We start from the raw sequence: 72,089 nt of genomic DNA, 5'->3' as shown, positions 1-72,089 counted from the left end.
GACAGTGGTAGGCACACGCGTCACTTTTATAATGTTTCCCGCTTTTACTGGGGATGAATTCATAACTGTGTGAACAGTGCTTGTGTGTAGTGGTGCGTACATGACCGTAGGCACGTGATCTACATTCATGGGGCGTGCAGCCTGAGCTGGGAATGAATATGGCATTGTTTTGACAGTATCTGGGAATGCACACTTTGTGGACATGTGAACCCTTAGTGACACAGGCAGAAAAAGACTCTTTTTGTGTTTTCTGTGTGTCGCCGTAAAAACGGCGTTTGTTTGCAGGTGAGCGAGCTCTGTGACTGGCCCATTGACTGCTGTATAGACATTTCCAGCCGCCTGTACGGGGACTGGGTAATGTTTGAGATTTTGCAGAGAGAGTGGTCCGGCTTTTGCGAGACACGCACTCTCTCTCCTCATTCCTGTGGCTAGGAAGGCTTTCCAGGCTCAGGGTTCAGCGCGATCTTGGGCCGAGGACCCCGTCGCTCAGGAGGCGGCTTGCGGTTGTGGGAGCGCGAGCGGCGTCGAGCGTCAGTCTGAGGCGCGGGCTGAGAGGCGGTGGGGGCTGCTCTAGCCCGCTGCGGCTGTGGCGGCCTCTGTCTGCTCTGCGATGAGCTGGAGCGTTTAGGCAGAAAATGGCGCATAGCTTGTGAAGCGTTCTGGGCCTCAGTGAAGCGTTCGGCGAAACCTTTAACTGCCGGTCCAAACAGCCCGCTGGTGGAGATAGGCGCGTCGAGAAACGGGGCTTTATCCGCGTCTTTCATCTCCGTCAAAGTCAGCCACAAATGGCGCTCGAGAACAGTCAAATTAGCCATTAGGCGGCCAATAGACTGGGCGGTGGCCTTCGTGGCTCGCAGGGCTATGTCAGTCGCGCTGCGTAGGTCCTTGAAGGCTTCGGGTTCGGGGCCAGACTCGTCCAGGGAGCGGAGAAGCTTGGCTTGGAACTCTTGAAGTACCGCCATTGAGTGAAGCGCTGACGCAGCTTGGCCTGCGGCGGCGTAGGCGCGACCAGCGAGAGCCGAAGTAGTGCGGCAGGGCTCCGAGGGGTGGGAAGCCTTGGCTTTCCATCCAGTGGTGGAGGGCGGGCAAAGATGATTGGTCACGGCCTCCTCGAGGGGCGGCGTTCCCTCGTAGCCTCTTTCCTTCGCGCCGTCCACAGAGGAGAGCGACGAAGAAAAAGAAGGCTTCAGACGCGCAGAGTGGGGGGCTTTCCATGACTTGGTGAGTTCGTCGTGAACTTCCGGGAAGAAAGGAGAAGGCCTTTGCCAAGGGGCCTGCTGGCGCCCCTGCAGAAACCACTCGTCCAGTCGGCTTCGGGTTGGTTCTTCGGGAGAAGACCAATCGAGCCCGAGGTCCTCCACGGCCTTAGAGAGGATGCGGACAATCTCCATATCCTTAGAGGATCCCCCACTCGTGTTAGTTAGCGTAGACGGGGCGGGGTCGAAAGTGGAGCCCGGCCAGTCGTCAGATGCAGCGTCGATGGACAAAGAGTCATCTACTCCCCCGTCGTCCTCGGGCGCGCCGAAAGTCACAAGGCCCACCAAGGCTAGAGGGGTGTGGGTCCGGCTGGGTGAACTGAACCGGCGGTGGGGAGGACACGAGCGGCGGTGAAGCACGCGGAGACTGGCTCGGCGTGACGTCACTGAGCTCAGGTTTAGGAAGCCTCTGTGAGCGGCGCTTTTTCTTAACACGCGGCTCAAACAGAGGGGTGTCGGCGATGGGCTCGCTCGCGGTGAAAACGGCGAAGCGAGCCCGCAGTGCGGAGAGACCCAGGTCGTCACATTCCGTGCATCCATCCTTGGTCAAAGCAGCTTCTGCGTGGTCCCGGCCCAGGCAGCGAGCGCAGATGATGTGACGATGCCCGTCCGGAAGAAGGTCTCTGCACGACCCGCAGGAAGGCATTTGGAACAACGCCTCAGAAAATTGGTCTTTTACAAATGTCGCGGGGCGAACAGATGTAAATACTTGCGTGTAGCGCGCCGAATGGCTCAGTAGGATGGCGTTCGAAGGCGGCTGAAGATGCCGACGTCCTCGTAGCAATCCCGCTGGCACGCTTTTCCACGGCGGCGAAGGCTTTCAATAATCCGGAGGATTCAGCGAAGAAGGTGTTCGGTGAAGGAGATTAAATCTAAAGAACTCTCATGTAGGGTATGGACCAATCAGACACATACTAACTATTCATTATATACCAAGGTTTATGAAACTCCTCACACAGCCCAAATGAACAAACACAAGGGCAGAAAAAGTGTCATGTTACAGGGCATGATAAGGAGATTTTACGACCTCAGAGGAATGTGGCCACATACTCAAAGAGAGAGACTATGAAACAGAAACCCTATTTAAAACAGACTTTGCTGCATTAATCATAGACTAACTGATCTATAAATGAACATGCATAAAACTGTGAAAGAAACAGTGTAAATGGTTTACTGTCTCGTGTACTATTAGGTATATATTATGGTATGTATCCTGGTATACAACCAATTAACGATCAATGTAACCTCACCCGTATCATGCCTCCTACCTAATTAATCCTCATCTAATGACTCACACTTTGATGTACATCACCTTCTTCTAGAATGCAATGTGGATGTGTTATAGCTATCTGAGCATTAATGAAGGTATATTCATGCTAGGTACAAAGATCCGTAAATCAACTAAGAGCCACTTTCCCTCTCAGAAATGTCACCTTTCTGATTGGTCGACTTCAACCCTTAGGGGAGGAACTTTTCCAGGCCTTATTAGAGACAGTCCACATGTGACCTCCCTCTCTTAGTTCTTTCATCCAGCCGCAACACTGTTCTGGTGATTCTGGGGAACCCCCTCCCCCTCCACGGGGGCCCCAGGGCCCAGCAGGCCTCGATTCCAACCAGATATGGGCTCAGGCAGGAGAGAGATGACTCTCTCACAAAGAACCAAGGACAATCTCAAGAGTTTTGGAACAAAGACTCCAACCAACAACGACTCCACTTCTCCTGGGTGCTCGGCGTGGCCTTAACAGAGTCCCAGGCCTTGACCAAACCAACCATCCGTTCCTGGAGAAAGAGAACGCTCAACCAACTTCCACTTGACACTGCCGGAACCATCAACAACTTCAATTTTCAACAACTTCAAGAATTGTTCCCATTACAAATGCAAGTATTCAATTCAATGAAATGTGAAAATGAAATTCTGATGGTTCTTCTCATAGACCCTCTTCCGGTTTCCAATTTCATCCTATCACTAACCTATTTATGTATTCATGTGTGTATGTTGTTTAGTTTATTTATATTCATATAAATATCTATATTTAGTTAATAAAACTTGTACATAATATGTATTTGGTTCTGTTTTGTTTGCAATACAAGTCACTTTACGATCACGGTTTTTGCTACTGGCTCAAAGTAAAGTACAGGCGAAGAAATAATTATTCTTCTGTGGCCATGGAAGATACCCTTTTCTTAGAATAAATTAATAATCAAAAGAGTTCGTTGGACGAACTGATTAATTGATTGTAATATTAATTCAGCCACATCAAGTTAATCCAATTAACTGACCCAAATATTTATAATTAATAATAACAAGATATTATTGATTATTAATATTTCCAAAAAGCTGAGTTCCTTACATATATGGTGGAGAATGCGGGCATCGTATTAAACATTGTATGCAAGCAGACAGTAATCAATCATATGTTGTCCCATAAGTTTATATTAACATCTCATACATGCACGTACAAGTTTCTGGGTAAATCAGCAAAACTATAGCTTGAATATGCCTTCCTACGAATGGCAGAAAGTTCACAAATGCTATAATGCATATTTAAATCGTACGATAAGAAACTCCTGATATTAGCGAAGAAAGCCTAATTTCAGATATAAATCGAGCATAAGCCTTCTCCGATGAAGAAATCTCAGATTAGCCGCGCGCATAAATGGTACCAGAACAAATTAACCTGATATGGATGAAGAAATCTCCATTTTCAGCATTTTTGAATGTGATCTGAGCGATGTTCCTCAATCACCGATTAAGGCCTTATTATGCGTTACGTCATTGTATTCATATTAAACCGCTGAAGCGCTCATATGAAACAATCGCGTCGAATTAGTGGTATAAATTCTAGCCCAGCTAAACTAGTAATTTGCCATTGTCTGTGAAAGAACGGTGCTGTTTTGATGTGTTAAAAAGAGTCACTCACACGCAACGTCGTGTCTAAGCGAGAGTCTCTGTGCAAACTGTCAGCACAGATCGGCCGGAGGTCGTCCGATGCTCCGGCCGATCTGTGTTGTTGGTTAGCATTGCGTCCGGAACGCGAGCAGGCGTTCCTATCTAGTTTTTCTGACAACAGCACCAATCTCACAGACCCTCGTGTAAACAAGCGACGGTTGTAGCCAATAGCTCCCTCAATCCTAACTTACAAGTAAAACCCTCTACCTCGAGTGATAGTTTTAGCACCGCCTAAAAACTTAGACACGTTAGAGCGTGAAGTGTAACCTTAAACCAAAGACTATAGATTTTGCGTGATTTGAACTGAGTGATTTGAACACGAGTAATGAGAGTCAAAGCTCTTCGAGGCTTTAAATCAAAGGAGTCAACTGCGTCACAAATGATTCTTTGTTTGAAGCGCCCTCGCTGGCGACCCCTGCTGGTCAAAACAGTGGAAGTGTAGCGGAAACTCAAATCAACGGATCACCTTTTACAAACCAATCGCAAAGGTTTTATCAAAAGGTGTAATCAGATAATGGCAATCCGCGAGCTACCTAATATCATTTAATATGAGGTGTCTTTCAAGGCACAATATCTTAGTAAATTGTAGGGCTCGTTTTATGAAAGCTTGACTTGAAAGTCAATCAGACCCTTTATCAAATGCGTCATTAAATGTGTACGAATCTATAAAGTGATACGAGATCACAGAGACCAGATACACACTGGTTCACGAACCGTTGAAATTTAAAACAATTTCGAAACAGCTATGACGCGTAACGAAGCCCAGTTTAATAAAATCACGTGACCTTAGCAGTGATACACATTACACACTCCGAATAATTTGAGACGAATGATTCACCCTGGTGTCAGAGCTTCACGAAGCACGTCTATTCAGTTAAGTATCGTCCTATTCAGTTAAGTTGAATTTAATTAAATTGGGAATTTAATTAAATCAATTTGCTTATTCAAGTTCCCTCCTAGTTACCAGAGCTATGAGAACACACAATGTTTACATAATTTTTTTTTAATCAATTTAGTTTTTTACTTTTGTCTCAGCCTGAATTCTTATATTCAGCTAAAGAAAAAAAAGGGCTTAACTAAATTTGAAATGTAATTAAATTACTTGATACGCTTCCCTTTCCTTTTAGTTTTCTTAGAGCTATAAGGATGTTCTAACTTTACCTTTACCTTATTTTAGATCACTAGTCACTATCCTCATCTTCTCTCTCTCTATAGGATTACAAAATCTAGCGACTGTTGTTTCCATAGCGAGTTACACAGGTCATTAATATCCTACTTCCTGTCTGTGTTTTACCCATCCTCACTCCTTAGCACCAAGCTAAATACATGAAGTACGGCTAAACACAAACGCACAGTAGGCCCCAGACAGAACTGAAAACACTTCCCATTGTTTCTTCTTCTTCTTTTGGACCTTGAGATGTCTGATGTGTCCCTGGTAGCTTAGTCTAACAGCAGCATAACCCATAAGTGACTCCTGTTTACCTATGTCTCCTAGCTAAACCTAAATAGGTAAAACACTCCTTTCTTCCTCTTCTTTTCTGGTTTCATCCTATTGTTTTATTTTGGTTTTGCTTTGGTTTTATCTGTTACTCTCGTAGCACAACATGTGAGAAGAACCATCAGCATTTTTGAGTAATAGGTTATGACATGTAAGAGCCCACTCATCAGTCGATGCTGCTTAAAGCACGTCAACTAAGATACTCAAAACTTTTTTTTATTGTTGTGTGTGCTCACCAACACTAAATTGTAGCTGCTCCACATAGCCATTCTCCCACACAGATAGCTCACCACCTCTGTAGAAACTTGCATTTCCCTTTGCCATTTCTCTCTCGCGTTCCCACAAGTGTGCCAGTAGGCCTCAGACACCCGGCCCTGCCACCAGGACCACCTAAAGACCCGGCAGAGCAGTGTCATGGACATCCTTCAGCCTGAAGCAGGCAACGACCTGCCACGGCAGAGGAAGGAACAGTTAGGCAACAACAAAAGCAGACGTCTGACACCCAGCCTGAGCCACCAAGAGCTGACCAGCATTATCTTCTCCTTGGCCATGCTCCCGCAGGCCTCAAACAGGAGGTAAATGAACTAACGCTGCCAGCCACAGGACTCCACAGAGAACGAACCCTGCTTAACAGGAGAAGGCACAGGACAGATGCAGAGACCCTGACAGCGTGGAGCAACTGAAAGAGATCACCAGTTTTCAAGCGGCTCTGACAGCTGCTGAGCACCTGCCAACAGACGAGAGAGGAACTGGTTGAACTCAAAGAGAGAGACGCTGAAGCCATCGGCTTGCAGCCAGAGCTGAAGTCCCAACACTGACTCAGCGATGCTGCAACATTATAGACCAGCTCGATGTGGTCCAAATAGAACTGAAACAGTCCAACCAACTGCAAATGGACCCCACGAGAAAGATATACCCTGCTGAACTTCGCATCAGCAGCGTAGGCTTCCCCAGCCCTGCACAAAAGGGGGGGGGGGGGAGAGACAAACCCCCTTGCTTAACATGTCATCAGACAATTTCCTTAAAGCTTCTGCAGCCGTGGAAGGAAAAGGATTGATTCAGAAGAATCTTGAAACGACGCGTGTAGTGACACTCAAAGACCTCAACCGAATGGCCAGACATATCCCTGCATTTACACCAGAGCTTGCTAGACTCTATCTGATCTGGATCACATCCAGCCCAGAGTTGCGACGCTTTCTGGCTCGGCAGCCAGAAAACATCCAGTCTTACTACCAGCAGCAGGAACAAGCCATCACAACAGGATTCTCAGACTTAAGAGTCTGAATGCAGACTGGGCGCGGTCCCAGACACCAACCAGGGTAACCCTGAAAGTCCCTGTGCTACTACCACACACATCAAGCGAGCTACCTCGGAGCGTGCAACGAACCTGTGATGGAGGAAGACACCAGCTTCAAGAACCTTTTGACTCTGAACTTCAAAACCCCGAAGACACACGGCATGACCACAATGCACGACTCTGCTACAAAGTTCCTAGTCAGCATAGGACATAAAACTTTTAAAGTAGATGAAAATGTGTGCTCAAAAGGAAGCAAGAGTTTGCATTAGTAAAATTTGAATTTGACTGATTTAAAGAAAATCTTGAATGCAGGTGTAAGCCTCACGTGCCAACAGACTATGCACTGCTTTTTGAAACATACAGACATTGTGCCACCCGCTGGTTGAAATATACACTGCTGCACATTAGTTTCCATGACAATGACTTGTTACAGGAAATACAAACTCCAAATAGGGCATTCGTCACCCTAATGCCAGATAGTAAGCAAACCACCTAAGCTGGGAAAACTAGCATGACCTAGAGCCCCTTCGTAACTACTGTTATCCTAAAAGTGCTTATTTGATCATTCCGATCCAAATGGGACATGATAAGCGATACACATTTGATCACTATCCAAGTTGATCCAAGATGGCGCCGCGGATGGCTGCCTCAGTGTGGAGCTCTCCAGCTATTGTGTTGTTTTTGTTCGTTTGTTCTGCGTTTAGTCATTCTTTTCCTATCAGTTTCACCAAAGACGAACTACTGGACATTAGGAAACACACACCAGAGACCTTTTCTACAGTTTTTGATTATTCGGACGTTTTGCTGGACATTCTCGTCGGAGGTGCAGCGTTGTTGTTCAAACGCGGGTTCAGACGCAAACGCGGGAAGCGAGCCGGCGCGCTGGTTAAACTCCGCGAGCGCGGCCTGCGCACTGCACTCCCCAGTATTCATCTCGCGAATCTCCGATCCCTTCCTAACAAAACGGATGAACTTCTTCTCCTCACCCACACTAACAAGGATTTTTTAAACTCTGCTGCTTTGTGCTTCACTGAAACCTGGCTGAGTGAAGACATACCGGACAACGCAATACATCTGCCGGGCTTCCAGCTGTTCCGAGCGGATCGCATCGCGGAGCTAACGGGGAAAACGAGAGGTGGTGGATTGTGTTTCTACATTAACGAAAGTTGGTGTTCAGATGTAACAACACTGAAGAAGATGTGCTCTCCTAATTTAGAGGCACATTTCATAAACTGTAAACCCTTCTACTCGCCTCGGGAATTTTCCTCTTTCATTCTCGTGAATGTTTACATCCCTCCAGACGCGTGCGTGAGCGCGGCGCTACAACAGCTGGCTGAACAAATATCTGAAACGGAACAAAGGTACCCAGACTCTCTTTTAATCATTCTTGGGGATTTTAACAAAGCAAATCTTTCCCGTGAACTACCAAAATACAGACAGCACGTTACATGTCCCACCAGAGACAGTAATATACTGGACCACTGTTACACCACAATAAGAAATGCGTATCACTCCGTCCCACGGGCAGCTTTGGGGCTCTCTGATCACTGTTTGGTTCATCTCATACCGACCTACAGGCAGAAACTGAAATCAGCTAAACCTGGAATACGGACTGTAAAAAGATGGACTAATGAAGCAGAGCAGAATCTACAGGCCTGCTTTGATTGCACTGATTGGACTGTTTTTGAAGCTGCTACCAATGATCTGGATGAGCTCACAGATACTGTAACATCATATATAAGTTTCTGTGAGGATACATGCATTCCTACCAGGACATTCTTATCATTCACTAATGATAAACCATGGTTTACTGGGAAACTCAAACACCTTCGTCATGCCAAAGAGGATGCTTACAGAAGTGGGGATAAAATCTTGTATAACCAGGCCAGAAACAGATTGACAAAGGAGATCAGAGTTGCTAAAAGGAACTACTCTGATAAACTGAAAAACCAGTTTTCATCCAACGACCCATCATCAGTCTGGAATGGCCTGAGGAACATCACCAACTACAAGTCACCATCCCCTCGATCTGTGGACAATCAACACCTGGCTGACGATTTAAATTCATTTTACTGCCGGTTTGAAAAGCCCTCATTAACACCACACACCCGGTCTGATCTGCACTTCACACTTTCAGCATCACCTCCTGCACTCCAATTATCACTCCCCCCTCCTGCCATCCAACCTGAGCTTAAGGTCTGTGTGGAGGACGTGAGCCGAGTCTTCAAAAAACAGAAGACTAGGAAAGCCTCAGGCCCAGACGGCATCTCATCTGCTTGTTTAAAAGCCTGCGCTGACCAACTGACCCCGGTCTTCACGCAGATCTTCAACAGATCATTGGAGCAGTGTGAAGTTCCCTGCTGCTTCAAACGCTCCACTATCATTCCTGTCCCCAAAAAACCCAAAATCACTGGACTTAATGACTACAGACCTGTCGCTCTCACGTCTGTGGTCATGAAGTCGTTTGAAAGACTGGTGCTGGCCCACCTGAAGGACCTCACTGGACCCTTGCTGGATCCCTTTCAGTTTGCTTACAGAGCAAATAGGTCTGTGGATGATGCAGTCAACATGGGACTGCATTATATCCTGCAACATCTCGACAGACCAGGGACTTATGCAAGGATCCTCTTTGTGGACTTCAGTTCGGCCTTCAATACCATCATGCCTGGTCTTCTCACAGCCAAACTGACCCAGCTCTCCATACCATCCTCGATCTGTCAGTGGATCACCAGCTTCCTGACGGACCGGCAGCAGCGAGTGAGACTGGGGAAACACACATCCAAGACACTCCCAATCAGCACCGGAGCCCCCCAAGGGTGCGTTCTCTCCCCACTGCTCTTCTCCCTGTACACTAATGACTGCACTTCTAAAGACCCCACTGTCAAGCTCCTGAAATTTGCAGACGACACCACTGTCATCGGTCTCATCCAAAACGGTGACGAGTCTGCTTACAGACTGGAGGTTGAACAGCTGGCTGCCTGGTGCAGTTATAACAACCTTGAGCTGAACACGCTCAAAACAGTGGAGATGATCGTGGACTTCAGGAGGAACAGCCCAGCACTCCCCCCACTCACCATCATGAACAGCACTGTGGAAGCAGTGGAGTCATTCAGGTTCCTGGGCACTATCATCTCTCAGGACCTGAAGTGGGACAATCACATTGACTCCACTGTGAAAAAGGCCCAGCAGAGACTGTACTTCCTTCGCCAGCTGAGGAAGTTCAACCTGCCACAGGATCTGCTGATTCAGTTCTACTCAGCCGTCATTGAGTCTGTCTTGTGCGCTTCCATCACTGTCTGGTTTGGTTCAGCTACCAAATCAGACATCAGGAGACTACAACGGACAGTCCGGACTGCGGAGAGGATCATTGGTGCCCCCCTGCCATCCCTCCAGGACCTGTACTCTTCCAGAGTGAGGAAGAGAGCAGGTAAAATCATCACAGACTCCACTCACCCTGGTCACCACCTGTTTGAACTGTTACCGTCAAGACGGAGACTCAGATCACTGGCCACAAGAACATCTCGGCACAGGAACAGTTTCTTCCCACAGGCCATTTCCCTCCTGAACAGTTAACACTCCTCCCAAGGCATATGCCTGTAAGTGCAATACTCCCACTGTTTAGTGCAATATCCTACAACTCAGGTGATACTTATATGTAGATTTATTTATTTATAATATTCAAAACACTGTAAATAGGTTCATAATCTGTAAATCTGAAAATGTCTATTCTGACTAAACCAAACTGTGATAGTTTTATTCTCATATATTTATATTTATATATATATATATATATATATTTTTTTTTTAATTCTTATAATTTGTAGTATTATGTTTCATGTTTCATGTTGTATTTGTATTTGTATAGTCCACTGGAAGCCTCAGTACCAAAACAAATTCCTTGTGTGTGCAAGCACACTTGGCAATAAAGCTCTTTCTGATTCTGATTCTGATTCTGACTAGCTGCTGGCTTGTCTAAATGCAGATAAAACGATAGCTGGAATAGACATCTCTACTTAAAATAATAATAATTTTTAAAAAAAGGGTCTTAACTGGTATCGGTAACTTCAACATTAAAGTGTAAGTCTGTTTCACAAAGGAATCTCATCTCAGCGGCATGCAAACTGTACCGGTATTTATTATTCTGCTTTGGTTGAAGGAATCCAAATTGCAGTATTGCTTAATCTGTTTCTGACGAAGGAATCTCAGTACAGTGTTATATACACGTAGACTTGGGTGATGCTCCCCTTTCTACAAAGTAAAGACCTTACAAATTATTGTTAGATTGATGTAATTCACCTAAATTTTGGCTGCATCTACAAGCAGAGAGCTACCTAGCGATCAAAACTGTTCACTCGCTGAAAAGTCAGTATTTATGCACGAGATGGACATAACTATATAGGCTTAGACAAGCTTTGACTTAAAGCAAATCTATTTTCTTACTCTGTAAACAAATAGAATAAGTTGCGTAAAGTAAAGAGAAGAGTTCCATGAGTAAAATTTGCAAATGCCAAACCACATTTGCATTTTACTGAATGTAACAACAAGTTCTTGAAAGACTTAAAGTATAGGCGCCCCCTTTTAACCCGTTTAAACATGCATAACTCATTTAAAATGTGCAGACATTCTTCATGGACTGTTGAATTGTTCTGACATGCACTGGTTCCCATGACAACGACTTGTCACAGGAAGTGCTAACTCGTGACGTCATTTTGTAAACAAACCATCCTAGGTGGCTAAGCTAACTTAACCTAGCGTCCATCCAGCTTAGGCTAAGCTAAGCTAACCTAGCATCCATCCAGCTTAGGCTAAGCTACAAAATAACTTCTACAGTTAACGGTTAGCATCATTTACTTGAAGCCTTAATTACAGCTTTTATGTATACAGCGCAAAGTATCCTAAAATACTTTCTTTAACCCCATTTAGGGTTTCTAATTTTTCTCTTTCCTTACTTTCAATTCTTCTCAGCTGAATTTCACCTTCACTAGTTTAGGCATAGTCCTTGCTGAGCGCTGTAGGCTAAATTTGCAGAAGTCCTGTCAATTAAACCCAAGTTTAATTACATGTAAGCTGTGTAGCTAGAGAAGAATTCTTATAGTTATGTGAATTTTCATCAGCATGTTGACTAAACCTTTGGAGTGACACACACGGTGTAGTCTTAAACACGCAACAGCTGTGACCCACTATGGAGTGTTGGTCCAGGCAAATCTAAAGGTTAGTCACTAGTGCTATTGATTATTCTCAATTTCAGATCATTCCCGCTGTTTTGATCACTTACTTAAGTCCTTTTTATTTTTATTTTACTTCAATAATAATAGCAGTCAGCTATTCACTTGTCTATTCTGTCATGTATATGATTTATTTCCATTTCCTCTCTTGTTCAAATGTGGTTCCATTTCCCATAGGGCCCAGAAAGGAACCAGAGACACCTTTATTTGTGATTTTGTTTATTTTCAACAAGTGCACAAATTTTTATGACCCTGCAACACTTGTAATTTCAACGATTACTAGGGCATAACTCTATTCCCGAGGATTGATAATAAGCATAATTTGAATACGAAAGCTGTCCTTTTTCCTCCTATTCTTCACCTCGTCAAGCCGTAGTGAACCACCAGTTAAGTCCAGAGAAATATTTTAGTCATAAGAACCATCTTAAGTCATTTATTTCATCTCGGCTATGCCCTTTCCAGGAAATACTCTCGGAACCACACAAGTCTTAGCCTCCTAACATCCCCAGCTAAGATGATAAGGATACAATACACACTTCACTAGCTAGCTACACATGAAATACCTAGCTCTATGCTACATATCTAGCGAACCCATTAAACCGTGGCTCTGAACTTTCTAGGGTCATGCATTAGTCTCTCACCACAAGTGTGCCAAAATGTTGCAGATCCTCTACTTAACCTGACCTTAACCGGACAGGAGACCGAAAAGACTGACAAGCCATCGCGAGGAACACTGTTCCACCCATGGCTGCTGACATCCGACGGCACCAGAGCCAACGGAACTGCACCATGAGAGAAGAGGACAAACGACCCATGACCCAAGCCAGAGTTACAGCCACACCGGGGTGATCAAGATTCTCATCTCCTTACCCCACCTTATGGGTATAAAACAGAAGGTAAACAACCTCACATAATAGATCACAGCGTCCCACAAGGAGCGGACCTGTGCCCAAAGCCTTACAGACCAGCTTGAGACTGAGGTTCGAACCAGATTCAATGCAGCTGGACTGAGCATGCCCAGGACCAGCACAGAACTGTCACCATGGCAACAACCCAGGTACCAGCCAAGCCCCTTGGAGAAGCCATGGAGGACAGCACCCTCAACCTGCAAACACCACAGGAGGACCAACGGCTGTCAACGACAGCATCCTCTTCCATACCCTTCACACAGGTGTCAATCTGAGGCTCCGCAAGGACAGGAACTGGAGCCGCTGACACACGCAAAATAGCTCCCTGCACAGGTCTCACCCGAGGAGTCCTGTAAGGTACAAGCTTCCGACTCCTTGCCCACCCCAGCTTAGGCAAGCTTGCGTCGGCACCACCATAAGGACAGAACAACACTTCAATCCTTCAGACCTCTCGTGACTGAGAGGCTAACAACCACCTTCTGACCTCCGGCCACCAGCACCAGGTCAGGTTGAAAACCTCTCTATGCTACATAGAGGCCTAACCACTTCCTGCAACCACAAGGAAACACCTGCCCCAAAACTAATGAACTTCAGAATGCCCCAACACCTGCTGCCTCTACACCTGCTGCAGAGACCTGGACTTGGCTACTGTCCACATCACCAGCCGTGGAACGACCACCGCTCCAGAAGACACGAGCAACCAGAGGCCACCATGGCCTTCCAGCCTTCTATGACAAGTGTGTGTCTGATCTCTCTGCACTTCCAACTTCGCTCGTGGTTGTCCTTGAGGGGGGACAACAACGATCGAAAGGGGGGATCTGTAGGGTATGGACCAATCAGACACATACTAATTTTTCATTATATACCAAGGTTTATGAAACTCCTCACACAGCCCAAATGAACAAACACAAGGGCAGAAACAGTGTCATGTTACAGGGCATGATAAGGAGATATTACGACCTCCGAGGAATGTGGCCACATACTCAAAGAGAGAGACTATGAAACAGAAACCCTCTTTAAAAGAGACTTTGCTGCATTAATCATAGACTAACTGATCTATAAATGAACATGCATAAAACTGTGAAAGAAACAGTGTAAATGGTTTACTGTCTCGTGTACTATTAGGTATATATTATGGTATGTATCCTGGTATACAACCAATTAACGATCAATGTAACCTCACCTGTATCATGCCTCCTACCTAATTAATCCTCATTTAATGACTCACACTTTGATGTACATCACCTTCTTCTAGAATGCAGTGTGGATGTGTTATAGCTATCTGAGCATTAATGAAGGTATAATCATGCTAGGGACAAAGATCCGTAAATCAACTAAGAGCCACTTTCCCTCTCAGACATGTCACCTTTCTGATTGGTCGAGTTCAACCCTTAGGGGAGGATCTTTTCCAGGCCTTATTAGAGACAGTCCACATGTGACCTCCCTCTCTTAGTTCTTTCATCCAGCCGCAACACTGTTCTGGTGATTCTGGGGAACCCCAGCAGGCCTCGATTCCAACCAGATATGGGCTCAGGCAGGAGAGAGATGACTCTCTCACAAAGAACCAAGGACAATCTCAAGAGTTTTGGAACAAAGACTCCAACCAACAACGACTCCAATCACCCATCCTTCCGACTTCCTCACTTCTCCTGGGTGCTCGGCGTGGCCTCAACAGAGTCCCAGGCCTTGACCAAACCAGCCATCCGTTCCTGGAGAAAGAGAACGCTCAACCAACTTCCACTTGACACTGCCGGAACCATCAACGACTTCAATTTTCAACAACTTCAAGAATTGTTCCCATTACAAATGCAAGTATTCAATTCAATGAAATGTGAAAATGAAATTCTGATGGTTCTTCTCATAGACCCTCTTCCGGTTTCCAATTTCATCCTATCACTAACCTATTTATGTATTCATGTGTGTATGTTGTTTAGTTTATTTATATTCATATAAATATCTATATTTAGTTAATAAAACTTGTACATAATATGTATTTGGTTCTGTTTTGTTTGCAATACAAGTCACTTTACGATCACGGTTTTTGCTACTGGCTCAAAGTACTGTACAGGCAAAGAAATAATTATTCTTCTGTGGCCATGGAAGATACCCTTTTCCTAGAATAAATTAATAATCAAAAGAGTTCGTTGGACGAACTGATTAATTGATTGTAATATTAATTCACGCCCATCTTGGCGGGCTCTGATGCGCGCGGGCGCGCTTATTGGTCGCGCATCCAGAGTCGCCCCGTCATTGGTTCGAGCAAGTTGCCGCAGCACAGCCAATGACCGAGCTCCTTCGCTCATTGCTGTCTGCTGTGCAGCTGCAATGCGTTTTACATAAAGACTTCAATATTCTCGAGAAAAGGAGTTTTCCCATAGCGTAAGCTACTTACGCAATAGGAGAGACCTCTCAAAAGGGAACAAATTTTGGAGACAAAGCAGGTTGTCGACACCGATGGTCAGCTGAGGGACTGATGGCAGATGAAGGAAAACCACCTTAAATCCTCATTATGAGTCCTAATCATAAATACAGTGCATGTTCAAAACAGTTTAAATAAATAAATAAAAGAATGATTTAAACTTTTAGCTAAAGACCAGTTCTTTATCAAGGCTGAAATTGAAAGAACCATGGAGGGGGCTCATTGCAGGCCCATGTAAGGCTTTTTCTCTATATTAAACCTGAGCTAAATCAGACTGAGCACCAAAGGCAAACCAGCTGCTCTATTATTTGTCAGTAAATTAAGTTTTCGTACTAAATATATTAATTTTATTTATCTTCAAACACTCACATTAGGCTACGTATACCTAAAATATTAAAATGTAAGTAGCAGCTGTCAGAGTGGGATAATGTAAAAATATGCTTGAAGGTAAAAGGTAGGTTTTCGGTTTATTCAACACCCACATCACCTGCCAATGTTGTTACACTTGCTGAGCATGATTTGCCAAACACCATATCGGACAGATTGCATCTCTCTGGTCTGAAAACTTTTGCCTTCAACTAAGACTGAACAGCCTCTTTACTGGCATGGAGAACTTTTGTTTTTCATAGTGTTAAACCTTGTTTCTAGTGTGAAGATGAAGCTTACTGGAAACTATAGATTTTAGGTCATTAAGTTGCTACATAAGGACAGATGTACTTTACTCGTAGGAAAAGGAACTGATCCACAGTGTATTTCAAAATGTGCTTATATTTATATATACACATACACACAGGGGTGATGCCAAAGAAACAAACCAAAACAACCACAAACTGTTGAAACAGATGGTGACAACCACCATAAAGCCTAGTGTTTTTCACAAAGATAAACTAGCCTACGTGATTAACAGAATTGGACCCTTACCAGCTCTTATATACAGAGAGATTTTCCTCTGATTTCTGACATAATAAAGATGATAAAGATGTTGATTATAATCATAGATAAGTAGTTGGTTTAAACTGACATAATCAATGTGCTTAGTCCTTCAGATGCATTCTATCTGACATTGACATAATTCTATACATCTTTCTGTCATCATCATGCCTCTATCTGCCGCCACACTTATCTCTTTACATAATTCCTCTGACACTAAGTGACAGGAAATTGGGTACTGCTGAAAGTATGATAGATCTGTCACTCACTGACCTTTTTGAATGTCTACACAGGAAAACCATTTGATGAGAAAGTAATGAGAAATGTTTGTTAAAAATATATTTCAAAATAAGGAACATTTTACAGAAATCATGTGGCTTTTCACACCATTTTTGTTCCTAAAGTAGATTGTCTCTTTCCCCAAATAAAGACTGACAAAACATTTCAAATTCACAGCACTGAAAAGTTAGATGTTAAAAAGATGACCGTATGACATTAGCACAAAGCTGAAAGGCGTATGTCTTTTAACTGCCTTCCCAGACATCCAACCAATCCATCCAGTATTTTTGGAATGACTTGAGTCTATCACAGGTCATCACCAGTATGACAGAGCTTTTAATGTTCTTCAGTAAGTGTAAAATTAGGTAAAAATATCTATAAAAATAGGTTTTCATTAAGTATTTACTTGTTTTTTTAACAGTTAAGATTTCTTTTTTGCGGTCTTTTTTTATTTAATTGTTGCAAGGTCTGCTTTCACACAAGGTGCTTACATCACACAAAGCAGACCTTGCAAGTGTATATATATACACACATACACGTATATATGGCATATATATAATCTTTTTATGTTCATGCAAATATTTACACGTTAAGAAATTTGCTGGAAAAAAAAGTTGAAAGTGAGAGGACTTTCTTTTTTTATGCTGAGTATATATTATATCGTCACTTGAGTTTTGCATAATCTAACGTGTTATGTTGCTTATATACAGAGATTATATCTTCCCCCTATCATTTTAGGTCAGCTCTCAGACTGCCACTGTCTGTAAAGTCAAGTTAAATTGTTACTATATCCTCCAACAGTTTGTATTGTAATAGAGTAAAACTAACATCTTGTGATCAATTTGATGTGTTACCCGTGTCATTTCTTTAGGTATCAGTACTTCACCTCTGAAGAGGGCTGCTGTGCTTTGGTCTGTCTTCTCTTAGACAGTGCTGTCTGTCTGGCTGTCAGTGCGCTGTGTTCCAGAGAATGATTGCACTTGGTTCTCAAACAGATATGCTGCAGCACTTCATCAGCTACACCATGTGACACATGAGCAGGTTTTCATCTGCTGGCTGTAAACTTTCTTTGAGGGATTTTTTAACCCCCTTTGCTGCTCAAACAGCATACTTTTCTTTTCTGCAAAAAGAAAAGTATGCTGTTTGAGCAGCAAAGGGGGTTAAAAATTGTGTCTATAGTCAGGGATAGTTCACCAATAATCCTTAAATTTTAGCCATGCATTACATTCTTCAGCATATATATATATATATATATATATATATATATATATATATATATACACACTCACCTAAAGGATTATTGGGAACACCATACTAATACTGTGTTTGACCCCATTTCGCCGTCAGAACTGCCTTAATTCTACGTGGCATTGATTCAACAAGGTGCTGAAAGCATTCTTTAGAAATGTTGGCACATATTGATAGGATAGCATCTTGCAGTTGATGGAGATTTGTGGGATGCACATCCAGGGCACGAAGCTCCCGTTCCACCACTTCCCAAAGATGCTCTATTGGGTTGAGATCTGGTGACTGTGGGGGCCATTTTAGTACAGTGAACTCATTGTCATATTCAAGAAACCAATTTGAAATGATTCGAGCTTTGTGTCATGGTGCATTATCCTGCTGGCAGTAGCCATCAGAGGATGGGTACATGGTGGCCATAAAGGGATGGACATGGTCAGAAACAATGCTCAGGTAGGCCATGGCATTTAAACAATGCCCAATTGGCACTAAGGGGCCTAAAGTGTGCCAAGAAAACATCCCCCACACCATTACCACCAGCCTGCACAGTGGTAACAAGGCATGATGGATCCATGTTCTCATTCTGTTTACGCCAAATTCTGACTCTAGCATCTGAATGTCTCAACAGAAATCGAGACTCATTAGACCAGGCAACATTTTTCCAGTCTTCAACTGTCCAATTTTGGTGAGCTCTTGCACATTGTAGCCTCTTTTTCCTATTTGTAGTGGAGATGAGTGGTACCCGGTGGGGTCTTCTGCTGTTGTAGCCCATCCGCCTCAAGGTTGTGCGTGTTGTGGCTTCACAAATGCTTTGCTGCATACCCCGGTTGTAACGAGTGGTTATTTCAGTCAAAGTTGCTCTTCTATCACCTTGAATCAGTCGGCCCATTCTCCTCTGACCTCTAGCATCAACAAGGCATTTTCGCCCACAGGACTGCCACATACTGGATATTTTTCCCTTTTTACACCATTCTTTGTAAACCCTAGAAATGGTTGTGCGTGAAAATCTCAGTAACTGAGGAGATTGTGAAATACTCAGACCGGCCCGTCTGCCACCAACAAGGTGTTCAGGAGATTGTCTTGACCAGGACCACACCCCTAAATGCATTGAAGCAACTGCCATGTGATTGGTTGATTAGACAATTGCATTAATGAGAAATTGAACAGGTGTCCCTAATAATCCTTTAGGTGAGTGTATATATACTGTAGTGGCCAAACGTGATTAATTGGATTTTTCGCACTCTATTCATACTTTAACTGAAATATTTATTAAATATACTGTATGCATGTTGTGAAGTTGTGTCTAAAGTGTAAAACTAATGTATGCATTCCATCTTTCAATAGTATCATTTGTCATGACGCAGTGAAACAGAACAAAGTTTGTCATGCTAAGCTTGCACTCATTATTCCCAGCCTATAATTCAATAAATCATGATGTGGCAGGTATTATCTATATTAATAAATGTTACTTACTATTTTTGTGAAAATGGCCAGATGGAAGGAGCTGTCCTATGCAACCAAGGAGGATATTAATAAAATGGCTTAATCTTGTCAGTAGTTTTCGGATATTGCTCATGTGCTGGATGTGAATGGTCACAATGTGCACAGAATTATTTCAACGCACATTGAGACCACTACTATGCTGAATGTAATAAGGAAGACTAGTGAGCATTTTGACAGGAGGATGAAAATCCCCTTAATGTGGGACCACCTCAAACGCTTCTAAAGGCCTGGATGAGACGTGCAATTGTGAGGGACATCCAAGTTCATTTTGAACTGTAACCAACAGCTAAAAGAGCCTGGATTGAGAGGTTGTGTACCAGTAAAGAAACCATTTATTAGTTTTTTTTTTATATAAACCTGAATGGTGATAAGTCATAGGTCTTCCAATGAAGCTTAACTTTGGGAAAAACTTAAGGAGGATCCGAAAGTTAAACATGACAAATGCATGAGTCAAGTGTTTAGTGAGTCAATGCAATGGCTGCTTTTAGGGAATGGCTGAAAAGATTAACTAAAACATATAAATACCTGAATACATTGTAGTCAATATTTGCTTTATTTTCAGGTAAGCTTTTTGCTTTTCTATGCATAATACTATAAAACCCACATTCCATGATATGCTGGAGATTGCCTTTCTTTTAATACCTTAATTAAGTTTAGTGTATTCTTCTTCCCAGTATATTATACTCATATTTTGCAAATATCCCCTATGGACATATCTCAAAATGTCCAAGCTGCTATTTTCGGGATAATGCCAGTAGACTAGGACCAGGGACATTTCCTTGTGGCTACAGATCCATTTTATTTTCCATTCATTTTCTTCAGGGTTCATTTTCTTTTAGAAAATACTTTCTTTCATGCAAGTGATTAGATATATTTTTATATATTTTTATGTCAAAAGACAAGAGTGCACTAAAAAAATATTAACAATAAGCACACAAGGAACATTACATCGTATTTCACTGAACACCTATTAATGAATGACCTCTGCAGATACTTTCTGGAAGCGGCATTGGTTCTTATTTTCATAAAACATGCGCAACCAGCATATGTAAGGACGCTTGAAACATGGACCACTTCAGCTGAAAGAAGCTGAAAGGCTGCTTTGATTTCTTTATGGTTATTAAAAAGCAAATTAGGATGTGGCTTTTTCTAATGATCTTCTCTAAAGATCTTCTAATGTTTGACATTAAAAATCATTTAAAGGTTCTAAAATCTCAACTGCATGTGAACAACTGGTGTATTTATTTATTTATTTTTGTTGGTCAAACCATTTACAGCTCTGCCTATGGTGCTGTTAAGTAACTAGATTGAATGACACTTTCAGTGATGTCTGCAGTGACATTTTACACTACCATAAGTGAACGTGTAATTTAATTACGTTTTTTTTTTTTTTTTTGCTAAAGCCTTATTAATCAAATTTTTTAAGGGAATAGTTCCCCCCAAAAATTCAGTCATTTTTTTGCTCACTCTCATCTTGCTCTAAAACTGAATGACTTTTCTTTCATGTGCCATAGAACAAAATGACTAAATGATGAAAGAACTTTATTTTCTGGTGAACTTGTATCACTACAACAGTAGAACCCAGAGTCCTGACCTGCACAGTGGGAACCCGACGGGTGAACCGCTAATATTTGATGTAACGGGAATATTTACGTAGTCATTTGCGGTGCGGGTCGGGAATCAATAGGCATGGGTGGACTGCGGGTCCCATAGTCAAGACTATCGACTCAATTCTGTACCAACTTATATGCAGCTGCTTTCAGACGGTCATGTGCTTATTTGTGTTCACCCTCTGTTGTCTAAAGAACGTAAAATGTTTCTATTTAACAACTATGTTGTTGAGCACAGCATTTGTGCGCAGCAACTGAATTGATTAACAGCTTCAGTCACTAACAGCACTCTTGCTCGGTCTCTGTATATAATTTGAATAAAAGTTTTATTTTTCATGCTGCTAAGTGGACCTACAGCCACATATGCATTGTAGAGTTTCACGAGAGACAACGGCATTTAAATGCAGTAAATCTGCTAAAATATCCCCTACATTATATCACAGGCTCATATTTGGCTATATGTTATGGATACCTCTAAGCGCCTATGGTCTGATTTGAACAAATCTGCATAATTAGGCATAAATCTGTTTAAAATGGCCTATATGGGCAAATTGTTCACAAGATGTAGGCAAAATATGTGTATTGTTTGCATGACAATTGCACGTTCTCATCTGTTTTTCTTTTAATTATTACCATTTTGGGTGGCATGTCTATCCATTTTTTTTAACTGCGTCAACTCAGAATGCATATTGTTGGTTTGATTGCTTGTTACATTTGAAAATTTCTGTCTACTAATTCAGGTGAGGCTCAGGTCACGGTCTTTATGTCAAACGGTCGGTTACGTAATTAAATGCTGCTGTTGGATAACAGGTCGGGTGTTCTGTTAAGTACTGCGGGTGCAGGGCGGGTTTACCAAGCAGGACCCGTGCAGGACTCTTGAGGGGAATCATTCACAATGGGCTGACAATGTGCACTTCCCTCAAAGTATATATGAAAGTGTGCTGGTCCTCCAGACCTCATTACGCTTCAAAAGCCTTAGGATCCTAGAATTCAAGAGCTTAGTATTAATTATCAACTTCTTAAATGTTATATAACTCAGAAGTGATAGACATAATTATATGACAAACCAAAACAATGAAAATTCCAATGCCATACAACCATTACATCAACTCACAAATGAAGATTTATGTGGTTAAAAGATCTCTGTATTATCAGATCCCAGGAGGAATAGTGATTAGTAGTGACTAAATGATGCTCAGAAAAAAATCCTATTATAATGTCTGTTGTGTGTGATGGGAAACCGTTCAGTGATGTATGCATGCCACAGAACTAAAAAATAGCAGCTGTGTGGGCAGATTTATTTTGTGTTGTGTAAAAAAAAAAAAAAAACATCAAAATTTCATAGGATGCCTATGAACCAGAAACAATGAGTAATTTTATTCAGTTTTTATTTTGAGAGCGTGATCCTGGTATAACGATACCGAATAACTGCAAATACATGGCTCTAAAATGCAAGTGTTTTTATTAAAACATGAAGTTGTGGGCTCTAACCTGCAAAGACACAACATCTACAAAACAATGCGGATTGCGGTTTGACAAAATATGAGGTTTATCTGCTGTAGTTCGTACAAAAGCTTATGAATATGAGCAAAACAGTCATCAGAGGTTTAATGAAGGAAAGGGTAATTTACAGTTTTTGGATGAGTGAAATGAACATCAAAATCTAATCAGCCTTGTCATACAGCATACAAAAAGATTAAAAGACAAAGGTAAATAATTTGATTTGGTTAATGTTGGCATCCAGTTTGATTTTAATTTCCTCATTGTCAACCCACTCATAGATACTGAAACTCTTAAAAGAAACAATTTAAAATAGGTACATCAGCCAAGGTCACTTACCGGCCACTATTTTATAAATTGATTAAAAAAAATATTTATGTTATGCATTAGAGTATATACATAAAAGAAACATTTCAAAACTTTAACTACTGTCAATTTCAGCAAGTTTCAAGATTTGAAGAAACAAAGATTTAAAACAAAATTGCACGACAGTGAACTACATCTATTTAGTAATAACTCTCAAACCCATAAAGACCTTCACCAGTACATAAACAAGGTAAACAATGTGTCTGTTTTATGAATACTTAGTGTCACGCTGACTATACACCCCCAAAACCACTGGAAGTGTTCAATCCGGGGTGGCTGATGGAATTAAAATCAATGACAATCTTTCCTTGCTTCGGCTTGAATTGCCTGTAGGACAGAAATAAGAACAGAACAATATATAAATAGATTACTGAAGCATGTCCAAATAAAACATAAGTAGTTTGTCACTCTTGTAAAATCAGAGACGTTTTAAAACACCTTTGTAAAATTGACAAAGAGAATTCACTTCTTGTCCTCATTGTCACACCTATAATTCACCTCAGCATGCTGGAGTTGAGGAAACCAATTACACACTAGTCCTCGTGAGAGAGAACCAGCAGCATCCCTTCCAAAAGGCAATCCCAACAGGGACCAAGCACCTCAACATCTCACAAGAAAATACCCTGCCAAGAAGAACCAAACCAGCAGGTGGTAAACTCCTTTCCCCCCACTTTTAGCCTTTTCTTCTATCTGAACCACAAACTTTGCTTTCCCGTTCCTTTTATTTTTCTCGTTCTAAAATTCACCTTCTACCCCACTCTTTTTACTCTTCATTCTTTTATTAACCCCTCCCTCTCAGTGTGAGATGAGCTGGATGTGGCAAAAATCTATTCCTCATCATTGAACCTCTATAACAACAGAAGCCAATACATACAAATAGAATTTCCACTGACAGAAAAATGATTAAAGACTTCGTCCACGAACATTCACAAAGCTTGGACTCGCTCTCCCATGTTCCTTAATGCAAAGCCGGCATCAGTTGATGCCTGAGCAAATCGATTCATCATCTTATTCAGAATTCAAAATGCTGAACTCTGCACAGCAATAGTGAGGTTTCAATCCTTCATTTTTCATCATCTGGCACTAAAAATAAATAAAAAGCTGAAAACATATGATATACTACTTTGTGTGTGTGTGTGTGTGTGTGTGTGTGTGTGTGTGTGTGTGTGTGTGTGCGTGCGTGCGTGCATATAAACTACAGTACTGTGCAAAAGTCTTAGGCACGTTAGTATTTTCAACCCCAAAAAATGGCTTTAAGCCAGTTATTTGTATATTTTGCTGTAGTTTGTCAGTACAGTAGGAAATATCAGTTTACATTTCCAAACATTCATTTTGATATCAATTGTAATAATCCATTGACATTTTTGTATGCACAAGTACTGTCAACACTACCGGTGCTCCACACTGAGATCTGATCTCACCATCATCGAGTCCATCTGGGATTACATGAAATAGAAATATCTGAGTCAGACTAAATCCAGAAGAAGTGTGGTGAAGTCTCCAAGACGCTTGAAGAAACCTGCACTGTTAAAATGCTGTAAAGTGAGGATGCTTTCAAAAATAATGTCATAAATATATTTTATTCATCAATTAACTTCTATTAACTACATCAAATCAATATTTGGTGTGACCACCCTTTGCGTTTTAGGTACACTTGCACATAGTTTTTCAGGTAGCTTTGCAGGTTCTTTTCTTCAAGCATCTTGGAGACGTGGCCTAAATTCTTCTGGATTTAACCTCTCTGTTTTTTCTGTTTCTTCATGTAATCCCAGATGGACTCAATGATGGTGAGATCAGATCTCCTTGTGGAGTACCGCTTTTGTCATACTCCTTGTGCATAGAAACATCTCACTCGATTATTACAATTAATGCCTAAATGAATGTTTGGAAATGTAAACTGATATTTCCTACTGTACATTCACACTATGTGGTTAAGACTTTTGCACGGTACTACCGGTACCGTATTTTCCGGACTATAATTCGCAGCAGTCAAAAAATGTGTCATGAAGGGGAAAAAAACATACAAGTCTCACTGGACTAGAAGTCTCATTTATTTAGAAATATAGTTCACAAAATCCAAGACCAAGAACAGACATTTAATCTGGAAAGGCAAGTTATTCAACTACACAATAGCACACAGAACAACAGGCTGAATAGGTGTCTGGTAAGTTAAAGTAACACAAAAGTGTGATTTATAGTCCGGAAAATACGGTGTATATATATATATATTATTTCAACAAACATTAAACACCACCCTCCTCTAATCCCTAGAAATATTTTATTTAAACATTCTACAAAACAATGATTTTATAATATGAAATCTAACTAACTTTTTTGTGAAATATTTTGCTTGAAAAGTCTTTTAGTTCTATATTTCCTTAAAATAAATACCACTTGGTTTGATATTTTGTTACATAAATGCTAAACCATGCCTACATTTATGAGAGGCTTAAATGTCCAAATACTTTTAGGGACACCGCATACATACATAAAATCAATATGGCACAGGTGAAAATGTAATCGTGTAGTAGGAATGTTTAAATGTCCAGATGGACACAGACTATCTGGACATTGGGTAAAAAAAAAATTAAATTGTGATAGGTGTGGAATAGATTTTAATATCTTTATTAAATAGCCTATGGCTCTGCAATCAAAGGGCTGAAGAAATGGAAATGCAGAGAGCCATAGTAATGCTGGAAGTATTGGAGAACAACCTTCAAAAAGCGGCAGCAGGGGAATTAACCTTGCTACCCTCAAAGACAGGCAAGAGGCATAAAAGTATCTTCAAGGATTTCCTGATTTTCATCTTCAGGCGAATCTACTCCTTTTGTCTCCTCAGGCTCATGTCCCCCCAGTCCTATTTGATCTGACTCTGATGAAAGGCTTCAGAGTTTATTTACCGTGCATCTATATATAGAGTGTACATACAACTGGGAAGATGAGATTTCCGTCCAGTCCGCTCTTACTGCGGTTCCTGCTGGCTCTCTTTAACATAAAGAGGACTTTGTTAAGACTGCAAACCCCACAAAGAGTTCAGTTAAGTTGTCGGTTAACCCTGCATCTCATTAAGAAATAAAAAAGTGAAGGGCTTCTTCGCTCACATTATGCGTTTAAACTAAAGGTTTTAAATGTTTGCATTTACATTTTGCTCTTTTAATCCCTGTATTCTTGAACTTTAAGCTGAAACCTTTCAGCATGGTACTCGTTCTTTTCGGACTGTCTGGTGGATCACACACACACAATCGGTAACCCTTAAATTTAAGGTGACGTTGTTGATGATCTTTGAACTGTCGACTCAAACTTTTTTGTCATGTTTGTCTGTTCAGTTTGACTGTATTTGTTTATGTTCTAAACTTTTCTTGTTTGTTAATATGTAATTAATGTTTTGTAAAACACATTAAAGGTGCATTGTGTAATATTTAGGAGGATCTGTTGACAGAAATACAATATCATATACATAACTATGTTTTTAGTGGTGTATAAAGACCTTACCTAATGAACCGTTATGTTTTTGTTACCTTAGAATGAGCCATTTCTATCCACATACACCGCGGGTCCCCTTACATTGAAACTCCGACATGCGCCGACATGTTTCTACAGTAGACCTAAATAGTTTTGTTACAATGTTGCTCTTCGTGCAAGGAAGCTAGCTAAAGTCAGCGAATAAAACACTGACAATGATGAATAAGTAACAATAATATTTGTAATAATTGTGCTGGGCGGTACACCGGTTCATACCGAAAACCGTTGTATACTTTTGTTATGATATTATTTTGAATATACCGACATACTGATGTATTTAATTACACAACGAACGAACGAACGTTACGCTGCGCCGCGCGACACTGTTTCAGACGGACCCTTTACAATGTTGCACTTCTAAGCAGCGACTGCGAGGCGAGGGTAAACCGCAGTTTTCTTTTACTGTCCATGGGTAAACAGCAGTGCTCTGGTGTTACGTTACAGGGAAGATGGATGCTGCAGAACTATGGCGTTATTTTCTTGTCAAATGTCGAGAGCGCATTATTGTAGCGCAAAAGTACATTAATATAATGCACGAGCGCGAATCTCTCTGCTAGCGCGCTGAATATAATGTGCCGTGCTCTCAGATATAACGTTACGCTGCTCACGTTGGTCTATTTTCTCTGGGCTCGCTCAGAGAATCCTGCACTTAAAACGTGTTCAGTGCAATCGCAAATCTCTCCTCTTCCCCAGCTAACAATTTTAGGTTATAAGAACGTTTTCATAACGTTCCCATTAAGTTATAAAAACGTTATTTCTGAATGTTCTAGGAACATTCAAAACGTCCAGTTTTTAGACGTTGTATTAACGTTATTTCTTGGTTATAAGAACTTTATTCAAAACGTTATAAGAACGTTCAATTCTCCCGTTATATAAACGTTTTATTAACGTTCTTGCTTGGTTATAAGAACATCATTCAAACAAACGTCATTAGAACGTTAAATTCTCCCTTTACATAAACGTATTAACGCTATTTCCTGGTTATAAGAACGTTATTAGAACGTTAAGAAATAACAATTTTAGGTTATACTGGGCGCTATTCTATTCTACAATATTCACTAATGACAGTAAAATAGAACATCCTAAGTCAATTTACTGCAGTAATTCCTCTCTTAACCAGTAGAAAATGCTTTGAACACCTGATTATGCATGAAAAAAAAACCCCGTCATAAACCTGAACACCGGCATAATTTTGAGAAAAAAAAACGTTATATAAATTTTTGGTCAAACCGCCCAGCACTACGTAATGACATATCGTTTTACTGAATAATAAAGTAAACCTAATTTCTTATTTTATCTTTGTAAAGAAACCTCAGTACTGAACTGGCTACTCTCTGCTGTCTCAGACGTTGACATTTTCCTGTAGGCCACCGTAACTTTTGTTGGTTGCAATTTGCAACCTCACCACTAGATGCCGCTTAAAATTACACATTGCACCTTTAAGTACTGATTAAAAGTGTCACACAAAAGTATTTAAGTTTTTATTATTATTATCATTATTATTATTATTAGTAGTAACTCAGTTGCTGTCATTGATGCCAGCATGCATGAGGGGAAACTGGCTCAGCTCCATCTTGAATAAACAGCTTTTCTAGGCCACTAATATTACTGCACTCTCCATCTCATGTAGATATATATCATTGTACATCATATTTTTTAATAATACTACTCATTTCTTTGTTTGCCTGGTATGAAAAATACAACATTACAATACAATACAGGATTTTCCTTTAATCATCCACCAGGCTAGTCTCTTAAAGTAACAGTACACAGTACTCAAAGCAAGCCACAATATTTGAGGTATCATTCATGTCCACTGCACAAATAAATGTTTGTGTAGAGGTGTGTGTATAAAACAACAGTAAAATATACAAATATAGTATTAGTAATATATAAAACGTCATTAATATGACTTGTAAATTGTCATTTTAAGAAAACCTTTGAGGTTGTTATGAAGGTGATCCGATTAGGCTTCCTATGGAGTAGGAGACAAATCCAGACTTGTGCACAGTGCTTACTCATTTTTCCCCAAGCGTGTCTTTTTTCGAAGGCTCACAGAAGCTTTTTGATGCTTCAGGTCACACATACACCCACACATCTGAGGGTCAGGCTCCGTTACAGCCTTGATTGTACAATCGTTCGTGCCAGTCATATCCGACAGGAATGCAAATGAACCCTATTTAATTTCCAAGCCACACACCAACCCCTTACTAAGGTCAGACTCAAGAGACTTACTTGTATGTGATGCCCGTCAAGTTAAGCATACGTCTGGAGGCAGTCATTTCTGGAGTGTCATGGTATTTGTCTGACAAATAGATCACATCCTTTATACCTGTAAGGCAGAGACAGCAGTGTGGGTCAGACAAATGCACACACACACGCAAACAGGAGAAATTCAAACAAACAGGCCCAAAGAGAACAGGTACCCAAAATAGCCTGTTAGGAAAGAACAAGAGCTTGTTCTAGGGGAGGTGAGTCGATAACTTGTCGCTGCAGGCTCAAGCCAATATCAACCAATCCCAATTGAAATGAAATCTGCCCTGCTGGCGTCTAAAAAACGTGGGGCATTTGGCAGCACCCCCACGCATCCTGCTGACTACTCACAAGCGGCCCACATGAGGAGAGTCTATAAAAGGCCCTGTTAGCCAAGCTTTACAGAGAAACACAAGGAATCTGGTGAAACCACTTAGACTCCCTCTTGCCCTTAACGCTTTCAGAGGTGAAAAAGAGTATTCCAACATAGCCAATGGTTGTTGCAATCGCAGGTGAATATATATCGGAGAGAGACACACACACACACCGCCCCAAAATACACAGCATCTCCCATGTACTTTTATCTGCACAGGAGGAGAAAAATGCTCTGATTGAAGGGAAAATGACTTGCACAGAGTGAATTCCACCTTTCATTAAAGGCTGTTATGGAGCCTCTCCATTGAATTATTTGAACAATTTTTAAGAGGAAACAGATGAAATTACCATGCATGGTTGTGTCATCTTAAAACCATTTTGTTGGTGACATTTCATGGTGCAGCGGGGAGGAAAAAATGACTTTGTATATCCAAGTCTCATCTGGCTATTTAAAATACATAGCAAGCACTCGAAGTCCAAAAAAAGCCCTCAAACCATTTAAAGTGTTCCAACTAAAACCTGACGTGATACGTAAAGGAAAAGGCAGAAGAAATTGCATGAGTGCTTCTATGTAAACATGCCTTTTCATAAAAAGAACATGAGGATAAGTATCGAAGCTGCTCAAAACACTTCCAAGACGACAAGCTGTCCAACAGAAGGGAAGCTTCTGATGGAAGGTGGAGCAGAACTCTGGAGATACCGCATTTCCAGAATGCTCTCCGGAGATGAGGTGACAGGACAGTCCCTCAGTCCCTCCAAAAAACAGTCACAGAAAGTGACAAGATGGCAGCTGCTTGGGAGCTGAACACTTTAATTCCTCAGAGAGAGGAGAGGCTCTAAAGCTGCGCTTCAGAAACACTGTTGCTAGCACCGAGAAGCTAAAGTGCAGGGGGGACATCAACATGGGAGCCAGAGGAAGTAAAAAATGATTGGTGTCATTTCAAACAGTGAGATTGAGAGATGGTCACGTTTGAACTGCATTTGAAAAGAGCAGTAACACTTTCTCACTGGAGGAATAGCTACAGAATTAGATATAGAAGGGGGGAAAATGTAATATCTAGGGTCTTTAATTTCTCATTTTCCGTGAACAAAATTACAGATCAAGAAAAAAGGGGGAGAAAGTACAATGAAAGATCTAATTCTAGTACAAGAACAGTTGTCAATGAGTGCATTTGCATGGGCCCTCATGATGCGATTAAAATGGGATTTTGGCAATATTGCGATTAAACTTTACCTCATGTAAACTCAATACTTAAATCGAACTAATGCGATTAAGCTCATAGTAGTAACCATATTCACATTAAACTATGCAGCGTACACAGATTTTAAATCGCAATAAACAGGCATGTAAACACATTAATCGCATTATTCCCTCTCTGACCAAAGTGTGCATGTGCTCGGACGTACACTGATGCCGTGTTTTTTCACACAACGTTATGAATGAACTCTGTGGCATTATTCCAAAGTGTTCCTTCTACTCTGAATCACTAAACTCTGTCAACAGTCTCTGCTCCGTATCTTCATCTAGATGGCGTGAAGCACGCGATGGCAGCGTAGGTAAAGCCTGCATTGCGATGTTCATGTACATCCAATAATATCCAGTACATCTATAAAACTGTATTTAGAATTTGATATGAGTAGATTAAGACAATGGCCAGTAACATTTATACTGTATGCCTATCTGAGTGTGGAATAACCATACTTATTAGCAAATAATCAAAATAATGAAAATTGCATGTAAACTGGAGTGAAGAGATCTGCTCGTGTCATGTAAACATCTTACCGCGATTAAAACCTTACTCTGATTATTAGAAATAATCACATTATTGGTGCACATGTAAACAGCTATTTGACCAACAAGGCAAACTTTATGTGGGAAGTCAAACAAAAGCTTTGTCGTCGGGCACAAAAACGCGTACCCATGGCACCAACATATTGGAAAACATTCCTTTTAATAAATCCCTCTGGTTGCAATTGAATCATGTTAGTTTTCTGTTAGAGATGCACACACCAGCAATATCAAAAGGTTTACCATGCACATATAAACAAGATACAGCCCGGATGCCTTTATAAGAGAATCAGGGTGGATTCGCATTCCAAGTCTACTAATATACCCTTTATCCTCATGTTTTTTACATGCAGAGGCTTTTGTGTTTCCTCATATCGTGAGGCTTTACAACTTCTAGTAAACAAGCATGGCTATAACACCTTCAAAATTAACCAACAGCGACGACACCCTATCTCAATTCTTTTAAACTCAGCATTCAAACATTAAACATCCGCTTTGTTCAGCTCCATCTGATAGGCATCATCAGAGGGCGTTTTTAATGAGGTCGGACGATCATTTTTAGCTGCGTTTTGTTGCATCCTATAGAGCGCGAGGAGACGAAAGGGAGAGAAAGTGCTGTGTGTGTTCCTTAATGATGCCGGAGCATTGAGAGGAAGCTGACACCCCACTGAGAGATGGGCCGGGGTAAGGCCAAGCATCCTGAAGATCAGACGGCATCAGAGCGTGTGTCATGCTATCTTCAGTACACAGCTTCAGTAGGCTTTGCCACACGAGTACATGGAGGGGAATCAGGAAAGGCGAGAGAGAGAGAAGATCAGGACAAAAAGACTTGGAGGGGAGGAGAGAGAATGGGGAAGAGGGTGTTAAGAGTGTTCAACAGATAAGAGATTGAAAATAACAACAGAGCAGGGTTTGGAGATGGAAAAATAAGAGGAAGACAACCTGTCACTATGTAGGCTGTATCCAAGCAGCCAAGAAGGCTCACAATGAAGCTGGCTGCTCAAAGTGACGCCCACTGCAGGTTTCTCAGTATGGCAGGATGACCATAGAGAACCTCAGTTTCCATCTGTCTACGCTGTCATTTCATCTGCAGCCACATCAGCACTGACAAGGTTGCCACTTAAAAAAAAAAAAAAAAAAATAGCTCACGGTTTGCACAGCGGTTCATCTTGTGTCTACCTCAGAAAATATAAATATTAAATGTGTTTGAAGTGGAAAGTACATAAAGCATAATAAAGAGTTCTTTTCAAGCATAATTACAGTCATTCTTGTTGCTAAATTGTTGTACTTTTAGAATAAGGACAATGAAACTATACAGATGCAACAATGAACTAAAAACAAATTTATGAATATAAATAGGACTATACTTGAGGTATATGCACGGCAGGTGGCAATCAGACTGTGTTCACATTGATAGAAACAGTTTGAGGGCACATGCAAACTCTATCACACTTACAATCACACGTCATAGTGCGAGACAAAACTGTTTAAGAGCTCAGCAGAGATTGCATTAACTGAAATGTTTGAATAATAAAGTTATCAAACACTTTACAGTCTTACAGTAATTGCATAAATAAAATATAGATTAATCCTTATTAAAGCTAAAATGTTATGTTATCTTTGTTTAACTTTAATGATAGACATCACAGTAGCGGGTTTATTAGGCTGCTGTGACTTAAAGACCAGGGGCTTCATGTATAAAACTTTACGTTGATGTCATCTTAAAAGTGTGCGTACGCAAAAAAAAAAAGATAGATTTTGCATACGCACAAAACTTTTATATTTATAAAACCATGCGTACGCCAGTACCTGCGAAAATTTCCCTTTATAAAACCAAGTCCGCGGAAGATGTCCACCCCGTCTCCTCCCTGAATTAACCATAAATGGAGCTTACAATGCCTAGTTTTACTATGCATGACTTCATCTGCATATCATTTCCATGCATATTCCATCCACGTGATACCATATCAACGGTACAAGGCATTAAGAAAATATGAGATACGAACTATGTGCCGTCACATTACATTGCAAACAAATAATTCGGTATACTTGCTTTGTTTTAGAATAAATAAATAAAAATAACATTTCAGAGAAAGTTTTCAAAGATTTAGTCTCATTATTTTCCATTGGCCAAAAAGCATTTAATTAGTATTTAATTACTTTAAACAAATAAACTTTATGCAATTTTCCCATAAGGTAAACATATATTTTAGGATGTTTATATATTTTTAATGGAAACAAAGGCCTTATTTTTTTAAGTGTAAATAATTGTAAGACTCAGCGCTACTCTGACTCACAAAACATTTAAAAAAATAAAACATGCATATCTTACCGTTTCCTACTGTCTGTCTGTCTGTGCACGACACTACACCAACAGCACAGCTGTGTACAGCAGTTCTTGATTAGGTATCAAAATGAGTAGAATCATAAAATTTCACTGGTACTGACCATCATGATTCATGACAGCACTAATAAGGACGAATATTTTACACGCCAATGTTGCAGCAAAGAAACAGAACATTACCTTGATCAGATGTCGGTTAAGAAATGAATATGACAATTAGCTGTTTACCCGTCACCATAGGTTCAGTGTGCTACTATGATTTCAGATCAGTGGAAATAAAAATGTCGATTGAAAAAACTAGACATGCACAGTTAGAAACAAATGCTCAGATACACTCTCACCTGCTTGAATGATGAGTTTGGCGCACTCGTTGCAGGGGAAGAGCGCTACATACATAGTGCAACCCTTGACATCTGATGAGTTCTTATTCATGATGGCGTTCAGCTCTGCGTGACACACTGCAACAAGACATGAAGGACCTGTTAGAAATGTGCAGAGGTCACAAAAGCACATACATGCAAAACAGAATGATGCATCATAGCTATGATTAACAATTCTGCTTCACAACAAACATTGATTGAGCTTTCTTTGCGTGTCAACATTGTACCACTCCACCAGAAAAAGGCTCCAGTCACCAGTTCACTGTTATAAAGGAAAAAGATTTCAAAGCATGAGTCTGAACAGATGTCAGCTCTCCACAACATCACCCAGAAAAAGCCCCGTCTAATCACTCACTCTGCTCGCCTTAATTACGGAGAATGAATTGGCCCATCAGCGGTGGCACATTACCACTGCACCACGAAACACCGGCCTGACACACGTTTATTTTGGCAGAGCTTCAGCACAAGGCAGAGAGAGAGAGAGGGGGCATGTAGTTATGATGGAAGAGAGATGTCAGTAATTCACACAGATACGCACACACTCATTGTGTATTTTAACTGGAAGCAGGCACACACACAAAGCTAAGAGAGTGTGCATGATAAAGCTCATGATGGAGTACGATCAAATGAGTGAACATGGGAGGGACTGAGCTATTAAATCTATCAAAATAACATTTGATACACGTTTAGTATTAATCTGACTCGACTCATTTATTTAAAAGGTGGCATGGAAGATACTGTTATTAATGGACTGCAGCAAAATAATGCATAGCATCAACTAACATTTTTCTCTGTGGTTGCAGCTTATAAACACTGTCTCCTATTAGAGAACGAGGTGAAAGTGTCATTATGTTCTCAGGGCAAAAAAATAAAATTAAAATAAAATCACGTTAGGCCAATAAGTCTTATATTTGGTATTTCAGCATCCTCTAGTGGCACAATACTGTACAGACAGTTCATTTTTACTATTGCTCATCCTTAAGCTTAAGGGTTTGCTCAAATCAGCAAAAATGTCAATAACACTGTGAATAACAAATTGAGTAGGTCTCCTTAAACCCTCAACTTAAATGAAAATTTAGCAAAAATGTCAATTGTATTGTTTACACTGAAAATTACACAAATGGCTACAAGTTAAGTTATATATTGTACCGATTGATTTTGATTCAATTATGTCATTAACAATGTTTCACGCTTCAGTACAGTTTTGTACTATTCCCCACAGATTTGCATACATTTTTGCTCCAAATCAAATGTTGTAATGCTGTGACACTGTTGCACTCTATTTGGACATGGACTTGTTTTACTTAACCAATAGAACTATAATCAACATCCTAAACCAGAACTAAAAACCACTCTGAACATCTAGCCAACCACTACTACAGCAAAGCCTGAGGATTTTGTCTAAACATCACTTACATTTTTTTTCTTCAGAAAATCCTGCTCTAGCCTATTTTAAAAAACAAATACAATTATTCTACATTAACAACTTGTTCAAAATGTCCTCTAGCAGTGCTTTGAGTTGTTACCTGCCTCACTTGCTAATAATACAGTAATAAAGAAATGCCCGATATGTGGTATCCTTTAGCCCTAATATATCAGCAATCACTTCTACACCTGTAAACATTGTAATATAAAAATCAACTTAATATGATTGATTACACTAGAGACTCCAAACTATGATCCTTAAGACTAGAGCTGCCCCCAACTAAAAATTTTCCAAGTCGGCTGTTAGTCGTTGATTTAAACCATTAGTTGATTAGTTAGGGGAGAAATACTCAGCCATAATAATGAGCAATTAAAATATAATTAAGTGCACGCATAAAACCTCCTGCAGCAACACCAGCAAATATCATTAACTTTTCTCAGATTAGAACACAAACAAAATACATATCCTATAATACACGTATCAGCCTTATCCTAAAATAACAAAACTTAACTAAAATATTTTTAAAATGTAAAACATAAATATAAACAAGTAGCCTTAACGGTTGAAAACTAGGTTTTTTAGAGGTCAGAACACAAATATAATAAATATATTATATAAAAACAAATAAATGAATAGAAGAAAACTAAAACACAGAGGCTGTCTTTGCAATTCAGAGGCCAGTTTCAAAGAAATGTGATTGCAATTACTTTATCTGTCATACCAGGCTTCAGAAAAGTGATATCATGAATTAAACAACATTTATCACATGAAAACAAAAAAACAAAGCTTTCCCAACTCCATGATCTGTGGAACCAAACTAAATTTATTTGAAAAATTTCAATTTTAGGATCAATGTAATAAAATGAATACAGTCCCTAAGTTTTTATACTTGTTCCTTGTTCCTATTTACATTAAGAAATATTTTTTTTTCCCATTTAAACAAGATAATCTCCTCTTATATTTGGAACAAGAAACCCCCCAGAATACATCCGTGTCCGTGCAAAACCCTAAAGAACGGGGGGGGTGGCACTGCCAAATTTTCAATTGTATTATTGAGCTTGTAAGCTAAGAGCTCTGACTGGCAAGGTTCACATTACATGAACTACTCACCAGACTGGGTCCAGACAGAATCCACAGATTGCCTTCCTTTCTCACTCTCAGCCCTCCTATTCTCACCCTTACCACTGGGTCTAGACTCTCACCTGTTGGACCTTACGGTATGGAACTCAGTCCAGACATGGGCCCAAATTCGCAAATATTTCGGATGGCAGAGGGGTTCAATCCGTGCCCCAGTTGCTAGAAATCATAGGTTCACTCAGCCTCTAAATGACCAGGCATTTTTACTATGGCGAGAAAAAAAGTATCATAACATTTCAAGATCTTTTTGCTGATGGTTGCTTCTTGTCTTTTGCGCAATTAGAATCTCAATTTAAAATAACTAAAGCCCACTTTTTCAGATATCTACAGGTACATGATTACACACTTAAGAATTTTATTCATTTTCATTCCCTTCAAGATCGAAACCCTATTGATCAACTTTTTCCTGAAGACCCGGAGCAAAGAGGCAACATCTCTAGCTTATATAAAGCTTGCATCATTATTATCCACTTCTGTTAATGCACAAAGAGATTCCTGGCAATTGACCCTTAATATCTGCCTGACGGACGAGGAATGGGATGAGGCTAAATATAGGATCCATGGCTCTTCTATCTGTGCTAGACACAGCCTTATTCAATTCAAAGTTGTACATAGACTTCACCAATCTAAGGCCAAGCTGCCAAAGATGTATTCCTCTGTTGATCCCACCTGTACAAGGAGTAAGCAATGGATGCAGATTTTTGCATCTTATTCTAGAATATTTAGTAAAAATGTTCGTACAAATCATTTAACCGCCATTTTTGGCATTGTGTGTGGAAAAAAAACATTGTCAAAAAGTGAATTGGACGGTATAGCTTTTACTTTGTTGGCAAGGCGCTTAATTTTAATTAATTGGAAACAGTCCTTTTCCACTTTTAAACAGTGGGCCAGAGATTTTACAATTCCTAAGTTCGGAAAAAATAAGACTTAATTTAAGTAGCTCCAGGTTTAAGTTCAATGTCATGTGTCGTCCTTTCATAAATTATTTTCAAAACCAATTATAACTGTAAGTGGACGAACTGATGCTGGTGTCAGGGTTTGCTTATGATTTACTGATGTTATTCTTTCAATTTATTTTCCCTATACACACACACACACACACAATGTAAAAGCACAATGTCTGTATGTATGCTGTGTTGATGTGTGAATATGTTTGTTGTTCAAACAAAAAAATGTGGGCGAAATAAAACTTTCAATTTAACATTTTGGGTCACGTTGTGGAGTCCAACTTAATTGGCTTTGCTAAAACACACAAAAAAAATCATAATCCTGTCCACAGACCACATAAACCAGGGAGAAATACGAACAGTGCAGTGGATCAGTCGAGTGCCAGACTGAGAAATCCTCTCCCAAGTTTTCACACCTTCCCTTTGGCAGTACAACCCATTTAAAGTCTCAGGTTGGCATGTGCCGCCTTTAGAAACGCCAGCTCCAACTCATTTCCATTTCTCACACTAATAGCTGCCACAAAGTGACCTTGCACATTCGCTCACTCAGCAGCGCCACCTTTATCTCTCCCATCAGCCCCATGCAGGTGAAAAGTAATCCATGACTGCCATCATGTGCTCAAAAGAGCATATACATCACCACACGGTGTTAACAGACACCTTGTGCTGCATTAACAGAGCCTAAAACTAGTGGTAATGTGACTGTTGTGTGCTGACTTGTCGATATCAAACAGAGGCAAACAGACTGATAATTATGTGTAACTGATTATTGCAGTTTAACAGCCAAGACTCCAGAGGCCTGTTGCATGAAGCCAGTTGAACTCAGAGTAGGTTTAGAGTTGACAAGTACATATAAATCCAACCTGGTTTAGCTCAGGTTCAACAGGCTCACAACACTCTGTGTAAACGTTCGGTCAACTCAGGTTTAATCCAAAATTTACAATTAACTCTGAAGCGCATGCACCTGAAAGTGTGACGTGTGGCACAACAGCCAATCACACGAAGCATGGAAGGTGTCAGTTTGATTCACTTCTTTTGAGAGTCGGCACAATTTACTTCTCTGTTGTAAGATTAAGAGATTGTTATGCAAAATATAATGAATTTAAATGCATTTACAAGGTAGGAATAAACACCAATAATGCAGCGAAAGTTTGAGAAGGGAGCTGAAAGAAAAGATCTGAATCAAACAAACTTATAATTTATATAGTTTCACAAAAAGCTCAAAAGGTTGCAAACCTCTGCAACTGATCCAGAATGCTGCAGAATGGTCTTTAACGAGCCAAAGAGAGAACACGTCACTCCCTCTCCTCACAAAATTGCACTGGTTGCCAGTTGCCGCTCGCATCAAATTCAAGTCATTTGCCTACAGAACAACCACTGGCTCTGCTCCCCCCTACCTAAACTCATTACTTCAGACTTATGTGCCATCCAGAAACTTCTGAAAAAGTGAACGCCGTCTTGTGGTGCAATCTCAAAGAGGCACACAATCTCTTTCTCTGACTTTTTTCTGGTCTGTTCCCTGCTGGTGGAGTGATCTGCCTAACTTAACCAGAGCTGCTGAGTCCGTGGCCATTTTCAAGAAACGGCTGAAGACGCATCTTTTTCATCAACACTTGATCCATTAATAATAGCACTTTATCTTCTATATCTATTATCTTTTTTTATTATTATTAAAAAGTAAATGTACTGCATTAGATTAAACTGGGAAGGGTCGTAGCACTTGCATATTGTTGTCCATTAGTTTAACTGCTTCTATTGTTCTCGTTTGTAAGTCGCTTTGGATAAAAGTGTCTGCTAAATGAATAAATGTAAATGTAAATAAATTATACATAATTACAATTCATATAATAGAAATATAATAAATAGGTTAATTAGCAACAAAAGATGAGCAATTTTGTCTCAAATTCTTTCACTCTAAACTGCTTTCATTTGGAGCGAGAGATACAGGGAAAGTGGCTTCATTGCATCAGATACAGTCTCTTTACTCACAACAAATCGGTCCAGATTTGGTCTGCTCTAACCCTGAATAAAACCTGCTCCGGAGCAGACTAGCCATGTAGCATATGTTAGCATGGTGATGAAACCCGCTAAGAACCAATCCATCTTCTTAAGCCCGAAAAATAGAGTTTGCTCAAACAAATCTCAAACTTACCTGGGTAGCAACTGAAACCGGCTTCATGCAACAGGCCACAGGGATCAAATTCAGAACTCACCATAGGGGTATTTGGTGTCCAGCTTGTCATCAGCACTGCGAGACCAGGGCAGAAGGTCATCGTCACAACCGTTGGGCATACCATTGTAGCCAATACCCACTATCTTGTTCTCTTGATTCACGATACAGGCACCAACCTGAAATTAAATCAGTTAAGGAGTGGTGACTCTAAACTTTTCATTTCACTGACTTTCATTCATATGCATGTGAATAAGGGAGACAGGAAAAGCAAGTTTGTGCAAATTCAGCTTCGTTTACCTGCAAATTCCTATCACTTGAAGACATGTAACCAACAAAAGATCGACAAGTCACGTTATGAGCTGAATTAACAGAACGCAAAGACTGCACGATTGCAGCATTGCAGTAAAGTGGAGTAGATTGAATATTTTTACAATTTGGATGCATTGAATTTTGTTTTTTTAAAGACGCCACAGAGTGTGACATCCCATTACGATTGTTGCAGTATCAGTTAAGATTTTGCATGATCGTAAAAATAAAGCTATCTACAATAACGGTTTCTTAAGGGGCATCGTAAATGCAGTCGCTTTAGTCAACGAAAACAGTTGTGTATTCAGTATATTGGATCTGTGCATGAGATCTTAAACTTGTTTCACACTGGACATGTAACCAGCAAAGAAGCTGTTTGTATGCAGAGCAGAAGCAGCACGTGCCCATTGTGCAGCTTGTGTACTACAAATTCAGATAAGTATCGTCCATTGTGTCACCTTTTCCAGATGTTCTCCTCAGACCACTGCCTGCCACGCGCTTTGACTTATGATGGGCAGCATACTCTGCTGTGAAGCGACTGTTCTCCTCGTATATGTACTATATGTGCATATATAACATGAAAAAAGTAAACTTAAAGTTAAGCTATACCACTAAATCATTTAAAAAGATTTTTGAGGTTTGGGAGAGAAAAAAAAAAAAACTCCAGTCAATAATGTTTTCAGGTGTTATATTTTCTTTCTTATTTTCACAGTGCTGCAAATGTAACACACCTCACTTTTATGGTTTTAAGGTGAAATTTGTTATTCTTCTTGTTAACCCAGGCGTATTTTGACGAAGAAAAATGAACAGTGTTAATTTAATTCAGCGTGAGCGGCGCAGCAGACTTACGTGCTGCTTATGTGTCCTGTGTGAAAAAAATGTTAAAGTGACAGCATCCTAATATACCTGCTGCCGTCCACGTCATTAATGTTAATGTAACGTCATTAATGTTACACAAACTGTAATGTAGACATGCATTTTCTGTAAAGCTGCTTTGAAACAATGTGTATTGTGAAAAAAAAGCACTATTCAAATAAATGTGATTTAAATTAATCAAACAACAAAAGACAGAAAAATCACTCTTGTAGCTTTAAAAAAAGATTCATTATATTTAATTTATACAGTGAAGATGCAGTGTTATTTTACATTTGATTGTTTTATTTCTGTACCTGAATACTGTTGGACTTACCTGAAAACTTGTCCCTACACTCCCTACAAAATCACCACAATCATTCTATAATGATTATTTCTTTCCAAATAGAGCTATTCAAGTCATGAAATGTTTTCTAATTGTTTTAGTATCACAGAAAAACTAAATATTGCAATGTTAGTTTTTCCAATATCGTGCAGCCCTATTTAATTTCATATTGAATAATATTTAATCACATTTCAGATTGATGTGTGGTCACCAAATCAACCCACACTTCAAATTAGTAGGACTGTCTGCAGGCAATCGATCTCTGGGTACCTGAGAACTGGGATCTTTGCTCCTCTGGGCTGATAAGAAGGCAACAGCCATGAAATACTCTGGCCACTCCAGGTAGTCCTGCCTCTTCTTTGTCAGACCTCCACTGTGTGTTCTGATGGATTGAAATGAATTAAATTAAGAAAGAAAAAAAAAACACCTGTAGACATGAGAGCACAAAAAAAAGACAAATCATTGCATTTACGGAAATATAGTACATGATAATATGTGTGAACACCAGTGTTGGGTGTAACTAATTACTAAGAAATTAGTTACTGTAATTTAATTAAGTAAGGGATTAGGCTAGTCTTAATTTAATTTCTGTAATTTCTGTACTTTCTGTAATTTAATTAGTTACTTCTGATGTAATTAGGCTAAATACTGTTTATAGACCAATCCGATCTCACACCAATTTGTACGCATTTTAATGCGTCACTCGTACAAATAACCCAACTTATAAAATAAAGTAAACTATGTAATCTCATGAGATCAGACTGGTATAAACACGTGGTTCTCAACTGCAGTTCTTGGGAGCCGCTGCTCTGCACATTTTGTATGTCTCTCTTATCTGACACACTCAGTTCAGTTCATGGAGTCTCCTAATGAGCTGATGATCTGAATCAGGTGTAGACATACAAAATGTGCAGAGCAGTGGAACCACTGGTATAAACTAGAACAATTTTATATAAAACAATAGTGGGTTTAACATCAAAATGCATTTTCTGATGTTAAAAAGTATGTTTATTATTTAACATTCTCCATTTAAATTGTTCGGTCAGTTTAAGGATAATTCATGGAATTTTAAAATATTTATTTCAAAAAATTAAAACAGTTTCATATCTATCCTTGTATTATTCAGCTGGTTGAGGTTGATATGGGACTTAGAAAGTAATTGGTAATAATTTATTAAATTATTTTTAGAGAGAGTAATTAGTACAGTAATCTAATTACACTGTTGAAGAGGTAATTAGTGACTAGTAATTCTTACCCCACACTGGTGAACACAAAAATCAACTAGGATACTTATCAAATGGATTGTGTATAATTTGTGTTTTCAAAAATGTATAAATAGTTTTCAGCATATGTGTGCGTGCATGTATCTCAAATGCTACACTTGTATATTACAGTTAAATAGTAATGTTGTGCAATAATATTAGAATTTAAAATAACTTTTTTCTATTTTAATATATACCGGTATATTGTAAATTGTGATGACAAAGCAGAATTTTGAGCATCATTACTCCAGTCTTCACATGATCCTTCAGAAATTGTTCTAATTTGCTGCTCAGGAAACATTTACAGTTAATGTTGAAAACAGTTGTGCTCCTTAATATTTCTGTGGAAACCATGATCTTTTTGTTCAGGATTCTTTGATGAATACTAAGTTCAAAGAAGAGTGTTTATCTCAAGGACTACATTTGTATTATAGATTGAAAGATTATAAAGGTTTATGTCATTGCCAAATATAAAATTATTCTTTTCTTTTTAAAAAAATATGTAACGGACCACAACCATTTGAATGGTAGTGTACATGGTAGTGTACATATCTGCATCCCCAGTATGGAAGATTCCTATTGCCTCAGCAGAGTACTACATCTTTACTTGATCTTAACACTGGCACCCCTGACGCCCAGCAACTATTGTCTACTCTACATGTGTGATATAAACACTGACAGACATGATCATACAATGGTTTTCCTCCAGGGCTTTCCATTTTAGTTAAAAGTGATATTACACCTTTTGCGACACATCTCAGTGACTGTCTTTGAAAGGCGAGGGGATTTATGTGTGAAGATTTAATGGACCCATCTGATTTGATTCACTCTTTTTCCTAATGTCTCTGGTGATTCTCTCTTTTTTGAGCAGCTGTGTGTGTGTGTGTGTGTGTGTGTGTGTGTGTGTGTGTGTGTGTGTGTGTGTGTGTGTGTGTGTGTGTGTGTGTGAGAGAGAGAGAGAGAGAAAAAGAGAGAGAGAAAAAGAGTGAGAGAAAAAGAGTGAGAGAAAAAGAGAGAGAGTGAGTGAGTGAGAGAGAGAGAGAGAGAGAGAGAGAGTCTAATGGTGGAATACTGAGGGTTGATGATCTGAAGCTAATGGCCAGTGCAGTGAGACAATGCTGAGGTAGTCATTAAACGGTTTTAAAATGTGCCGTTATCTGAAAACCATTCACAGGATATAGATAAAAATACAATGGATTTTAGATTTTCCTTTTAAATCTAACCTGATTTGATTAGTGCGCCTCACTTACAGTCGCAATGATTTTGCCAGATATGTTCCTGGATCAACGTATTTTGTTTATCCGGGACATTCCTTTCCGAAAACAGTCCTCCTAACCCTATCCATACCCCTAACATTTTGTACTTGGTGAAATCAGGCAGCTTCCAGGGCTGAAGATGCCAAACCCGGCCACAAGAGGGCAGTAATCATGAGATCCAACTTCATGTGCAACTATTTTTCAGTAAGCCCATTTGTCAACAAGCCATTAGCGTTTTTGTGCGAATGTGCCAAAAACAAACACATATCTTCTGAAAAACTCTGTTGTTGTTTTCACACTACGTACTGAACTGGTGAACCCCTTTTTCGTTCTCAACACATATCTCAAGAACACAAATCTAACATCATGTAATATTTACGCCTTAGCATGTGCTGATAATGAATTTAACAGTAAAACAATACACTATATTATAGGTGTTATATCATAAAACACGTTACCCGTTGAGCTGGGATGTGCCGTTCTTTGCCTTGTCGTCCATGTTTTAATCAGAAAGTGTCAGCAGTGCTCTTATCGATATTCGCACTGAATGTCCACTGTCCCGCTGCAGAACAGACAGAGCAGAAGAACTTCCCGCGAAAAAAGAGACCAGCCCCCCTGTTCCGGGTTTAGAGGAGGAGCAAAGAGTTGACTAGCGCCATCTCTACACAATTCTGCACACTGCAGCGAGTCTTTCTATTTCCATTCCAACCACTCTGCATTTTGTTATATTAAAATACGTCGTAGCCTACTCTTGCAGTTAACTCAGCCGCTCAGCAAAAGCGTTAAATGCGCGTTCGTTCATATGATAGGCTACGTGTCATTAGCCTATTATTCTTACTTTGTTTTTGTTAGAATAATAAAAAAGAATGTAATAACAAATGTCTCTAAAATCATTGAAAATGAGTATTGTTTTAGAAGTAATGTAAGACACAGTTACTGCCATATGCCTTAATTCTTAAAATGAAATCGATGAACGCATGGTCATAACATGAATAACACTGAAAATAATAACGGGCTCAAAGTCACCGTAAAGTGCATTTGCGACTTAATAATTTCCTATAAAAAGTTGAGATTTTTCATTTCCAGAAAGATATTTTAGTCCCTTTCACGACATTTAGTTAATTGGAAAAAGTATTTAATGAAATAGCAAAATATTTGTTTCCCTATAAAAAATGTTAGATTTCCACCTTCTTTTCTAAATAACATCTAACAACAAATATATCTGGTTAGTAAAACTTCCAAACAGTATTACTTGTCTCATTTATTTATAAAGAAATTACACACAAGGTTTTGCTAACTTAAAATAATTAGCTTATTTCATAAAAGATTAAGATTAGCCTACAGGGTGGACAACAAAATGACATTGTGGACAAAGGCTTTAATGGGTGAAGAGATATCAGGAGCATCAGAGAAACAACAGGAATAACAAGAAACCCTTCAGCAAAGGCTAATCTAAATACGAAACTTAAACCACTTGATTCATTAAAAACCGTGGATTCATTTCAGTAATGAAACCCATGTGTGTGTGTTGCTCAGAGACGCACACCATTGGATGTTGTCAAGCTTAACATGTCCACCCAGTCATAGTGAAATATTAATTAATATAAAAACTTTTCAGAAATTCAAAATATAAATTTTAAACAATACACAGTCAGCTTCAGCAATTCATGTTGGAAGGTATAGGGTGGATAATGACAGGGTGGACATTTTATTTAATGAACACATGGTTTACCTTCAGTTAGCAAAATTATTTATTGTTGATGCTGACTGTGTATTGTTAAAATAAAAGTTTTTATATGAGGAATGAAAGGTAACAGTTTTGGTTCCCTTTGATTTCCATTATATGGACCAAAATGCAATGGAATTCAATGGGAACCGAAACTGGGTTTCAACATTCTTCAAAATAACTTATTTTGTTTCTATGTTCCACAGAAAGAAGAAGATCATGCAGGTTTGTAACGAATTGAGCTACTTCTTATGTATGCTCTCAATAAGACCAGTTGACAATATAAAGTCTTACAAAGAAACTATAGGCTACCTTGTCAATATAAAGTCATAAAAAAACTGTAGGCCTACCATTTAAATCCCCAACATCCCATCCCTGATCCGACCACACCCTCCTTAACTTTGCGCAATTCGCAAATTAAATCAGTATGTCCAAAACAACAAGCTGGGACACAGACAGACAGCAGAACACCGCTGAGAAGTTTCACAATATACAACTACAGCGAAACCCACCCTCAGTCACCCAATGGCTATAAATAAATGTGCCGTTCTAGGATTATGCAGTCAGGACAAGTCCGAAAGAAAATGAGAGTTGACACACAACACCTACAATTTGCTCAAAATCAAGTAAGTTATATAATTTACATTGTATTTTGTGGAAATGGACCATGAATAGGCTACTCAAATCTTATATTTCGGGACGGGAAATTCCAATCAATGGTATAGTCCAGCAGGGTATACGCAGCTAGACCACTTTGTTTTCAGTTGGCATTGCGTGTCCCACTTCTAAATGATGTGCATCATTTAGCTAATCCAATCTCATGTGAAAAAACTCCGTCAGGGCTGTATCCACCATTGAGGTCTCCGAGGTTCGGACCTCAGTAATTTTTTGAGTGTATCAAATGTAAGTTGCGAAATAATTGCCTAATATTAACTCTAATTTGGTGCTGCAATGATTCGCCCATCGCGACGATAATTGACCTTCTCATCTAAGCTCAATTTAACAACACAAGAACCATATTAAATATTGGCATATTGCCATTACTATTATTATTATAAATATTATGTACAAATATATTTGTATGAGTTATGTGTTCAAATATTTCCCCAGTAGCCTATCAGCACTGGGACTTTTCACTGCTCCGCTTATCTGTATTTGCGCAACTTGCATCATTAAACCAGAAGGTGGCAGCAAGTGACTGTCTTCTTTATGAGTCAGCAATTGAACCATTGATTAAATGTACAGATTAGTCCTAAAACATTGATTAATTTAGGAAAGAAAAAGTAGCTGAAACTGATCTTTGATGCTCATACTAATTGCTCGTATGCCTAGACACAGAAGGATAGCATTGGCGTTTGTTTGAAGCATAAACAATAAGCATAAACATTCTGCATTTCCATTTTGTAGTGTGGATCATTCATTGCGACATTTAAACTGATTCTCATGTTTAAAATATCTGATAAAATGGGCTACTTCATGTTACTGCCCCATTTTGGGGTGAATTAATATGCAAGACTAGTCTTAGCCTACACTGTTTATAACTCAGAGGGTTCATCCCTTGCTGGGGCGCTTAAAAATATTGGGGGCATAAATTAAGAGTAGGCTAGCCTATAACCACTTCTCCAGGCACCACTACATCATTGATTTGTTGATGCGTTCAACAAATTAAAATGACAAATGCCACTCTTGTTGTTCATAGCAGGTCTGTTTTTAAAGTAGCATTAAATTATTTCAACATGCATGCTTCACCACTGTCACAGAATGTTTCGATATTAATTTGTTTTGTTGTAGCAATTTTTTTAACGCTACTGTATACACGTCCTGGACCAGTGCGATTTACTGGCAGTAACGTCAAGCTCCAGCAGGCGGTGTGGCATAATTTAGGAAGCGGAAGTGAAAGTGAAAGAAACCGTACTTTCAAAAGCTACGCCGACCAATGAATCGCTTCGTTGTTTCACTTCCGCGGTCTGCTCCTTGGTGACGTTTTACGTCATTCTATCAAACACGAAAGGCTTCTGGAAGAATTCACATGTCGATTCAAAAAACACTACGTCGCTCTTCTTAAGATTGAGAAAGAAAATCTAAAACAAAACTGATGATGTTTTCTGCGCAGTTCTAGGACAGGATTTTATAACACTACTTATCGAGGAATCTTGGAGTAACGTTAGGCTATTATCGATTGCCTCTCGTCCAGGTAAGGTTAAATACATGGCTTCAAAGCAGAACTATTAATTTATTAGTCTGTTTATAAATAGATTGATTCTACAAGATTCTCTGTCTGTGCTGGGCTTAAATGAATGTATGTTTACATTAGTAAACGTCCAAATATGTACCGCACATTATGAAAGCAAATTTACGGTTTTAATTGAATCTGACGGATATTTTATGGTTTATTCTTCTGTCTTTTATGAAAGGCAATACATATTCGGATTAATACATTATTGGACTTCTATAGAATGTGTGTGAGAGGTAAGCCATATAAAGGTGGAGCACTTAGTGTATTACCGCAGAATGAATCATCGTTATAAGAGCATAGATTTGATTTGATCATTCATTAGGAGGTTACGAAGTGGCATCCTCCCTTGTTAGATTCTGAGATTTATTTAATTATTCATGCAAATTTGATTGATTACTATAATTAATTAATAATAATTAACAGAATTCCTTATTTGCATAGAATAAACGGATAGGAAGTATTTTGTATTATTTAAGCATCTAGAACCTTTTCAGTTTGACAGAATTTTGAATTTCAAAGTGCCATGGGAAGTATAACTTCACTTAATGTTTTTTTTCTATTTAAAATGCAAATTTTCTACTCTTAACAAAAATTGTTTTCATTTCATCTGGCTCCTAATGTTTTTTTTCCACACATGTTTTTTTTTCCTTTGTGAGGCAGAATGTCCAGTATATTTAAAGGGTTAGTTCACCCAAAAATGAAAATTGTCCCATAATTTACTCACGCTCAAGCCATCCTAGTTGTATATGACTTTCTTCTTTCAGTCAAACACAATCAGAGTTATATAAAAAAATATCCTGGCTCTTTCAAGCTTTATAATGGGAGTGAATGGTGCAAAAAAAATTTTGGAAGCCCAAAAAAGTACATCCATCCATCATAAAAGTAATCCATACGGGTCCATGGGGTTAATGAAGGCCTTCTGAAGAGAAACAGTGCATTTTTGTTAGAAATTTTTCTCTCTTCCGCTGGAACTACACTCCCATACGGGCGTAATCAGAAGCCAGCGAATATAGTTTATGAAGTTATAAATATGGATATCTTGCTAAAACCCATCGCTTAATTTCAGAAGGCCTTTATTAACCCCCTGGAGTCGAATGGATTATGAAAATGGCTTTAAAATCTCAGGTATCATTCACTCTTTTTATAAAGCTTGGAAGAGCCAGGATATTTTTTAATTTAACTCTGATGGTGTTTGGCTGAAAGAAGTCACCTAGGATGGATTAAGGGTGAGTAAATTATGGGATACTTTTCTTTTTTGGGTGAACTAACTCTTTACATCTTCATTCTATTTGTTTTTCTATTCAGAGTCAAGATGCCAGTGGACAGAATGAGAATGCGCCCCTGGTTGGAGCAACAGATTTCCAGCGGGGAAATTCAAGGTCTTCTCTGGGTCGATGAGGTGAGGGTGGAAATCCAATAAAATTATATTGTATTCAGTTTAAGAAGAGACTTAATTTAGTTTGAACATGTGACTCATGTGGCACTTTGTGTCTTTGCCAATACACTGTCAAATTCCAAATGCAGACTGTCAGTCAAAATCCGATTTTTGTGCATATCCTATTCTAATGGGATCTGATCATATTTAGCAAGTGTGAACCGCAAAAAAAATCACATGAAATCTGATTTCTTACAAATCCGTTTCACGCTACATTCATATGTGGTTTGAAATCCTATTCAAATCTCATTTCTGGAAATCCATTTCAGTCTGACCTATCTGATCGGATTTCGCATAGCTTTTCTCCTTGTATGTCACTTTCTCAACGCGTAAAACGTAAAAACGTCAGACATCTTTGCAGGAACACGGTTGTGTTTTGTTGTTGTCAATGTTCAGGTCATGCAGAAAGTGTCACTTCATTCACTGTTCGGAAGAGAGACGTCTCCTGTACAGAATAAAGCCGCTCATGCGAGCCTCATGCGAGTTTTTGACATTGCTGTATTAGTAGACCAGCGCTGCAGCTACCCATTGTCAAAGACAACATTGCAAACCCTTTCTTGTTGTTTTTGGCATAGTCCTATCAATGACATGGAAAACGAAAGATAGCCATGGGACACACAAATCAGATCTGAACAGCTGCGATAAACAGTGTGGACAGTCAGTCATTTAGATCAGATTCTAATTGGATACACAAATAATTGGATTTGGACTGACATTGTGAACATAGTCTAATAGTACACTATTAAAATGTTTCCATTAACAGGAGAAAAGGATATTTCAGATACCATGGATGCATGCAGCCAGACATGGATGGGATTTGGAAAAGGATGCACCTTTATTTAAGAATTGGGCCATTCACACAGGTAACTGTTGACAGATCTGTTGTCCATTGTCTCTTTTATAAAGAATGAGGCTGAGTACTTTAAAGGTGAAATTTGTAATTTCCACTATGCATTTGAGTTGATTCTTCATTTGCATACAGATTTTAATGTATTTCTGCCGGGGTGATCCTTGTGCTGGATCTACTGATTTGTGACTCCATTTTGTTATATGTTATGATTCAGTTATTACCCAATTTTGTCTCATACAGGAAAGTATCGCCCAGGTATTGACAAACCAGATCCTAAGACATGGAAGGCAAATTTCCGCTGTGCTATGAATTCTCTACCAGATATTGAGGAAGTGAAAGATAAAAGTATGAAGAGAGGAAGCAATGCCTTCAGAATGTACAGGTTGCTTTCCTCATCCGAAAAAGCAGTTAAGAAAGGTAAGTTTGGTCATTAACATAAATACTTGAGGGAAATTTCACCATGTATTTTATGCTCATACACTTATCATTAGTCTAGATTTCCATAATTTTATTCTGGTAAACATATTCTTCTGATGATGTGATTGTCATCTTTTTCAGTGAAGAAAAAGATGGACCTGGAGCAAAGAGCAAAAGTAGGAACTAATAGCTGTACACTTAAACAATACTGCAGACTTCTGACTAAGTATTGCAAATGATCTCACACCTATCCTCAATTCTTTAGGGTTTTCAGAAACGGAAAGCTGGCACTCCCAGAAAAATTAAAATTCTAAAAAGACAGAGTGAAGCAGAGTTTAAGATTTCACCAGACAGCACTGTGCTATTTGCTGGTAAATAACCACTTGTTATTTCCTAATTTGTTATACCTTCAGATATCAAACTCTGATACATTGGATAATGCACTTATTTATCTACAGTGTTACCAAAACATATTTGAAACTTTAGGCCATTCTGACACTAGGGCTCAGAACTAATTTTAAATCATTTATTTTTTAAAGGGATAGTTCACCCAAAAATTCTGTCAGTATTTACTCAACCTTTTGTTGTTCCAACCCCGTAAGACCTTCGTTCATCTTCGGAACACGAATTAAGATATTTTTGATGAAATCTGAGAGCTGGATCACTCCTCCATACAAGTCCATAGGCTTTCTTGAGGGATTGAAACTTGCCGGCCTCGAAAACGTATTAAAGACTTCATTAAAATAGTCAGAGTGACTACAGTGGCTCAATATTAAGTTTATCAAGCGACGAGAATACTTTTTGTGCGCAAAAACAAACATAAATAACGACTTTATTTCAACTAGTCATTTCCTTCTCTTTGGGCCTCTAGTCAGTTAAACTAGTGTAATTGCGTAGAGCTACGTCACACGTAGGCCCACTTTTGGCAGACGATGGTCATGTGGGGGATGCGTGTGACGTACAACAACAGAAGCTTACGCCATTACACTAGTGGTAAACTAACTGGCTTCTGGAAGAAAATGAATAGTTGAAATAAAGTTGTTATTTTTTATTTTTTTTTGCGCACAAAAAGGGTTCTCATCGTTTGATAAACTTAAGATTGAGCCACTGTAGTCACTTGGACTATTTTAACGATGTCTTTAATAACTTTTCGAGGCCGGCAAGTTCAATCCCTCAAGAAAGCCTATGGACTAGTATGGAGGAGTGATCCATCTCTCAGATTTCATCAAAAATATCTTAATTCGTGTTCCGAAGATAAACGAAGGTCTTACGGGGTTGGAACAACATGAGGGTGAGTAAATACTGACAGAATTTTTAATTTTTTTGGTGAACTATCCCTTTAAATCAACTGGTCTCAATGTGATTTCTGACCACCAAAAAAGTACTCTTTGCCTTCAACAGTAGATCCATTGTTTTATACTTGCTTATTCATCAACAGAGCTAGAGAGCTCCCCTGAGCCCATGTCATCTAAGAGGGATATGGCTGTAGCTGAACTACCCGATGTGTGTGCAGTTGTTGAGGTGGCAACAGAGAATAAAGAACCTGCGGTTTGCCCCGCTGAAGTGTCTCTGTGTCTCCAGGACTCCCATGTTTCATCCTACAGTGGTAAGGTTCTTTCTTGCCTTTATCTTTACTGTCTACTGTGTTGTATTCACCACAGGAGTCATGAATTACTTATTAGGCAAAATGTTATTGTTGGCCACAAACACAACTGCACATCATCATGGATTTTATTCTATACTATACAGAGAGTGACACAGAGAGCACATACAGCGACGAAGACTTGGTACAGGTATGTATATTTTTAAATACATTATTTTATATTTTTTAATACAATTTAGACACCTTTTTGTGACAGCCAGTTAAAGGATTAGTTTACCTCAAAATGAAACTTTCCTAATAATTTACTCACCCCAATGCCATCCAAGATATCCATGACTTTCTTTCCTCAGTGGAAGAGAAATTTAATTTTTTGAGGAAAACATTTCTGGATTTTTCTTCGAATAATGGACCTCAATGGCAACCAACGTTTTGAAGTCCAAATCAATGCAGTTTCAAAGGTCTTTGAAGTGCTTCAACGGCTGCGCACGATCGCAGCTGAGAAAGGGGGTCTTCCGCCTTCCGGTACTTCCGCCGGCGACATCGAGCGTGACCTTTCAACGTGATGACGTAGTTCCCGGCGTGTTGCAAATCAGCTCAATATGAACAATTGTAGTTAAAAAAGTATATATATATATATATATATATATATATATATATATATAAAATTTAAATGACCTATTGTTTCGCTAGATAAGACCCTATACCTCAGCTGCGATCGTGCACAGCCGTTTCAAGCACTTCAAAGACCTTTGAAACTGCATTGATTTGGACTTCAAAACGTAGGTTGCCATTGTAGTCCATTATTCGAAGAAAAATCCAGAATTTTTTTCCTCAAAAAACGTAATTTCTCTTCCACTGAGGAAAGAAAGACATGGATATCTTGGATGGCATAGGGGTGAGTAAATTATTAGGAAATCTTAATTTTGAGGTGAAGTAATCCTTTAAGCAAATACACTACTATTCAAAAGTTTGGGGTCATTACTACAAATTTTTTTATTCACAAAGGATGCATTAACTTGATCAAAAGTGACAGTTAAGACATTTAATGTTACAAAACGTAGCGCTTCTGTGTTGTACATCACACGCTTCACACACATGACCAGCGTCGGCCAATAGTGAGCCTGCGTGTGATGTACAACACAGAAGCGCTGCGCTGTTACACTACGTGAAGTCACTCGAGGCCCACAGAGATGGAAATAAATAGTTGAATAAAGTTTTTGTTTTTGCGCACAAAAAGTATTCTCATCGCTTGATAAACTTAAGATTGAGCCACTGTAGTCACTTGGACTATTTAACGATGTCTTTAATAACTTTTCTGGGCCGGCAAGTTTCAATCCCTATGGAGGATTGATCCAGCTCTCAGATTTAATCAAAAATATCTTAGTGTTCCGAAGATGAATGAAAGTCTTACGGGGTTGGAACAACATGAGGGTGAGTAAATACTGACAGACTTTTCATTTTTGGGTGAACTATCCCTTTAAGCATTTTTATGGTTATCGGTATCGGCCATTTTCAAAACCGATTTGCCGATAAAATAATTTAATTTTGAAATGCGTTATATTTGGCTCTGACGCAGCTAGGGCTGGGTACCGAGTTCGATACTTTTTAGGTACCGACCGAATTGCCTCGATACTATCGAGTATCGAATAATGACATGTTGTTCGGTTCCAGATTTCCATACCTAAGGAGTTAACTCGTCAACGTCAGTGCTCAAAGTACAAATACATATGAAATGCACATACACGCAAACTCCACACACAAGACGCGCGGGACTCTCCGCGCACATACTCATATGAGACGCGCGCGTGCACGCACAAACTCTCCACGCGCATACTTATATGAGACGCGAGGACACACACATAATACCTTTAAGATGTGGAAAAGTAATCAAAAGAGTGGTTATATTTCTCCAGGCTTTTTGCGGTAAAATAATTGCTGCAAAGACTGGTATACCACGACAAATATGATGAAGACCTTGACAGTGCACGGAGTAAACATAAAAGTTGCTCCCTCTTCGACTGGTAAATGAAGAGATACCTTGTTGATCACTCGTTGATCACTCTGACAGTGTTTATATTACAATAAATAATAACCTACCGAATGTACACTGCAGTTCAAAAATGTGTTGCTTAGTCAGAATTTTTTTTCAGTAAGGAATAGGATGCATTAAAGTTATCAAAGGTGACATTAAAACATGTGTAATGTTACACAATTTCGTTTTTAAATAAATTATGTTCTTTTGAATTTTTTATTCATCAAAGAATCATGAAAAAATGTATCAGTTTCCAAAATATTAAGCAGCAAACTGTTTTCATATTTCTGAAGGGTCATGTGACACTGAAGTAAAATTCAGCTTTGAATTCAAATCATTTCAATAAATTACATTGTGAAATATATTCAAATAAGATTTTAAATTCTAATACTATTTTACAATATAACAAGTTTTACTGTAATTTTTTTTTTTTAAATCAGCTTTGGTGAGCATGAGCTCTTTATAAAAAAATGTTTGTTCCTTTGTGCTTTTTTTTGTTCCTTTTTGCACTGGCTAAGGAGCATGAGTCAGCAAGTTTTTCTGAGGTAATGACTGTGTTATGTAATCTTGTTCAAATGGATTTCAGAAAAATTGTTATCGAAAAATGTATCGTTAGAAACCGGAATCGAAAATGAGGTATCGAAATTGGCACCGGATCGAAAGATTTTGAACAATACCCAGCCCTAGACGCAGCCACCTCTGTCGGAACTCACCACTGTATACTAGACCAATGTCCCCGCGGCCCCGCACATCTGATTTGTTGGGAGTCACGAGTCCGGCCAATCAACGCGGTAAGCTGAAGGCACTGAAAGTTTTGCACTCTCACGCCGAAAGCACTTGCTGACTGGAGCTGCTTCACTGATCACGCATAAGTTGTCTCTCAAAGTTAAGGCAGCAGCAGACTTTGCTGAAGTAGCAATACATTTTTACACTGAAGTTGCTAAACACCTCAATACAATAGAACCTGCGTGTCTCTAAATGAATGGCGCAGACGCGTGATTTCATTTACCGCACACACACAGGAGCACGCGTGACCGCTTGCACTTTTTTCAGCCTCAGCCGCTTCACTATATGAGAACATGGTTGCATAAACATCATCTTAGTCTAATCTAATCATCATCATCTAATCAGCCGCTTAGTCACTTCATGAGCTTTTTAATGCTTCAACTGAGAAAAGTTACTCAAAGATCTCCACTCCAACCCGTCAAAATAAAAGTTCGGTTTTTCATAGGGCCCTAGAAATGTATTTTTTGTTAAACTGTACGTGAATTTAATACGTTTGATGATTTCAATTAATTAGAAATGCTTTTTGATTACTAAAATTTAATTTAACCATTAAAATAGAGTCTTTAAGTTTTACAAAATGTTTACAGAATGCTGCTGGCTGCTCCCTGTACTTTTTAAGTTATTATTGTTATTAATAATAATGTTATTATTAACAGTTCTCAGATTTAAAGATATGTTTAAAATCATTTAAAGTATTTGTCAAAACCCTTTGTTTTTCTTCTTCTACTTGGTCTACTTGATCTGTAATAATCTGTATCGGCATCGGCCCTGAAAATCACATATCGGTCAACCCCTATTATCTTTGGTAGGTTTAGTTCACCCAGAAATGAAAACTTCATTATGTCGTTCCAAACTCTTTAAGACTTTTGTTCATCTTTGAAACACAAATGAAGATCTTTTTGATGAAATCTGAGAGCTCTCTGTCCCTCCATTGACAGCTATTCAACCGACACTTTGATGCTTCAAAGTATATAATCCTTATGAATTGAGTGGTTTAGTCCAATTTTTCTGAAGATACTCGATTGCTTTATATGTTGAACAGATTGAATTTAGGCTTTTTTTCACATATAAACATTGTTTAGAGAACTTAAAGGGTCATGAAACCCTAAACCAAATTTTCTGAGTTACGTGTGTTGAACACCATTGAAGACAATGTTAGCATCTGTTAGATATAATAGTAGGGTGAAAATGGTTACATTTCATTTTTTTCCCGCTATTTTCATCTTCCGGGTTTAAAATCTTCATTGTGATGACTCATCGGTGTCTCATAATTATTAATGAGTAATAATAATAATACATAATTATTAATGAGACTCATTAATAATATCCTACGTTTTCATATCCAGTTTTCATATCCTACGAGAAGACACTGTCTCGTAATTATTCATGACACCACGTGGATCTTTCCATGACAGACATGTCAAACTGTGATATCGCGTAGTAGAGGACAGAGGCAATCATGGGACGCAACGCAAGTGTTTGTTTTCGTAGTGCAGAAGTTCAAGTGCGTTGAATATGTTTCCCCGCGATGCTGCCAGGACTCTAGCTCCAGGCGGTTGGTTGGCCATCAACCACGTACACATCTAAATATGTATGCAGCAAACATTTTTCTCGAGCTCTAGAACTGGAGAATGGTGGGCTTCGGCCTTGTCGATGACCAATGCAAGTTACGTCTTGCTAATAATGCGGTACCAAGTCCTGAGGACTTTTCTATCCCTTCAGAGGTGTTTGTGTGTCTAAAATGTAACCCTGATCGTTTTACTTTCCTTTTGTTAAATAAGCACTCCTTATTAAAATCTTAGATATTTCGATAATACCTCAATTGTATGCTTGTAATTAAATATGTCATTGGGGTTCAGGGGGCGCGTAGATCTAGGCTATGCATGGATTTTTTTTAAAGCGGAAAATTAATTATTTTCAAATATATGCATTTGTAGTGTGTATATAAACCGTGTTTCTAACACTGATTTTTAGTGACAGTCGATATGCATGAGCCACTGGCGATGACAGTTCCCCCCTCTCCGATGCCGTGCCATACCACACCCACTCCCTCCCTTCTTCTCACAGCCATCCACGCCCATTTAAGTTGCATTTTTCAAAAAGATTGTGAGCTAGACTTGAGCTGAAAGAGGGGGGTTTCATGACCCTTTAAAGTTTAAACAGAAGCTCAACCAAACCAGCTTGACATGCAAAAACAAACCTCACTGGTTCTTGCTGAAGCTCAAATGTGCTGCGTAACGTGAGAATGAACCTCATTGGTTCACGTCAAGCCAACATGTTTGAGCTTTCCGTTTACCATATCTGATGTGTAAGTTGATTAATGTTAAATGATTCAATCTTTTCATCATATAAAGCTATCGTGTCTCTTCAGAAAATTTTGGACTAAACCGCTCAATTCATATGGATCACGATCTCTTTATGAACCTCTTTGAAGCATCAAAGTGTCAGTTGTGTAGCTGTCAATGGAAGGACAGAAAGCTCTCAGATTTCATCAAAGAAATCTTGGAACGACATGAGGGTGAGTAATTAATGAGAATTTTCACTTTTGGGTGAACGAACACTTAAATGGTTTAAATAAATTTGAATAATCAAAAAGAAGCAATTAAATCCAAACTTGTTTTAATTTGATCAATAGTAGGGTCCAATGAATTGTATTATTATTATTCAAAATTCAAATCTTTACTCAGTGTTTTATGATTTAATACAAATGTATTATCAAAAGTGATGGTAATAAAATGAATGCTCAAAACTTTAACAATTTAAATCATCTTTTATAATGTCATCAAATGAAATTTTAACAATTTCTTTATTTTTGTCAATGTAGTGCTGCACCACAGAGATTCAGATTCTGTTTAAATTAAAACATGGCTGAAAAATGTATAATGTGAGTGATATTCCTTAAAAACAATGCAGACAACAAGCATTCTTAATTTTAAGTAGCAATCTTTTTGCAAGGTAATATTCACAAACTAAGTCCATATCATGATTTAAGTGTACAGCCTAATTTATTTATTCATCAAAATCTTGTCAAATTATGTGACATTCCACGTTATAGGCCTACCGTAAATTCCAATTTTATGACTGGATAATCTATAATGCACTGCTGAAATCATAGGGCCATAAGTTTAACACACTGGGAGGGAATGTAATGGTCTTAAGATGGTTCAACTTCAAACCGGTGAGAAAGTTACATTCCATATCTGTTTCTTACTTTGTAACCAAAGCAGCTTATCAAAACAATGACTCTTAGTTATTGTTATTAAAGTTATTTTCATTTTTTAATAATATTTCACAGTATTACTGTTTTACTGTATTTTTTTTATTAAAAACAAATGCAGCTTTGGTGAGCATGAGACAAAAATATATTTGTTTTTAAATCATACCCCAAACTTTTCAAATGAAGTGTATATAGAAATACAACAATAGAAACATTCATGTTGTCATCAAGCAACATCAAGTTGTTTTTTTACTAAGAGTGTTAACTTTCCCTTGCAGCTTCCTCAGGACCTGTCCATAAAAGCTAGAACATCATGTAGTTCTGTGTTAAGGATCCCACCATCAGCTAATTCCTCACCGAACACATTTTTCACATCCGCGATAACAAATTTCAGAGTAACCAGCTGCAGAGAGGACTCGCCCCTAATTGCTTATAACACTCCTCCATGGTTTCCCTGCACATTTAATTTCCAAAATGTCACAGACGAACGACCCTCAAGCCCTGCCCAAAAAACAGATCTCGCCAGCAGCCCAACTTCTCAGGCCTGTGTGACGGCTAATGCTGTGGACCTCTCTGTTGCAAAAAACAAAACACTACAATGAAGACACTTGAAATGCACAACCTGCTGCTGTTCAGCTGATAAACTTACAACCCATAATCCAATATTAATCAACTGGTCTCAGGTCTTAGACTTGTGTTGATGTTCAGCTTTTAAAACCAAACCGTTTTAAGCTATCTGAATCCGTTACACTAGATCATTATATTTCTGAAACACACTACCTCATTCTCATAACTGTATTAAATATGTAACTTGTAGAACTACCTCACAGATGCATCTTGATCACAGAAGTCGGCAGTGTAAGCTAGTAATAATAAAGCATTGGGAGCAGAACGCTAAGTATTAATTTCAGTTTTGAGTAATATTTCATACTTGTGACAGCAGATGTAACAAAACAATCAAAAATGAAATAGAACAGTTACTAGAGATTTGCATTAATGTTTTTCTACATGGTTCAGCACAATATTGAGATTTTTTGAAAGAAACGTTTGAATGATTTTTTTTTTATGAATTTGGCATGTTTGTCAATTATATAACAGAATTATTGAACTGCCTAGAGACCTTTTTTAGTTTTCACATGTCAGTGGAACTACAAATACTTGAATAGAGACGCTCAACTAATTAAGAGTTGTATATTAACTTGACAAACCGTTTTCCTTTGCGTTCTGACAGAATCTTGTTTCAATGTAATTGAGAATTGCTGAAGTTTCTTGTATATGCTATTTTTATACCACAGTCAATAATGTGCATAAGAAATACAGCACTGAGATTTAAAAGCAAATATAAAAACAGGTTTTATTGTAGTGTCTAAATCATTAAAAACATTACACAATACAAAATATTTTCAACACTCATTTGGCGTATGATGTACACTTAAACAGTGGTTCAACGTGTTAGTAGTGGTACTAGTTAAAAAGATAAATGTGCAGTAGAAAGCAATCACTGTGGTTGCTGTATCTTACTTGATTTTACAATAGATGGAAGATAAATGAAAATGCTTTACAACTCAGACTGTATGTGTGTGTAGTATGCAGTGGCCTAAATGATAAATTGCATTCTTGGTTTTCTTAGATTGAGATTTTCATTCTTCATGTCATTCATTTTGTCTATGATTTCATTTTTTACTGTACAAGGCTAGTGGTGTACAATTTCATGTTATTAATGGTGCTCTATTTATAACAAAACTTTGTAAATCTATAACAAGCTTATTATAATGCTCCTTGCTGAATTCCAAGTACGTTTCACTGAACTAAGGACAACACTGCAGCACAGCTCATATAAAACGTCTCAATTGAATGCAACAACTTCTAAAATTCTATGAACACAGGTGTTTTAATACAGTCTGTGCCTTCTTATGAAGTAAGATTGTATATTGTTGCGCTTGACACAGTAAATCACAGTTTTTATCTGTAGAGCAGGGATCACCAATCTCGGTCCTGGAGGGCCGATGTCCTGCAGAGTTTAGCTCCAACCAGGTCCAACACACCTGCCTGAAAGTTTCTATTATGCCTAGTGAGACCTTGATTAGCTGGTTCAGGTGTGTTTAATTAGGGTTGGAGCTAAACTCTGCAGGACAGCGGCCCTCCAGGACCGAGATTGGTGACCCATGCTGTAGAGGTTATACTTATGACCTGTGTACAGACTGGCTTTAAGGCTTTTACAAAAATGAAGAAATTATTTAGAAAACCACTAGTAACTGAGGTTGTAAAAATAGGTCATCCCCTTACTTAATTTTTTTGGGGGGGGGGATTGAAATGGTGGGCAATCCAGATGACCAGTCTGGATGATATGGAAAGAAACGGTTTACTTCTCAAAGTATGGCAAATAAAAGAACTTGAATCCTCTTCGTCCCCGAACTGCACAGCTTATATAGATCACATGATACACTGAAACAAAAAAGGGAAAAGTAAGAGTTGTTGTTTTTCCTCTAGCATTTTTTTCAAGCAATGTTAAAGAGGAGATGACCAATTATGCTTTTTTCCCCATTTTCAACTTTCTATAGTGTGTAATGTTGCTGTTTGGGCATAAACAAGTTCCACTCAAAGCATTAAGTCTACTCTAGTTATTCTTCATATCAGTAAGCTCTGATTCTGAACTCTCTGAAATGGATTGATTGTAGTTTTTCTTCCGGGAACGGAAGAAGGTCCTCTTTAATGTCAGTTTCTTCCTATGTATACACATTACTGTACACATTACAACACTGTAATATATTATCTAAGGTCCAAAATCCATTATTGATATTCACAAAGGCAAAGCTGACTATATAATATAAAAGCTTGTATTGAGAATACATCTAGATCTTACCACCAGGAATGAAGAGAAGAAATCCAGGAACAAAGAAAATTGCACTTGAAACACCTGAAAAGGCATTAATACATGGGTTACATCATTTACTGACCAAAATTGGCATGAAACCAACTGAAGAGTTAAATGTATGAAGGTGGTGTTGTCTTTGTTTTTAAGGCATGAAGAACACTGATTTGCTCCACATATAATTAGCTGAACAGGTTTGTGTGCTAAAGGAGCCCTGTTCATGTCTCACCGGTGTTTACAACCAATACCAACGTGACAGGTCTTACCTGCGTGAGGGTTTAACTGTATGACAATGCCTGTAAAGATCAAAGCTGATAGGTAGGAAGCAGAGGGAGGGGGATCGATAGGGAGAGAGAGAAAAGATAATACATTTACTAAGCAGCTGACAATCACATCTGAATTCACCATCTGTGCTTAAGATCAGAGTTGACAGCAAGATAAACACTAACAGCACTTTACAAGTCAAACAGAAACTGTGGTTCCCAAACACCTTCCCCTTGAGATCTGTACTACTTATGATCAAAGAACATCACAAAAGGTATGAAAGTCTCACCAACTCCAGTGATTAAGAGGAGGAACGAGGCAAGAACGACTCGTCTGTTCTTCTTCACAAGCGGGTGAGACGTCCACCTGGGAACAATCAACACAGACCAAATGTTGAGGAAAGGAAAAGAATATCACAAACTATTTAAATGTACAAGACAAGAGTATTTTTTTTAAGTTAAGTCAACTTATATAAATAGAAGTTTTACAGTAATGTGTGCATGTTACCCGCAGCAGTGAGCAGACAGCTGTGTGACTGAGCTGAGTGTGCTGAATGACCACTGAGAGCTGCAGTAGGACAGAGTAGCAGGATCACTGGAACACAGACAGACACTAGGCTTGACATCTGGCCTTTTTAAGTACTTTTACATCAAAAAAATCAAAGCAGCATATTTTATTTTGTTTAGGTCGGTCATTTGATGGCTTTTTTGTTTGCCAGTTTGTCGATTCTGGTCCCTGATGAAAATTTGTGGGAAATTAAGCATTTACTTTAAAATTTAGCATTACCCTAGGGCTGAAAACAAGAAGTTAACATCACAGTGTATGTATAGTTGTCTTTTAAAATCTGCTATTTCTAACTCAAAATATGGAACGTGACAATTTGAATGTATCATTGCAGATATGTAAACTTATATTTACCAATTATTAACTGGGATAAACTTGCCTTTTAAATTTCTAAAATTGAGAAAAAATTCTGAAGTAAAATAGGTGGTCAGCTGTTTTCAGTGGCAATAGTAATATACAAGTTAATTGTCATATCAGCTTCACATGCTATTTCAAGGCACATGCAGATTCCATAAATACAAACAATGCAATACAAATATAATAAAATTGAACTTAGAAAAAAAAAAAAGATGAAACAATTTGGTATAAACATAAACAATAAAAAAAAAGATTCATCAAAGTTATTGTGTCATGACTTTTAGGAAAAATTAGGCAGACCAAAAATATATCCACCAATTCAACAAGGATCTGTGATACAATTAGAATAATAAACTTTTTTTTGACTATTCGTATTGATCCCTTAATTGATACAGTACATATTTGTCATTATCGATGTATACACCCTGTTTCAACATTTTCTTACTCTGCTTGTTCAGTCTGTCCAAAATCTTTCAATTAAATATTTTAACATTATATATTAATATTACTCACTGGTAAATATAATCGCTGTAAACTGGTGTCAATTGCATCAGGAGGTTTTAATCACAGGTGAAGGTTTTAATTAACGACTTGTTAGTGATCCAAAATAGCTTGAACTAAAATAAAACCTAAATCAACAAATTCATGATTAACTTTAAACCTTATTGGGGCAACACATCCTTCATTTTATACCATTCTGCTCAAATAATTACATTCAATTAATAGTCTTGCTTGATGAGAATGTTCAAATTAAAAATGTCAACACTGTGATGTGAACTGCCAAACCTGATTTTGAAGAAGTTGTTGAAAGAAGAGTTCACAGTGCCACCTAATGCATCTTCATTTTCCAGATTCTGTGGGAGAACAGAAAAAAAAGTCAGTCAGATTTGCCCGTAAAAGACTCTCAAAGAGAAAGTGACAGACATGTAAACACCTGACCTGATATTTCAGATTACTGTGTTCAGGAGTGCCAGCGGATGCAGAAGGATGAGATTGTGTTTTGGCAAAAGAAAGAGGTCCAAATGTCATCTCTCCGCCACCGTCCTTCTCTCTGCCCTTCCATTCCCCGACATCCTCTCCAGGAACCACACCTTCCTCCTCACCCTCCAGCACGAATGCGTCATCAATTGTAAACTGTGTCCCCATAGCTACAGCCCCTCAGACATTGACTGGATGTTAACCGACAAGCACTGTGAAGATGATAAACACCACAATTGAGTTACTGATCATCTACACTCTGCCTTTTACATTTCTCATACTTCAGTATAGTGCATTGACTGCCCTATAATATTCATTTACAATGCACAATAATTAATTATCTTTCTCTCTCACTTCCTAATTTCAACACCAAACTAATACAAAAGAAGAGCAAAGGACATTACCTTCTTTAGATCCAAGTTACTCACAGTGGCTAATGTACAGATCATTTCAAAACTGTATTAAAGTTATACAAAATTGTTTAACTGTAGGGAAGCACAGCAAGGAATGGTATTTCCTCTATTACGAGAAAGTATAAAGTGAGCTATTCTGATCTGTTATGAAGATGACGCTTTGTTTTTAATTTACCGCACTTTTTTCATCCTGGTTTTATTCCAGCGCAAGACATTCACTTATTTGAATGAATCTGATCAGTCGCATTAACAGATGTTAGCTAAATCTCCGTTTGATATGGCGTATATAGGTTTATTAGATGTGGAATAAATGCTCGAGTGTGACATAGCTAATATTTGCCCTTAGGAAGCATGTGACTGACACACTCTTCCGCTTTTTCTTAACAACAGAATGTTTGTATCCACCCAAAACAATCTACATGTTGCGGATTACAGAGAAGCTCGTTACATGTATCACACTTATAATTACGTGTCACAATAATACATTTAAGTTTAAAATCATTTCGTTGAAAATAACAGTTGCAGAATTTCCAATGCAACTGAGAAAGTTTTCTTGAATATTTACACAGCCGAACATCCCGTTATTAACACCACAATAGCGCTAAATTACAAAGGAAGAATCCTCTAAGTTAACGTTACTCACTGTCACATTACTGTTGATCCTCGTCAGTTACACATAGATCATTCTGCCATCGTCCTTAGATCACTTCCAAGGAATGCAAGGTTACAAAACCTGCTTAAATGTATTGTTTACTGGCCGGCGGAAAACTTTAACCTAAACTTTGCTAGTAACAGCTGCTTCTTTTTTGTGGGTCGACTTTAAACAGACAAATGTAGCGGTGGTCTCTTCAGCGACACCTAGAGGACTGGAGGATCATTATAAATAATATGATATAATTTAACACTCAAATATATATAATATATGTTTAATAATGAAATATTGTAAGAAATAATTATGGTGATGCTTGAAATTTGAAGAAAGATAAACTGAATCTTGATGGGTGCGTGTTGAAAAGCATGTTATATATTACAATCGCAATGTATTTCTGTGTATCTTGAACTGATTAATGAACTTATCAAGTCCTTCATAGGCTTAAATCATTCATAAATACATTCTGATGCTTGTCACTTGAATTTAATGTGACAATTTATGTAATAACAGAATTGTGTTCACAGAAAATTGTTCTGCTATTGTTTAAGGCTCAAGTATAAGGTCCAGTGTCATTGTCTTCCGTTCTATACATATTTATCACACTTCCTTACAGTCTGTAATTGTAGGCCCATGTAAACAGGGACATGCTACTAATAAGTTTATCACCTTTTTTCTGTTATGGTTCTCAGTTGCCCCATCCTAAAATTGACGGCTGTCCCTCATTGTTTGCTCACTCCAGTGGTGAGTTAGCAACGGTGTGGACACTTGTTTATCTCTATGATAATCAAGCCAGGGTTGATGAAGTTATATTTTTCAGACACCTGTTCACAGATATCTGTGAAGAGGATCTATCCTTATACAACGCCACTGAAAAGAACAATACCACAGTCTTTGAAATTTTTGTTTTCGTCTATTTTCAGTTATAAATGCGAGGTTATGATAGATTATTGTTCAATTTATGTTATATATCTTATTGCCTAGACAGAATATGTCCAATCCCATGTGAACCTTCATCTGGTAATTTTTAAGGTGCGAGATATACGGGTTAAGAAAGGTAGCAACTATAGCAAGTTGAATACCACAAGACAATGTCATTCAAGGAGTGATAATCTACTGTGATGTGATTGTCAGGGTTCTGTCACTTCTGTCTAGTTTATATCTTAATTTGGTGACAGAGCTCTGGCACTCCCGGTTTGTCATGTGCTTGTGTTATAGTCCTGGTTGTTATGAGCACATGGCTTGTCATGTGTTTCCTTGTGCCATGTGCTCTCATGTCATTGTCTAGCCCCTCCCATCTTGTTATCTAATTATTGATTAATTTGCCATTACCCCCTTTTGTTTGCTTCCCTATTTATTCTCCCTGTGTTTGCAGTCCTGTGTTGTCATCTGTGTGTCCATGTGTTCCTGTTTCCTGCCATAGTTCTGTTGTATCTTGAGGCCTGTCCTGTTTTCCCCCCAAGGGGAATTTTTGTTTGCATTTTGTTTCAATTTTATTATTAAATAACCTTCCTTCCTGCACTTGAATCCTCGCTTCACTGGTTCACCATTACGATCTAGCCGTTTGAATTCAGCGGAAGGACTCACGCCATCCACTGGCGTCTCCTGCCCTCTCTACGAACGCATGCTGCAATTCAGGGCCTTGAGTTTCTTCCGTCAACAGGGGACTGACGTGAGGGAGTTTGCCCTGAAGTTCAGTGCTGCTGCAGAGGGACTGGGGCTTGATGATGCGGCTTTTAAGGACTTGTTCAGTTAAGCCCTTGATGAGCCCATCAACTTCTGGAGAATGAGAGGCCTGGATCATTTGATGTTTGAGGAATTTGTGAATTCCCTTGATCGTAAAGGGAATCCTCCAGCTAAGGAAGTTGCAGTCTCCCCAGAGGTAGCTGTAAAAGCTGCAGTTTCCCTAGAAATGGCAGTTATTACTGCAGCTTCTCCAGAGGCGGTTATTCCCACATCGCCTCGCAAGCGTAGGAGAAAGGCTCCTGTTACTCCCCTTAATTCGGCGATCCAGGAGGACCCGACTTCGATGGTCCCAGGCCTGGTTGTCCCAGAGCTGTCCACTCTCCCTGTCGCACCCCCAGTGGTGGCCAAAGAGGCTGCAGCACCGCCGTGCTCTCATAGATGGAGGAGGAAGGCATCCTCTATCCCAGGAGGCCCGGCCCTAGCTCTTAGCCCTGCAGGCATCGCCCATGCTCCTATCCTCGCCGGCACCGCCCAAACTCCTTGCTCTGCCAGCGCCGCCCAAGCTACTTGCCCTGTTGGCGATGCCCAAACTCCTTACTCTGCCAATGCTGCCTGTCAAGACTAAATTTTTTCACGTCAGGTCGGCCGAGCCAGAGCTTCTTCACGTCAGACCTGCTGAGCTAGAGTCTGTGCAGGCTTGCCGAGCCAGAGACCGTTCACGTCAGGGCTGCCGAACCAGAGACCGTTCACGCCAGGTCAATCGTGACTTCGGACAAGATGGCAGATTCCACGCCTGTGTCTTCGGACAAGTTGGCCGTCTCTGTCCCTGAAGCCTCGTATCCGCCCTGGATGCCTGCTCCGCCCTGTTCAGCCTGCACCACCCTGGCCCTCAGCCAGGACTCCAGACCTGAGTTTCCCTGGCGCAACCCTCCCGTCCCACCCTGGTCTCTGCTAAGAACTGTATGGACTATCATACTGGCTCTGTTTTGGCTCCCCACCTTCCCCTCTTTGTCCCTATTTTTTGATCTGCTTGTCTGCTGTTGTGTTTTGGTCTCATTTTTGATGTCCCCCTTATGAGAGGGGGTAGTGTCAGGGTTCTTTCACTTCTGTCTAGTTTATCTTGATTTGGTGACAGAGCTCTGGCACTCCCGGTTTGTCATGTGCTTGTGTTATAGTCCTGCTTGTTGTGAGCACACTGCTTGTCATGTGTTTCCTTGTGCCATGTGTTCTCCTGTCGATTGTCTAGCCCTTCCCATCTTGTTATCTGATTGATTCGTTTGCCCCTGCCTTCCCTCATTACCCCCTTTCGTTTGCTTCCCTATTTATTCTCCCTGTGTTTGCAGTCCTGTGCTGGTTCGTCATCTATGTATCATCATGTTCCTTTTTCCTGCCATTGTTCTGTTGTATCTTGAGACCTTTCCTGTTTTCCACCACGGGGAGTATTTGTTTTACTTTTATTATTAAATAACTTTCATTCCTGCACTTGAATCCTCGCTTCATTATTTCACCATTCCGTGACAGTGATATTAGCGAAACAGATTTTGATCCAGTGCGTATTGTGTTTGCACTCTGGAGAGTGTCAAAGGTTTTGTTTTGCAGAGTTTAGCAATGAAGCCAATCACAGACAGTCACTGTATTTCTTGAACGTAATGGCCAATCAGAGGTGTTCAAGTTAATCGGAATCCATTCACTGCTCAAAATGCATGTTTGAGTGTGAGTACATGAGTTCTGTGTGCTCGTGAATTCCCTCATAAAACAAAGTGTAGACACAATGTAAAAAAGAGATTCAGATATCGGATTATCAGAAATAAGTAATTTCAATTTTGACTATTTTTGCTCGATTTCACAAATGAAAAGTTACAAACAAAGCAGAACAGTGGTTTCCCTCCAACACAATGTTTCTTTAAAGAATGAATCAGCTGGGTTGAATGAATCAGTGAATGAATTATTTTTCAGTTAACTTATGAATACTTGCCACTGTCATTACAAATATGGTCCTCACTTGAAATCAGGTATTTATCAACTATCAGTTAATGATCATACAAAGTATGAACGAAGCTACTGGGCTAATCGGGTATGCTATGCTAGTAAAAAACCCACTGAATTTGTATAAACGTATCATATAAAGAAAAGTATTATTTCAAATTTCTTTATTCAAAATTTTACACATTATTAAAACATTACATTTCATAACATTATTCCTGCAACTGTAATTGCAGTGTAAATGCATCTAAACAATAGGCCTAATAGTATAATATTAGTAATTTCTGTCAGTAATGAACAATATTGATTTTTCTAATTTAATTCCAGCATAACTGGATTTAAATAAATATGAAAGTAGCCTAATAACTAATTTAATTTTTTATGTATTTTTTTATGAGAAGAGTGCTTCCTGCTGGAGGAGCATCGTCATGAAGGGCAATAATGTCCAATACTGTCCTTTAAGAAACCCGTCGAAGACCAAGAGAATGTAAATCAATGGACTCTCTTTCACACTTTCTTATTCATGTGAAACTTTAAGTCTGTTTTCGAAGTATGTCGTGAAAATATGTTCTGAAACGTTGTATGCATAATAGCCTAATGGTTGAAATGTGTTTTATGGTTCCTTTCAAAATAAACGTATTTTTCTAGTGTAGGTCTTAACCACGTTTTAATTCTTGTTATTACTTTGCATATCAAAACATTCCACATTGCTATGGTTTGGATCGGAATTTAGTTCACAGCCATCTGATGATAATTTGATTTGACAATTTCAGGTAACAGTTTAACATCTGGTGTGTCCTAGAGAGTGATTAAATAGGTTACTTTACAAAAACATCAGTTATAAGACAACCTCCTGATTTCATCTGTCAATTTCACAGCTAAGAAAAACATTTACCACGGAGCCTATAAGTTAGCTATATTTGACTTTTAAAAACTTACTAACATAATAAAACATATTTTAAAGCAACATAATGGTTATTGATTATGATAAATTGCACACCATAGATTACACTCGTCTTAATGCTAATTAAACAATCTAGAATGTAATTCTCTTCTGATAAGTCTCCTTTTTCTCATCAGGTAGCCTCAACACTGACACTGAGTGTTAGGGACTGGTTCACCCAAAAATGAAAATTCTGTCAGTATTTACTCACCCTCATGTTGTTCCAGCCCCGTAAGACCTTCGTTCATCTTCGGAACACGAATTAAGATATTTTTTATGAAATCTGAGAGCTGGATCACTCCTCCATACTAGTCCATAGGCTTCTTGAGGGTTTGAAACTTGCCTGCCTCGAAAAGTTATTAAAGACATCATTAAAATAGTCCAAGTGACTACAGTGACTCAATCTTAAGTTTATCAAGCGACGAGAATACTTTTTGTGCGCAAAAACAAACATATATAACGACTTTATTTCAACTATTCATTTCCTTCTCTTTGGGCCTCTAGTCAGTTAAACTAGTGTAATTGCTTAGAGCTACGTCACACGTAGGCTCACTATTGGCTGACGCTGGTCATGTGTGTGATGCGTGTGACGTACAACAACAGATCATACGCTGTTAAACTAGTAACCTGACTCGAGGCCCAGAGAGAAGGAAATGAATAGTTGAAATAAAGTCGTTATTTTTGTTTTGTTTTTTGTACAAAAAGTGTTATCGTCGTTTGATAAACTTAAGATTGAGTCACTGTAGTCACTTGGACTATTTTAACGATGTCTTTAATAACTTTTCGAGGCCGACAAGTTCAGGTTCATCAAAAATATCTTAATTCGTGTTCCGAAGATGAGCGAAGTTCTTACGGGGTTGGAACAACATGAGGGTGAGTAAATACTGACAGAATTTTCGTTTTTGGGTGAACTATCCCTTTAAGGCCTATATGTTGTTCAACATATCCGTTGTTCTGGTGGTTCAATTGCAGTATAAATCTTATACTTTATATTTTACAGTATTGTATCCCCTTACACTAACCATACCCCTCAACCCATCACACAAAGCTTTCTGCATTTGTACACAAATTTAAAAACCTTTAATTACTTTATGTTTATACCAGATTTACATATTAGGACGTAGGTTTTTGGAGATTTTGTCAGGTTTTGGTCACTTCTGGGTATGAATTTGTCCCCAAAATATAGTTGAGTATACACACACACACACACACACACACACAATAACTGCGTGCAAAAACTAAAATGATGCTTTCGGAGGGCACTTAAGTGTTTAATCATTATCAACATATATTTAATAAAAATAACTCAATGAAAAAGTTCCAAATGACAATTATTTTTGAGCCCCACACTTTTAAGTGTTATCCATTTATTTTTTTAATGTTTTATTTATATAAGGAAAGATACAATAAATATAGATAAAACTGTGACAACAACCATCGAATCCAGGTATCATAGTGCTAGTAGCTAAAACTAATTTGCAACTCTTGTCCCTGACAGTCCCTCCATTCGTCAATTTTCCACCATAATGTGACTTCAAACGTCTCAAATATGCCTGCATCTGACCTTTATTTATTTTTTTATTTTTTATTTGTGTCGATCAGATTCTGCTCGTTGATATTTGTCATTTATAGCTCTATTATTCAAATCAGCATATTTTGTTGTAGCTCCATTGTCTATGTGAATTGAACCGTTATCTACTACAGATGTTACTAAATTATTTTACACTGTGTAGCCACTAGATGGTGGCAAGATACAACCAACACTTGAATTTGCTGTCCTCCAGTAAAAACAGATTAGGCCTATTTATTGATTCAATTTTACAGGGATCCATGAAGTTAATCTATGAAGCCCTGATGTTTCAGCTATTTTTTCATTAATCATATTAAATTAGTATTCAATGATTCGTTGTGCTTAACCTGTAAAACAACAGGGAAATGGAATGTATCATAAACAAGTGATAACATGCAATACATTTAATGCTTACACTCTTAAAAGGAAAAGGTTCTGTCGACCTTAAAGGTGGGGTATGTGATTTGGAAAACGACCGGCAGATTTTGAAATACACAAATCAAATGGTCCTACCTTCTTTCCTCCAACGCGGGCTCTTACTCCACCCATTCGAAGAACATGGACGCGCAATCATGCACGAGCGAAAACTCAGATGCGCGAGAGATTGTAATGACGATTTACTACTAATTATGCTGGCTTTACTGACGACATGCGCATGCGTCACGAACTTTGAGTATGCGCACGAAGGGGGTCACGCGCGCTGGGGGGAGGGGGGTGTGGTACGACTGTTTGATTGACTAACTTACTGTCCAATGATTCCAGGTGGTCTTGGATATGATTGGCTGGAGTTTTTCGAGTCCTGCCCATTCCACAGATGATTAAATTGCTTAATTTTAATTTCAGTGCTTCTAACTCAGTGGCTGTAAGTGGGTTAGGAATAGGATTTCAAGTTATTTTGAAAAAATGGACAAAAAAAGAGAATCACATACCCCACCGTTAAAGGTTTCTGTTAGTTGCTTATATAGATCTTTTAAGGATTCATTATTTCATGGATTAAGTTTTAATTTATTAAATACGTTTTAATTAATTTTATTCTCACACAATCGTTTTTGAACCACTTACTTTCAATTTCATTTGGCATGCCAAAAATTTATTTAAAAAATTGTATGAAAGATTACGGAGAAATTTCATGTGCTGCTAAGTTAATATTAACCAAACACAGACATTCCACAGGTTTCAAGACACAAGAAAATGTAAAACATATAACCAAACATGTTATTTTATTGTCTGAAAAAGTAACACAATCTCCCAACTGGGTTTATCACATATACTACCACAACGATGAAACACCATTACTACACAAATAGGGACTTCTTTTCAAATATTATAGACATTACAAAAAGATCCCTCATATCTTTCAGTTTTCTTTTGAAGTTATACTAAGCATGGCAGGTTGATTTCATTTACAGTATGATACTGTACACTGTCACCATTTAGAAACAATGTTGTCTGACGTGGTTCTAAAATCCATAATGTTAAGGGAAGACATTTCATGGTCATTTTTATTTCATATGAAATATTTTACAATATAAACAAAGCATCCGTCTTGGATGGACTTAACAGCAACCAGAGGCCAGGCATTTCAGTGCAAACATGTTTTTTTTACAAGGCAGTCTTGGCTGCATTACTCCCTTTTGTCTATCAACAAAAAAAGGGGGGGGGGGGGATTACCAGATGAAGGGGTTTGAAATTAAACTAAATTTCACAAAACGTGACACATACCCAAAATGCATCCTCTGACAAAGTAAAGGAGGTCATGTGTTTGTATTAGTGTCCATCGGAAACCATTCAAAAGTGATTAAAGTTCTAAAGAGGTCTATTTGTCACTAAACCGAAATATACTTCTGGACTTAAATCACTGTTTTAAGAAAAGTTCTGATGAAATGTTTTGAGAACGAATCTATTTCTAGAGCTGACATTATGAGAAGCTTGCTCTGTCTAATGTGGCTCTCTGATGTACATCTGTGATGTCTAGCAATGATTTAAAATAACCATTTATATATGATGCTTTTGTCTTTCCACAATCTTCATCCCACCTCCAACTACAGGGTCTAAGAGGCTGTTTGGACCCTAACCACTGACCTCTCAAATATTAGGTGGAAAACTGAAAACAATACTATTGTAATCAGTATTGCCAAAAAGTAGAAGGCAGATGAA

General features: G+C 38.9%; 4 protein-coding genes across 8 annotated transcripts in view; 1 reads left to right on the top strand and 3 right to left on the bottom strand.

Moving 5' to 3' along the window:
* Positions 1-22,488: 22,488 nt before the first annotated feature.
* Positions 22,489-45,567, bottom strand: dctd (dCMP deaminase). Of its 2 annotated transcripts, XM_077246620.1 has the most exons (7): positions 45,428-45,567; positions 43,810-43,966; positions 41,104-41,215; positions 39,370-39,505; positions 33,608-33,724; positions 28,741-28,837; positions 22,489-23,310 (listed from the first exon to the last, which is right to left on the bottom strand). In XM_077246620.1, the coding sequence occupies exons 2-7, from the start codon at positions 43,848-43,850 to the stop codon at positions 23,217-23,219; spliced, it is 597 nt and encodes a 198-aa protein (XP_077102735.1). In that variant the 5' UTR covers positions 43,851-43,966; positions 45,428-45,567; the 3' UTR covers positions 22,489-23,216. The 2 variants fall into 2 exon arrangements, with proteins under 2 accessions (XP_077102735.1, XP_077102736.1); XM_077246621.1 differs by lacking the exon at positions 43,810-43,966 and having other exon boundaries at positions 41,104-41,260; positions 45,428-45,564.
* Positions 45,505-59,051, top strand: irf2a (interferon regulatory factor 2a). 2 transcript variants are annotated; one of them, XM_077246617.1, is made up of 9 exons: positions 45,505-45,703; positions 48,619-48,712; positions 49,512-49,611; positions 49,839-50,015; positions 50,157-50,191; positions 50,281-50,386; positions 51,454-51,621; positions 51,765-51,808; positions 57,932-59,051. In XM_077246617.1, exons 2-9 carry the CDS (start codon positions 48,626-48,628, stop codon positions 58,253-58,255), a joined length of 1,041 nt encoding a protein of 346 aa, XP_077102732.1. In that variant the 5' UTR covers positions 45,505-45,703; positions 48,619-48,625; the 3' UTR covers positions 58,256-59,051. The 2 variants fall into 2 exon arrangements, with proteins under 2 accessions (XP_077102732.1, XP_077102731.1); XM_077246616.1 differs by lacking the exon at positions 45,505-45,703 and adding an exon at positions 47,045-47,271.
* Positions 58,982-63,930, bottom strand: tmem134 (transmembrane protein 134). 2 transcript variants are annotated; one of them, XR_013207820.1, is made up of 9 exons: positions 63,745-63,930; positions 62,650-62,900; positions 62,497-62,564; positions 61,297-61,383; positions 61,079-61,155; positions 60,792-60,836; positions 60,517-60,570; positions 59,823-60,098; positions 58,982-59,648 (listed from the first exon to the last, which is right to left on the bottom strand). XR_013207820.1 is itself a non-coding variant. In XM_077246618.1 (8 exons), the coding sequence occupies exons 2-8, from the start codon at positions 62,854-62,856 to the stop codon at positions 60,016-60,018; spliced, it is 621 nt and encodes a 206-aa protein (XP_077102733.1). In that variant the 5' UTR covers positions 62,857-62,900; positions 63,745-63,930; the 3' UTR covers positions 58,982-60,015. The 2 variants fall into 2 exon arrangements, 1 of the variants encoding a protein (XP_077102733.1); XM_077246618.1 differs by having other exon boundaries at positions 58,982-60,098.
* A 7,205-nt stretch (positions 63,931-71,135) lies between these two features.
* stox2a (storkhead box 2a) overlaps positions 71,136-72,089 on the bottom strand; it is a 56,768-nt gene continuing 55,814 nt past the window's right edge. For both annotated transcript variants that reach the window (XM_077246613.1, XM_077246614.1), the window contains exon 4: positions 71,136-72,089. This exon is cut by the window's right edge and continues 2,734 nt beyond it. The gene's annotated coding sequence lies outside the window, so the exon portion shown is untranslated.

Source organism: Siphateles boraxobius, unplaced genomic scaffold, assembly GCF_051911475.1.
Source record: "Siphateles boraxobius isolate OS27281-9 unplaced genomic scaffold, OSU_SipBor_1 29, whole genome shotgun sequence".
Classification (NCBI taxonomy): domain Eukaryota; kingdom Metazoa; phylum Chordata; class Actinopteri; order Cypriniformes; family Leuciscidae; genus Siphateles; species Siphateles boraxobius.
The sequence above is the reverse complement of the archived record's forward strand: the minus strand, read 5'-3'. Positions and strand labels throughout refer to the sequence as shown.

Coding starts and splice junctions, on each gene's coding strand:
- dctd (XM_077246620.1), bottom strand. CDS start 43,850: ATGGACGACAAGGCAAAGAACGGCACATCCCAGCTCAACGG. Junction 41,216..43,809: donor GGCACATCCCAGCTCAACGG/GTAACGTGTTTT, acceptor TCAATCCATCAG/AACACACAGTGGAGGTCTGA. Junction 33,725..39,369: donor GGACACCAAATACCCCTATG/GTGAGTTCTGAA, acceptor GTCTTGTTGCAG/TGTGTCACGCAGAGCTGAAC.
- irf2a (XM_077246617.1), top strand. CDS start 48,626: ATGCCAGTGGACAGAATGAGAATGCGCCCCTGGTTGGAGCAACAGATT. Junction 50,016..50,156: donor CGAAAAAGCAGTTAAGAAAG/GTAAGTTTGGTC, acceptor CATCTTTTTCAG/TGAAGAAAAAGATGGACCTG. Junction 50,192..50,280: donor ACCTGGAGCAAAGAGCAAAA/GTAGGAACTAAT, acceptor TCAATTCTTTAG/GGTTTTCAGAAACGGAAAGC.
- tmem134 (XM_077246618.1), bottom strand. CDS start 62,856: ATGGGGACACAGTTTACAATTGATGACGCATTCGTGCTGGAGGGTGAG. Junction 62,565..62,649: donor ACAGTAATCTGAAATATCAG/GTCAGGTGTTTA, acceptor GTTCTCCCACAG/AATCTGGAAAATGAAGATGC. Junction 61,156..61,296: donor CTGTCTGCTCACTGCTGCGG/GTAACATGCACA, acceptor GATTGTTCCCAG/GTGGACGTCTCACCCGCTTG.